The 72,089-nt window shown below is 32.9% G+C and overlaps 1 long non-coding RNA gene across 1 annotated transcript; it reads right to left on the reverse strand.

Annotated features, from left to right (window-relative positions):
* Positions 1–2,056: 2,056 nt before the first annotated feature.
* Positions 2,057–46,870, reverse strand: LOC143055501 (uncharacterized). Its single transcript, XR_012972055.1, has 4 exons — positions 46,762–46,870; positions 28,261–28,714; positions 25,670–26,445; positions 2,057–2,087 (listed from the first exon to the last, which is right to left on the reverse strand). It is a non-coding gene; the product is annotated as an uncharacterized LOC143055501 (long non-coding RNA).
* Between the last annotated feature and the right edge of the window lie 25,219 nt (positions 46,871–72,089).

The raw sequence follows: 72,089 nt of genomic DNA on the forward strand, positions 1-72,089 counted from the left end.
TATTTCTAAGCACATTGGCAAATGTGCTGTAATAGCATACTGATTTTAACTGACCCAAAAACATGCAGCTTCATGATAACAATTAATAGACCTATGTTATTGTTTGTTGTGGTTTGTATATCCTGAATAGAAATATAAAGTATCGGAAAACCAGAAGTAGGTGTACTACAACCATCGAAGCTGTTGACAAAATATGAAGTCCTTCTGTTCAGTTGTATTAGAGAAATGTGTGACTAAGTTCTTTAAGTTCATTCAACATAGAGAAAAAATCAACATTGTTCAAAGTATCTGCAATTAGGAAATCTGATTACAAATGATGCAAAAGAGCTGACTGACATTGTTGAACTACCAAATATATGAAGTCATTCTGTATAGTATTGCCTGTGAAAAGTGTGACATACATATTTGTTGGACGCACAAAGTAAAGTCGGAATAGGCTCAAACCTTAGAGTAGGGATAAAATATTATATAAATATTGTTTTTTGGTTGTTTGAAATTTTTTCATAAATATCAGATACATTTAGAAATATGGGTGTTGTACATGTTGCAGATGTAGATGTTTAATCATCAGTTATGCAATTGTCCAAATATCTTCAATGAGGACTACTCCTTTAGTCAAATTTGTAAAAGGCCATGCTGATATAAACCATTAATCTTAAGTTATAATATGACACTTAATGCATGGGAGAGCGTACAAGTGCTTACAATGCAATCAGTCAAATAATTCAACGCCACTGATTTTTGAATCTCATACAATTCTCCTTTTATATAAATTCAATAAATACCTGGGAAGAAGCTAAAGCTTCCTTACAATGCATGTATTTTCCTTTTTTTTTAATTCCTCGCAAGCGGCATACATTCTTTAAAATGTGTATATAGCAAAACTGTTTATTTTTAAACTTCAGCATGACATTGATTATATATAAATTTTATAAAGAAAAGTGTCATATGCTGAACAGTCTATGTTATCCTATGTCATGAAAAAACATGTTAAGATATAAAAATTTCACATTCGGTCAAGTTTCGGGGTAAAATCATTCAAGGGGTACAATCAAAATCACGTGATGGATATACACACACCGGAAGTAACAGTCGAGCAGACCGCTTGAAAGGTAAGTAGTCGTATTTACTTGTTTATACCAATAAAATTTAATAAATAAGGTAGTGCACCGAATGTAGGATACTATCTAGTTTTGAAATACACAATTATCCTTGCTGGAAAGCGTTCAGTTAATGCTAACACTTCGACACAGTTCCAAAATTTCACCGTCGAAGTGTTTGCAATAACTGCACGCTTTCTAGCAAAAACAATTGTGTATTTTAAAACTACATACTATCCGACATTCGGTGTGCCAACTTATTAATCAAAATTTAATTGATATAAACAAGAAAATGCAACTTCTAACCTTTCAAGCGGCGAGTTCGACTGTAACTTCCGGTGTGTGTATATCCATCACGTGATTTTGATTGTACCCCTTGTCATTATACATGATCGATTGTCTAGATTTCGGCGATGACTTACGATTAGACAAGAGTGATCCAAAGTCAATTACAACTTGCCTATATGTGATATCTAATCACCTGATATAACTTATCAACGTATTTTGAAGGAGGAACATGACGGGTTTCACATATCGAGCAGAATCTGATTAGTAATCAGTGATTACTCTTTCCAGAGCACCTTTGATCACCACCAGTTTTTAGTGGGGTTCTTGTTGCTCTGTCTTTTGTTTTCTATGTTGTGTTGTGTGTGCTGTTTTTTTTGTATCTTTCTTTTAAGCCATGCCATTGTCAGTTTATTTTCGACTTATGAGTTTGAATGTCCCTTTGGTATCTTTCACCTCTCTTTTAAAAAATTGCAGTGCAATTTTTTCCTATAGTTTAATTTGCAAAAGGCATAATAATTGATCGTCACTGTTTTCGTAATGAAGACCATTACATGACCTTAATTTTGTTCACACTCCACTTTGTCAATTGTTAGACAATAGAAGAAAATCATCACATATATTTCACATGGTCTAGCTGTGACACAGATTTCGAACCAACAAAAACTTACCTGGACAATTATGCTCGCACTCTTCCTTGTTCTGTAAACATAGAAGAATATATTCTAATAATTACTTGAATAAAACATATAAGGTATAAGTCAAGAACATATACACACGATTAAGGGAGCATTATAAACCGCATTTAACAGACAATATAAAAAAGAAGATGTGGTATGATTGCCAATTTTACACTTTTAAACAGAAAAAAACTAAAATTGTGTAACAAGAAACCAATAAACAGGGATGAACTAAATGTGATCCTGAATAACATACACCATAAAATAGTCTGGCTCCTATCATGTTGTTCATGGCTCGAATAGTCTGGTAAAATGTCAAATTCAGGGGCATTACAGATAGGACAGAAGAATAGCTATACTATTACAAGATCAACAAAAGTGTCCCAAGAAGCAGATATTATTTAGGTTTCACCTAAAACTAGATAAATTAAATTTTCAAGGCAATAATTTCAACTTCGGGAGCAGCAACCACTTATGGAGGAAATTATAATACATATAGTACATGTAATACAAGTTCTTTAATATTTATCGACAAGGAATGTGAATGAATGTGTGTTTATCCCTTCCATCTGACATTTATAATCATGTAATCATTAAACATGCATAAGAGAAGATCCAATTTTGACATATTTGCAACATTTTTTTTCTGCTTGCCAATTTAGGTTAGTGAAACATTTTCGTAATTGAATTGCTCACAAAAATTAGTTGGTTTACAGAAGTCAGTCAGAAAAGAAAATAGTTCCCTAAATCCATGGCTGGCAACGAAAACATTGTTTAACAGGTGTTTAAAAATAGTCATATATGTGACCAGCTATGAGATTTTCAGGCTAATGGAGGCATCAGGTTTGAGTATTTCGCATTTTTATGAAATTTACATAGATTCTTCAAATTATGGTCATATTTGTTATTCCGTACTTGACCCTTATCTTTGCCGTTGAAAATAGTCTGAACTATTACTCGACCAGTCTGAAACAGTCTTAACCCATTCTCGACCTGTACTTGACCTATTTTTCCAGTCTAAATTATACTTAACCAAAGGTCTGAACAACACTCGACCAGTCTGAACAATACTAGACCAAAACACCTCTACTTGTTTAACTGTTAAAATAAATTTCTTTTTAACTGACATATATCACAACAGCCAACTAAATTTATAAATTGTTTAACCTTATATTAGAAATATATCTATGATTATATTTAGAATAAAAAAATTATATACATTTTATTATATATAATTTATAACAAAAAGGGATAAAATTAAAGAAATACATAAAATTGTTTTTCTGATTAGTGGTGAAATATAAAGTATAACCTCTGCTTGGGGGCAAACTCATAAACAAGACCACACCTGGTCAGATGTATTAAATTCTAAATAACATTGATTCTAAATTGCAACATTTTGTTTTACTTAAATAACAAGGCCTTTCGAATATACATGTATGTACTAGATATTAAGTAATACACGAATTTAAGAAAATAGGGCTTTATTTTTACCTATTAAACACACATGTACTGATGTAATTAGACCATATTAAAGTGCTTTATGTATGACATGTCTTTTAATTTGACAAAAAATAATTAAATTAATCGAAATTAATTTTTACAGTTATTTGGGAACACATTTCCTTTTTTAAAAAGGTTATCAAGGATTGCTATGGAAATTCCATTATCATGATTATATTAAATTCTTGGTTTAATAAAACAAAACATTTAATGACTCATTTTTAAAATTTATTAAGTTGTTTTATATACTATTTTATATATATCTTAATAAAAACATTCACTGCATTATTAACTAAACTCAACTGACACCATAAATCTATACTAGGCTTAAGTTAATGGTGAAAATAGTCCTGTTACCATAAAATACTTCCGATATATTCATAAAATTGTGAATATTATTGCAAATATAAGTCAAAAATTCATTTTTTAGATTACTCGATCCGCTTGTTTTATTTATATTTTAAATGTTGATATATATTATTATGTAAATGTTGATTGATAATGTGTTGAAGTTATATTATAATTGATTATTGTGAAATTTTACTTTCAATACTATATTGAATACATTTTAAATTTCAACTTGTTGTTCAAATTTCATTTTTATTAAAAGTATTTCCTATATTGATAAAATTCAGTTGATAGATGCAAAGAATAGGTCTAGGTTGGTTAAGACTTGGTCGAGTATGGTTCAGACTAGGTCGAGTACGGTTCAGACTAGGTCGACTAAGGTTCAGACTAGGTCGAGTACGGTTCAGACTAGGTCGAGCATGGTTTAGACTCGTATAAAATGGTTAAGTACTGGTCAAGCACAAATGCAGACTGTTAAGTATGGTTCAGACTACAGTCGAGTATTATCAAGTAAATTTCAGGCCAATTCAGACTGGTCGAGTAAAAATCAGTACAGTCGAGTACAGATATAGGCCATTTCAGACTTTTAATGGTTTGTAGTGTATATAATAAACCAGCAAGCAGCTGTGTATTATTTAAGGTAAATAGGGTGTCTTCCTCCATCTTGAATTTGAAAATACCAGAAAAAAAAATCTAATTTTTAATAGAATGTGCAAATTTTCAGAGTAGTAGGTAATTCATGTGTAATAACTTACACTTCGATATAGAAAACGACATGTTTTATCATATTTATGGTTATATTTTACAAAAAACAGAAAACTTTCGTTTGATCATTTTTTTCCAACTTTGCGAAATAAGGGGAGGCAACTCAAATGCAAGAGCAGATAATTCAGATTAAGGTTTTTTTACAATAGAATGTGTTAGGAATTTATATATTTTGTAATGTATCAAGAAAACAGGTCCGGTGACACCATTGTTTCTTTTTCTTAACTTAAAGCATCCAAATTGTACACAAGAAACTAAAATTAAAAGTAATACAAGACTAACAAAGGCCAGAGGATCCTGACTTGGGACAGGCGCAAAAATATGGCGGGGTTAAACATGTTTATGAGATGTCAACCCTCCCCCTATACCTCTAGCCAATACAGAAAAGTAAACGCATAACAATACGCACATTAAAATTCAGTTCAAGAGAAGTCTGAGTCTGATGTCAGAAGATGTAACCAAAGAAAATAAACAAAATGACAATAATACATAAATAACATCAGACTACTAGCAGTTAACTGACATGCCAGCTCCAGACTTCAATTAAATTGACTGAAAGATTATGTCTTCATCATATGAATATTAGGCACAATCCTTTCCGTGAGGGGTTTAGTATCATACCATCATAACATATATGAGAAGAACATAACCCGTGTCATGCCAACAACTGGGTTTTAAATAAATGTGGTTAGTTCCAATGCAAAGACCCTATAAGTGAATCAATATTAACGCCAAAATATGCAATCGTAAATAACCTGAAAACAGTATCGTAACTATTACCCTTCTTAATAGTTTAAACAATATTTATTAAGATAAATCAACATTAAACGATATTATACAAATGAAATAATATTAAGGATTCAGAAACAAGCAATTTGCTTTTACAAATCTGTCTCCTTGAGTCTATTTAAAGGTTTTTGTTAGCTTCTGAGGTACATAAAGACATTTTTGTGCTTTATAAAGAATATTTCCATAAAATATTGGATGTGAAATACCCAAAAGTATAGGAAGTCTTCATGTTGAGCTATACTTACGAATGATGTCCTTATACCGATGATAACATTTAGAAAATGTTTTGACTAGTTTGTCATTACGAAAACTTTGGTGTAATAATTTTTCAATAATACATAAATTTCTCTCGTTAAAATATAAAACATTGCTACATACATGAGTGAATCGTACAAGTTGAGATAGTGGACTGGTCGTGAATTAACAACAGCTGGATCAGGGGAACTTTTAAAACAGTCAGAAAGTTCAATTATGAAAATTTTAAACACATTTGGACTCAAATCGTCTCCCTGTCTTACTCCAACTTTAGTTCAAAAGAGATTTGTTACCATATTCTTTATCCCTGGGAGTATGACAGTATCAAAAGCCTTCTGGAAATCAACAAAGCAGGCAAACACTCTACCTTCTTTTGTATTACAATACCTATCAATACTAGTTTTTAGAATGAACATATGGTCAGAATGTCGTGTTATTTTTTGGTAAACCCAATTTGGCTATTTATCTAAGACTTTACAAAGACGTGTATAAAGTATCTTATTAAAAATCTTCCCCAATGAACATGATAAATCAGTTATTGTAATTCCTCGATAGTTATTAAGATCGGATGCATCGTTCCCAATATGAATTGGGAATAATAAGTGAAACTGCGAGCTTCTGCTCACTGATGATACCCCCGCCGCAAGTGGATAATATTAATAGTGGAAAAATATGCAAGTGTTCGGTAAACAGAAAGTTGTCTAGTGTTGAATCTGAAAACGCATCACATGGTATAGCTGACTTATATAAATCCTGAAACCAAATTTCAGAAATCCTTGTATTGTAGTTCCTGAGAAAAATGTGACGAAAATTTTCAACTTGGCTATCATGTGTAAAATCGTACAAGTGTTCGGTAAACAGGAAGTTGTCAAGTGATCAATCTGAAAACGCATCACACGGTATAGCTGACTTAGATAAACCCTGAAACCAAATTTCAGAAATCCTTGTATTGTAGTTCCTGAGAAAAATGCGACGAAAAATATTCATGGGACGGACGGACTGACTGACGGACTGACGGACTGACGGACTAACGGAAGGACAGACAGAGGTAAAACAGTATACCCCCCCCCCCCAATTTTTTAAAGCGGGGGTATAAAAACCTGTGGTCCAGGGTTCATGGTATTTTCCATAAGAACGACAAAGATTTATAGCGGATAGCATGGTACCAATAGGCGTATATAGAATTTTCTAAAACCACAGGTAATAATTATCCCTGAATTTTGACATTGCACCTTTTAATCAGCTTGACTACAGAATGACAATACGACTTCTCAAAATCCAGGCTAAGAATAAGGCGTATGTTCTTTAATTCGAGTACGGACTTGCGAATTCACGGGTATGGGCTAGTCTCGATAAAGACCCTTGATTCCCTACTTATGCTCTTTCAACTTAAAGTATAAACTTTAAATTGTAGATTTTTCTTTTAAATTTCACCTAGTAGATACATAATTGTTTTTAAAAAGTTTATCTTTTTATAGATGGATAATATATAAAAAAAGAATGTGTCCAAAGTACACGGATGCCCCACTCGCACTATCCTTTTTTTCCATGGACCGTGAAATTGGAAAATAATCTAATTTGGCATACTATAGAGAACATATGTACTAAGTTTCAAGTTGATTGGAATTCAGCTTCATCAAAAACTACCTTGACCAAAAACTTTAACCTGAAACTCCCACTTTCATTTTCTATGTTCAGTGGACTGTGAAAATGGGGTCAAAAGTCTAATTTGGCTTTAAAATTAGAAAGATCATATCATAGGCAACAAGTGTTCTACGTTTCAAGTTGATTGGACTTCAGCTTCATCAAAAACAACCTGACCAAAAACTTTAACCTGAACGGACGCACAGACGAACAGACGGACGAACGAACGTACGGAGCCACAGACCAGAAAACATAACGCCCCTCTACTATCGTAGGTAGAGCATACAAATCAGGATACTGTTGTTTCATGTGTTGTCAAATTTTTTAAAAACGCATTTCCTTAATTCGTAAATAAGAATGATCATAACCATAGCTGTGTTTCTTGTTTTGAAATGAATTCTGCACATTTGAGAAATTTATATTGTTGTTGAATTTAAATATATATTTAAATATTTGCCTATTGGTTAATTTAATACATTATATTTCAAGTCACAGTGACTGGTCATTTGATTTTGCATATTTTTTTTCGATTCGTTCCAATTTTCTTTCCTTTCGCACTTTACAGGTACCCCTCTCTTCAACCCTTTTTTTTTATCATTTGGTGAAATCAACTTCACAAATACATCATATAATATATTCATATAATAAAAGACTCTTTTAAAACTCTTGACTTGCCTTGCACGAGGATAATTCTGTCGCTAGGATAGGACCAGAAATCCCGCAGAAATAGTACCGGCAAATGCGTAGTAATCATTAAGTTTATGTGGGACCAGGGGTAACCGAATGTTATTACTGCATGTATGTTTATAGGGAGGACCAGGGGTAACCCAATGGTATTACTATATGTAAGTTTATATGGGGGACCAGGGGTTACCCAATGTTATTGCTGTATGTAAGTTTATATGGGGGACCAGGGGTAACTGAATGTTATTACTGTATGTAAGTGTATATGGGGACCAGGGGTAACCGAATGTTATTACTGTATGTATGTTTATATTGTGGACCAGGGGTAACCCAATGGTATAACTGTATGTAAGTTTAAATGGGGAAACAGGGGTTACCCAATGTTATTGCTGTATGTAAGTTTATATGGGGGACCAGGGGTAACTGAATGTTATTACTGTATGTAAGTTTATATGGGGACCAGGGGTAACCGAATGTTATTACTGTATGTATGTTTATATTGTGGACCAGGGGTAACCCAATGGTATTACTGTATGTAAGTTTATATGGGGGACCAGGGGTTACCCAATGTTATTGCTGTATGTAAGTTTATATGGGGGACCAGGGGTAACTGAATGTTATAACTGTATGTAAGTTTATATGGGGACCAGGGGTAACCGAATGTTATTACTGTATGTATGTTTATATTGTGGACCAGGGGTAACCCAATGGTATTACTGTATGTAAGTTTATATGGGGGACCAGGGGTTACCCAATGTTATTGTTGTATGTAAGTTTATATGGAGGACCAGGGGTAACCGAATGTTATTACTGTATGTAAGTTTATATTAGAGACAAGAAGTAACCGAATGTTGTTACTGTAAGTAAGTATCTATTGAGGATCAAGGTTAACTGAATGTTAATACTGTATGGAAGCTTATATGTAAGTATCTATTTAGGACCAGGCGTAACCAAATAATATGTCTTTATGACTTATAGCGGGAGGTTTGGCATGCCTTAAAACCAGGTTCAACCCACCATTATTGCTTTGAATAATGTCCTGTACCAAGTCAGGAATATGGTAGCTGTAAATCTTATAGTATGATTCTGTGTATGTCGGCGTTCGCCTGTGTTGTAAATCTGTGTTTCTGTTTTTTTCTTGTGGTTGGTGTTTTTCCCTCGGTTTGGTTTGTTTAATGGATTTGTTCCCTCTATATCGATTCGTGACTTTTTGAAAAGCGGTATACTACTGTTACCTATATTAATATATGTTTCTTTAGGAGCCAAGGGGACCAGGGATACCCTAATTATTTCTATATGCATTTTCTATAGTGGACCAAGGGGCAACCCGATGTTTTGTCAATATGTAAGTTTTGAAAGGGACCAGGAAAAACCCAATGTGTTGTCTATATGAAAGTTTCTATTTAGAAACAGCGGTAACGCAATGTTATGCCAAAATATTAGTTTCTATACGGGACCTGGGGTAACCCAATGGTATTGCTGTATGTAAGTTTATATTGGGACCAGGGGTAACCGAATGATATTACTGTATGTATGTTTATATGGGGGACCAAGGGTAACCCAATGGTATAACTGTATGTAAGTTTATATGGGGGACCAGGGGTAATTGATTATTTATTACTGTATGTAAGTTTATATGGGGGACCAGGGGTAATCGAATGTTAATTACTGTATATAAGTTTATATAGGGGACCAGGAATAACCGAATGTTAACTGTATGTAAGTTTATATAGGGGACAAGGGGTAACCCAATGTTATTACTGTATGTTAGTATCTTTTGGGGACCAGGGGTAAACCAATATCACCGAAGAATGGGTTTCTTGAAAGCGGGCTCTCTGGTGGTGGTGACCCAAGTAAACCAGTACTTACTGTATGTAAGTTTATATGGGGGACCAGTGTTAATCGAATGTTAATACACAGTATGTAGTATATATTGGGGACCAGGTGCAACCGATTGTATTTAATGTATATAAGTTATATGGGGGACCAGGGGTAAAAAAATGTTATAACTGTATGTAAGTTTTATATGGGAGACCAGAGGTAACCAACTGTTATACTTAGTAACTGTATGTTAGTTTATGTGTGGGACCAGAAGTAACCAAATGTTATGTTTATGACTTATATATGTTTCTTTAGGGGCCCGGGGGACTAGGGGTGCCCTAATATTATTTCTATATGCATTTTCTATTCAGAATTGGGGTTAGCAAAACGGTTTTTCTATATGCATGTTCTAAAGTGGACCAATAGGTACCCAATGTTATGTCAATATGTATGTTTTGAAAGGGGACCAGGAAAAACCAAATGTTCGGTCTATATTAAAGTTTCTATTTGGGACCATGAGTAACGCAATGTTATGTCAAAATATTAGTTTCTATAGGGGACCAGGGGTAACACAAAGTGATGCCTATACGACTTATGTAAGTTTTGAGAGAGGACCAGTGGTAATCCAATGTTATGACTCTATGTAAGTTTATGTGGGGGACCCGAGTAATCGAATGTTTATAACTGTATGCCAGTTTATATGGGGGGCCAGGGATAACCGAACGTTATTACTGTATGTAAGTTTATATGGGGGACCTGGGGTAACCGAATGTTAATTCTGTATGTAAGTATATATATTGGGGACCAGGTGTAACCGAATGTAATTAATACATGTAAGTTTATATGGGGGACCAGGCGTAACCAAATGTTATTACTGTCAGTAATTTTATTTGGGGGACCAGGGGTAACCCAATATTATTACTGTATGTAAATATATTTTTGGGGCCAGGGGTAACCCAATGTAATTTCTGTATGTAAGTATCTTTTGGGGACCAGGGGTAACCGAATGGTATTACTGTATGTAAGTATCTTTTTGGGACCAGGGGTAAACGAATATTATTACTGCATGTAAGTTTATATGGTGGAACAAGGGTAACCGAATGTTATTAATGTATGTAAGTATCTATTGCGGACCAGGGATAACCGGATGTTGTTCCTGTATGAAAGCTTGTATGGGGGACCAGGGATAACCCAATTTTATTACTGTATGTACGTTTATATGGGGGACCAGGGGTAACCAACTGTTATAACTGTATGTAAGTTAATATTGGGGGGCAGGGTAAACTGAATGTTATTACGGCATGTAAGTTTATATGGGGGACCAGGGGTAACCGAATGTTATTACTGTGTATATGGGGACAAGGTGTATAACAAGAGTGGACACAGACCAGTATGGATCGTATTTAGCGAGATTTACATAAAAATATGAGTAAACTAACTAAGAATACCCCCATTCAATATTTAAGGACACTACATTCAAGCTTGATACAGATCCGAATTAGGATTATGAAATTCCATTATGATTACGGTCCAGAAGGTAACGCAATGTTATGCCTATATGTTAGTTTCTATAGGGAACCAGGGGTAACGCAATGTTATGCCTTTATGTTAGTTTCTATAGGGACCAGAGGTAACCCAATGTTGAGTCTATAGATACGACTTAATATGTAATTTTTGAAAGAGGACCAGGGAAACTAAATGTTATGTAATTCCATTATGATTACGGACCAGGGGTAACGCAATGTTATGCCTATATGTTAGTTTTTGTAGGGGACCAGGGGAAACCCAATGTTATGACTTTACGACTTATGTATGTTTTTAAGGGGACCAAGGTTAACCCCATGTGACATCTATATGATCTTTGTATGTTTCTATAGGGGACCGATTAAACCCCAATGTTATTTCTATATGCATGGTTTATAGTGGAAGAGGGATAGCCCAATGTTATTTTTTTCTATATGCATGTTCTATAGTGGACCAAGGAGTTACCCAATGTTATGTCTATACGACTTATGTATGTTTAAAGGGGACCAGGGGTAACCCAATGTTATTTCTTTATGTATGTTTTTTTGGGGACCAGAGGTTACTAAATGTTTTTTCTGTATGTTGCTCTAGGGGACCAGGGGTATTCCAATATTATTTCTGTATGCATGTTCTATAGAGGACCAGGGATAGCCCAACGTTATTTCTATATGCAGATTCTATAGAGGACAAGGGGTCAATAACCGAATGTTATGTCTTTATGTAAGTTTTGATAGGGGACCAAGCAGTAACCCATACAATGTCTATATGTAAATTATGTCTATATGTAAGTTTTAGGGTAACCCAATGTTATGTCTATATGTAAGTTAATATAGGGACCAAGGGTAACCCAATGTTATATTTGTATGTAAGTTTCTATGGGTGACCAAGGGTAACCTAATGTCATGTGATTGACTGTATGTGTGTTTTAATATATAGCAGCCCCAGATAGGAGCAGGGGTAATTTCATTTAACTATAAACAGGTCTTTAATTGTTTTTCTTCATCTCAGTCACATTAAGACCTTCAACATGGAGCAAAAGCACACTATCTACTGGGATCTTGGATAACCAAACTGTTATTTTATAAAGCAATTTTCTATTTATATACTGTGGTAAGCTTTAACTAACAAAATACCATATGTTTCATGTAAATGACACTGTTGACATATACATTTAATATGTTCCGTGCTTTCATGTAGTGCATTCCATGATATTCAAGGGATTGTCACATTTCCTGACCCCTACTTTCACTTCTTGAACTATTTTTTTTTCGCGTAGGTAAACGGTATTAATATGCTATATACATGTATCAGTGGGATTTCTGGTCCTATCCTCGGTAGATTTCTGGTCCTATCCTAGCGACAGAATTATCCTCGTGCACTTGCCTTATTCGGTCCTATTTAATAAAGAGTTACGACCATCCTGAACATTTTTGTTGTTTTAGTTACGACCATCATGCTCGAATTATTGAATGACTATTTTACGAAAATTGGAATGTTTTTATGTATCAAATGTTTCTATATCAATACACTGACAATTAGCATGTATGAAAAAAGCGGTTTGACTCCAATAAATATTTTACTGCACGAAAATCGGAAAAGAAAAATTTATCCCTAGAGTTGTCTCCCATATTCGGATGGTCGTAACTTGAAGTTACAAATCCGCTTACCACTAGTGCTTAAAGTAAGATATGTAAGATATACATGAATTATGTTTACCTAATGAAATGATTATAATGTGTATATATTTGTCTGACAGGTTTTTAGTCCAAATAATTATGACGTCTTGAAAAAAGGGGTTGGAGGGGTCCTGATCCCGAAATCCCGGGCTTAAAAACATGAAATCCTGAGGTCATGAATTAAAAAAAAATTAAATCCCGACATCCCTAAATTTGAAAAAGGAATTCCCGAATCTAGACAGAAGCAATCCCGAAATCCCGAGCTTAAAACACCCAATCCCGACGTCCAAAAGGAGGTCCTTCCTCCCTCTTGAAAGGCTATTATTTTTTTTTCTTTGACGCCTTACAAGACGTCGTAATTATTTGGACTATCAGGTTTCATGATCAACTGTTTTAATATACATTTGCCAATCCTGTGAATCATCAAGCCATTAAAGTAACAAACCAGCCATTAAAGTAAAAGTGTTTAATTGATGGCTTGTAAAGAGTTAACTGACTATTAATGTACAAACACACCATTAAAGTACAAACCGGTCAATAAAGAAGAAATGATCCATCGATTGAAATAATAATGGCCATTACATTCTTTTATAGATGTACCATTACTTTTTCAAGCCAAATTTAATGGTTATTTTTTAATGCCCACTATCATTTGTATCTAGTCGTTTTAATTGCTATTAAAATACAGGAATGGCCATTAAAAATCCCATAGAAATAATGATGCTATTAATTACAGTTATTTTTAATGCACATTAAAATTTTGAAATCAGAATTCGTGCCCATTAACTATTATAGAATAGAAATTGATGGCCATTATATTTAGTTTCCATGGTAAAATTTAATGGCCATTAACTGGTAAATTCATGCCCATTAATATATATTAATGAAGAAATTAAGGGCTCATAATTAATGGCCGTTATTCCCAGTTTTATGGTTTTATTCAAGGGTTAATATTGATTTTTTAATGGCATGACGATCAATTTAATGGAAATTTACCCCATTAAATGTAACCGTAATTAATAGACCTAATTTAATGGGTAAATTTCATTGCTCCTTAATAGGTATTCTCACAGTAGTGAATGTTCATTTATTATCAGTGTATGTAAAGTGCGGATCCTAAAATATCATTTTTACTGTATAAGCCAGAAATTTTTGATGTAGAATGATAAATAAACAGACGACTTTTTTTTTTATTTTTGAAGAAAATGAAGAAAATTAGTTAAAAAGTATGTTAAGAAACAGATAATACTAATAAAACAAAGTAATAGATGCGAACGGGGTTTTTTCGCGCCTAAATCCAAATAGCTGTGAAATATATACCAAAATAGGTGAATATTTAGGACATTTCACGAACAGATCGTGCATGTGTTTTATAACTAACAGGTAAGATGTTGTTGCAGAAAAAATATTCATTTCAACACAATTATTAAAGTTGTATAACGTAGAATAGGTTTTGTCATTCAGTTTCTTCATATTAAACTGAATTCCACTATGATGCTTTCTTTATGCGAGTCATGTTTACTGTCGAATAATGATACTATTCTTTCATTTTCACTGTAGAGCGATTCATTAGTATTGTATATGCGGTGCATTTTCACTGTATGATATATTTATTTTTTTTATCTATTACGGCGTATTTTTTTAAGCATGTAAAGCAAGACTTTAGTTAGCGTCCTTGCTTTGTTTTGTTTTGTACAATCATTATGATAACACCCAATTTAATTCAAATATAATAATTATATAAACACAGGTTAAACTATGCCGAAACATATTGTTTAAAGATGTCAATCTTATTTACAAAGTTTGTATAAACAATTATACAAACTAAGCAATCAAGTCAGCCAAAGTTTTGCTTTACATGCATTAGGAAATTAGCTGTAAAGCCTTAATTTAGCCGACTTGCTCAAACAATAGATAAAGTAAGAGACGGATTTGATAAAATTTAACTTACGGAGGAAAGTTTGGTTTTAAAACACTCTAGTAAATAAATTCAATAGAAATAACATTTATTTCAAATGTATTCCATTAAAATTTCTTATGAATCGTATAGGGATCTTTATTCTTGTTTTTGTTTATCCATTTCCATATCCTTGTTTTTTTTTTATCCATTTCCATGACACTTCACCACTAATTACGTACATCTTGATCAAGATTGAATCGTTGGTTTTCCCGTTTAAAAGGTTTTACACTGGGGCCATTTATAACTTCATGTTACTTCATTGTGACTCGTTTTGAGAGTTGTCTCATTGTCACATATGACATCTTATCTATCTGTGTCTCAACCCGAAACGAGACGGTATAAAAAGGGATAAAAAACACACTTTTTTAATATATTTATAATGGGCTTAATATGAGTCAGAAAAGAGTAGAATAGTGGGTCGCGTTGGGATATAAGCGTATGACACGTGATAGTCAAATGATTGTGTCGTGAAAAACGAGAAATAAAGTATAGCGGGACACGGAAAATTAAAAAAAAAAAAAATGAGAACTGCATAGTATAATCGGGATACGGGAATCTGATAAAGCGGTAAGCGGGATCAGGGATCAGACCCCCCCCCAATGAGACCCCAGAATAAGATATTTTTTTTTTATCTTCATCCTATTGTTACAGTCATGCCTTCAATAACAAATATATCCCATGCATGCATTTTTATAGACAAAAGACCTTATGGATATTTGTGATTCTTTGACATGCTGAATCTAACCTTGTTTCCAGTTTGGGGATTTTTACCAAGTTACCGAAATAGCCCACATAGAGGTCCAAAGGGTCTAAGATCAAACATGAATTGTAGCATGCATGCTGTGTACAATTACCCAAATGTGCATTGTTTGACCTCTGTGGTAGTATCCACTCGCGGATCTAGAAATTTTTATAAGTAGGGGTCCAATGACTACCTAAGAAGGGGCCCGCTCCAGTGATTCCATATAAAAGTAACCAAATGTTTTCCCAAAAAGGGGGCAACCCCCTGTCCCCCTAAATCCTCCTCTGGTATCGAGCTGTTCATTACGGATATATATTTTTTTTGTATCAAGGGTGCTCTACTTCACGTACCAATGCAACAAAAAAGTTCGCCCACACCTTACATTTCATGTTTTAAAGACTGTGGATAATTTATGTCACATGCCGTTTCACCTTATACAGTTAAAATCATGCTAGCAATATTTGTTCTACCAAAACTGTCTTTTTCAGAATATGGAAATTGAAGCAGTTGAGGGTACAACTGGGGAAAGTTAATCTTTTATAAGCTTTTCTGTCACCATTGCGTTTCAAGATGCATATTTCTCTGTTCGCAAGTGTATTTATTGCGTGGAAGATAACGTCCTCAAATGTACTCGTCCCTATTTTACACAGACTGCACTTAAACTCCGCAATATCAATCTTTGACTTAAAAAAAATACAGAAATATCTTTTAATTTTTTTTTTTAATCAAGGAAAAACGTAATTTGAAGAATACAATATGACATTTTGTTACAAGTTTGAAAAGCTATATATTTGATAAAGAATGAATGAGGAGTTTGTATTTCAATTTGAAAATACATTATCATAAATTCTAAAGCCATCAACTAAGTTTTTTCATTTGTTTCTAGTGCATTTATCACATAATTCTACAATAAAAATTCCTCGCATCTTCGAAAATTCCACATCAGAAATGACTGCACTAACAGTGATAATTCATCGCATCTATAGTTAAAATGGATCGCTTTAAAAAATCGATGTGCTATATTATGTTGCATTTATAACACTTATTTGAACTTTAATGCTATGTTTGTACATAATAAAGACATATCACAATGAAAATATGTAAAAACTTTCCTTCAAATCAATTAATTTGGTATTTTCAAAACGTAAACAAATACAGTTTTCCCATGATCCTTTATTCTACAATAGACATACCCGCATATGACAGTGAAAATGAACTAGCTGGATTCGCACTTTATATACACTGATTATCTTATCGGTGAAATCATTTTGTACATGTATCCTGACAAAGTGATTACATCAAATATCTGTTAATGCAGAGTAAGATGAAAAATCAAACATCATGACCAATAATATCAGAGCAAGTAGGGGAATGGTCTGTAAGAAAACGGCCAATATGCCGCTACAATGTGAAACAAAGAGATTTATTCCAAAACTTAGTGTACATGCTGCAATCTGATTTGAGAAATTAAATTTTTTTCGGTACTTCATTTTTGTAGATAATATCCAGCAATGGTGATATAATTTGTACCATTTTGTATAAATAGTAGATATTTTTGCTTAAATATTTATAAATAATCCGTCTATACAGAGACATATTTCACCTGTACAATGTATGTTAATTTGATATCAAAATGCAGATATTCAAGTTAAAAACCCGTATTTCAAAATCTAATTTATGCAAAGTATTCAGAGTCAATGAACCATGAGTGTGTACAATAATTTCCATGAAAATAAGATATGCAAATGCTCATAAATCTGCATACCAAATATAACTGACTTATCATAATAGTAACATGTAAAATATGCAAAAAGTCAATAGCCCATTATGATAGACATGGTCTAATAATCCTTTTTGAAATTAGATATGCCAATTTTTATGAAACTGCGTACCAAATATCATTGATTTGCCATAAGTGATTCCCTCAAACTGACATAATCACAACTGACTAAGTCAGCATATAATCAGAACTTGATTTTAACTTCATATAAAAATTGATTTTTATTAATAGGAATAAAGTAAAGTTCAGTTTACACATTTAGGATACCAACACAAAATCATGTGAAGCTCAATGTGAACCCGATCTTAAATACCAAACTGATAGTGTACAATTTTCTTATGATCTTGTATGTAATAGTAAGCAGTTAGCTACCATAAATTTTATACATCTGGCCTATAATGTTTACAATGCATTTGATTGCTATTTGTCCAATTGAAATGTGTACCACATCTTCTTATCTTCATGTTGGTAATACAAGATATTGATCATGTTTATAATCATAAAATGCTCATAAAAATATAAATTAACATTATTGTTACTTACTTTGGTATACAGTTATTATATTTTTTTGTAATAGTAGCAGTTAACTACCATATATTTTATACATCTGGCCTATAATGTCTGCAATGCATCTGCTTGATATTTGTCCAATTGAAATGTATGGAAAGCCGGAACTGTCTTATAGTGTAAATATTTAATGTGTTCTGTCGCTTTGTCTTTACGTCCTGTCGTTTCTTCTTTATGTTATGTGTAAATGTCTGTATTTCATGACACAGCATCTCTGTGTTATGTCAAATTAGTTATTTGTTTGGTCAAACAGTAGTATGATTTGTCATTGCTAAAGTTTGTTATGTACAACAGGCCTTACATCATGCTTTTACTTCTATATATTCTGTGAATACTTCGAACTTTATGATCAACCACCTTTACATTCTCTCCTATTTCATCTATGTTCCGTCTATTAAAAATTGGGTCCTGTCTCAAATGTGATTGTTATGCCGAATGTTTTAAAGGTTTTGTTTTAATACACCTTTGTTCTATGTAAACCTCATGTTATTATAGTCTTTTGGCGTTATGTTGTGTTAATACATATGTATCTCCAGTGAAAAACACAACCATCATGGTGTAGTTCCTATGCGTTTTGCCAAACAATTGATACTCTCTGTGAGCATTCATTGCGTCATGTGCAAATGCCTTTTACATTATGTGCAAACAACTTATACGTTTTGTGCAAACCTCGTTTACCTTTTTGGCAAACATCGTTCCTATATGTGCAAACATCGTTTACTTTATATGGAACATAGTTTACCGTATGTGCAAACACCTATTACGTTATGTGCAAATACCTATTAAGTTATGTATAACAACTACATCATTATGTGCAAATACCGCTTACATTATGTGCAAACACCGATAACGCTTTGTGCAAATGACTATTATATTATGTCCAAACATCTATTACGTTAGGTGCAAACTCCTATTACGTTATGTCCAAACATCTATTACATTATGTGCAAACACCTATTACGTTCTGGTAAACGCTTTTTTGACACAGATTAAAACAAAACGCATCAGTGATATACACTTTGAAACTTGAGAAAATTATAAGGTTTAGCTGTATTCTTTTTCAAGGTAATATCCATTAGATACTGAATGTGAACTGAAGGTAATATATGTGCATCGGGTCGTTTATTTAGTATTGGAAATGTAGTATTTTTATATATTGATTGATATAAAAATGTTATATAAATATTAAGTTTTTTGTTCTACTTAAAGGGTGTGTTATACATCCATTCTTTTTATATTTTGTTCACTTTACTTGTTGAAAATTAAAATATTTACAAATATATAGAGACGATTCTCGAGGTGTGTCTCTCTGAAGGTGTGCCTAGATTGACAAAAGTCATAAAATACATTTCATGCATTTTTGAAAACATTGTACAGGAACATTTTTTAGCAAACAAATCGTTCATATTGCAGACAAGTTAGCAATGCAAATAAAGACGTATTGATGATTGATATTTCAATTTTAGTGTGTAATATATGCATAATAAAACGACCATGAATTAATAACATTTGATCTGAAATGTAATACACATAGTTAATTTTCATTGGTTGCTTTTAAAATATCATCAGAAGAGAACAGTCTGTAATTATTTATCTCATTTAAGCCAATAGTTGTTGCTGAATATCAGCCACATCATGAAGCAAACAAACAGAATTTATATGTGACGGCAAGTAATTATTTCAAGATGGCGTTTATATCGACTGAAACTAAAACTGTGCCCTTTTATTCGAAGCAAAAAGAAAGCTACATGTAAAAAAAAAAATGCAATCTCATTTCTTTACGAAAAATGTGAACGGAAAATAAGTTGATATAAAAGCAAGAAGACGTGGTATTATTGTCAATGAGACAACTCATCACAAGAGACCAAAATGACGCAGAAATTAATAACTTTAGGTCACGTTACGGCCTTCAACAATGAGCAAAGTTCATAATGCATCGTCAACAATAAAAGGCACCGAAAAGATTATGTAAAACAATTCAAACGAGAGCACTAACGGCCTTATTTATGTAATGTTCTCTTTCATCTGCACCAAGCGGGTCATTTCATAGGTCGCCATATCTTGCATACATAATCATAACATATGATTTTGGAAGGCGCCGAATTACATTTATGAATTATAGACTTTTGACAAGGTCAACACATTATATATGCGTCTATTCAGATTATTTTGACCGAGGACGGAGATAGTTTCCTGCCACCTCTTATCTTGTATTTGTTTTTTCAATTAGCAGGGAGTTTTGGCAAAACTGAGTCCAGAGACCCCTCTTAATCAAACTACTTACAGAACCCACAAACGCAACTCCATCATTTTCAAAAATTCTGGTTCCGCCACTGGTCATTGATCGAGAAAACAAAAAGAGAAAAAAAATTAGGTCCGTGTGTTTGTTTATCTAATGATATCTTAATGAATAACTTCTCTATTCATTTTACATCGGATGACCGTGAGGGCATTTATGTGTCTTACTTTCGCCTAAATTTCTATTACGTAACCTTCGTTTTGAGATTGTAACCGATCTGTAAACATGATAAAAATAAATACACGGATACTATCGAGTGCAAAATTACATTCCTCATCATTTGTTCTTAATTCATTTCAAATGGATACTCCTAAAAAAAAATCTTTTTGAACATAAATTAATGATATGAAAATGTCGTTAAACTCGTTAGAAACATAAATAAAGTAAAACATCTTTAATGTTTATACACACGTACAGAACAAGTGTGTTACCCCATGCGGAAGAATTTCTCAAGAAGGTTTGCAATTTCCTATGAAGAGTTATCTGTCTTTGCTCCCCGGGCTCTCTCTGAGTGGGACATTGAATGTTTTTCTGGAAAATATTAATGCCCACTCAAATTCAATCTATCAGAAAAATCGAATTATTACAGAAGAGTGTCCACCATGCACTTATACAGCACTATAATTGATATAGTGCAATAGAATGATATACAAATGGATAAAATTATAAATACCTGTAACTGTACTTTACAAATATCAAAATAATGTAGAAAAAAAACAAAGTTTACTGATTTGTATCACTTCTACGATGAGGTTGAATTTATCATCCACGCACAGAAAAAATATATATCTGTACTTTAACGTCACTTTCATTCTCATATGAGGCTGACTTCATGCAGAAACTTCTTAGGAAGAAAGATAAGAAGTTAGCAATATCCTTTAACTCTACTTTCCGCTATAAAGATGATGTTCTTTCACTAAACAATTCAAAATTTGGTGACTATGTGGAACGCATCTATCCAATCGAACTAGAGATAAAGGATACTACAGATACAGTTAAGTCGGCTTCATATCTTGACTTACATCTAGAAATTGACAATGAGGGTCGGTTGAAAACAAAACTTCACGACAAAAGAGATGATTTCAGCTTTCCAATTGTGAACTTTCCATTTCTAAGTAGCAACATTCCAGCAGCACCTGCATACGGGGTATATATATCCCAATTGATACGATATTCCCGTGCTTGCATTTCCTATCATGATTTTCTTGATAGAGGTTTGCTGCTCACAAGGAAGCTATTATACCAAGAGTTCCAAATGGTGAAGTTGAAATCATCCCTTCGTAAATTTTACGGACGCCATCACGAGTTGGTTGACCGTTATGGAATAACCGTTTCACAAATGATATCGGATTTGTTCCTTACGTTGTAACTACAATCCCCTTCCCTTTCATGAATATGACCTACCGAATTAGACTATACTGGATTTGTAATCACATAAGCAACACGACGGGTGCCACATGTGGAGCAGGATCTGCTTACCCTTCCGGAGCACCTGAGATCACCCCTTGTTTTTGGTGGGGTTCGTGTTGTTTATTCTTTTTCTATGTTGTGTCATGTGTACTATTGTTTTTCTGTTTGTCTTTTTCATTTTTAGCCATGGCGTTGTCAGTTTGTTTTAGATTTATGTGTTTGACTGTCCCTTTGGTATATTTCGTCCCTCTTTCAGGTAAAGAGATGTGATTTGGTTTCTGAGACAAGTGCTTGTGACCGTCCACAAGAACTTGCGGTCATCCGATGTTCAGTACTTCAGTACTTTGATTAATATCTTTAACATAAAGATGTTCTCAAAAATTAATAAAACATAACAAGGGTTTTATATTTTTTTTAAATATTTTATTATCCTTATTTTATTTTGATTCATTTTGAGAAATCAAATCGTATCAATGACATACTGTACATTTACAGATTTTTGAAAACTGGGAGTTAGCTGGGAATTGTTTTCAGGGTGCTTTAAACGGTAGAACAAGAGGGTTCCGAAATTCCAACAATACAAAACATGACAAGTGAACTTTCTTTATTTATAATCAGAAGCAGCAAAATTGCAGAAGAATTTAAGCCTTCCCTTTCGTCATGTTCGTGTTAAAGTCTGTCACAGTTTTCTTTTCGTTATATAGGTGATTTTGTTTTTAAAGAATTTTGACTAAATATGTTACGTCGATATCAAGGCGAACAAGATTGCATCAATTCAAGATTGTTTATGCACTTTGAGGATAACTTGGATTGAATCATATGAACTTCATGCCTCGCTAGCTATTAATAAAAAAAACCGTCTCGCTTTAACAGTAGCCGAGAAAGGGGGACCGATATATCTAAAAATGGCAATATTTAACGGAAACTGTCAAATCATATTTTAGAATGATAACAGTTAGATCCAAAATAATATATCAGTATGAAATTTTATATTTTTTAAAATAAGATTTCTCAAAATAATGATGTGCAGCAAATCCCTTTTATGAACATCTGGCTTAATTGTGTATTTAGCTATATTTATCGAACTATTCGCGTTCATAACTAAACGCATCGAAGTTTACCGTTTATACCGTATATCCCGCAATAATATTCATTGAATTTATGACTCTCCGTTCGGAAAATAGGTTGATGTTTCTAATTTATACGACGATATTCGTTGAAATATTGAACAAAAAGATAAATCCATATCAACAACTGTGGAATAATGTATTGATTATAAATGTGCTTTGTCGGTAAACGTGAAATTCAGTTGTACGAGCTATAGAAACAGGACAAAAAGCGAGGCTTTCCGAATTTTCTCCTGTTTCGCGGCGAGAACTAATCATTTTATATTTCTGACAATGTATTTATATTGTTTACAATTTACATGTACAAACAAAGTAAAAAAAATGTTGTTTACCCGTTATTTGTATACAATAACTTGCTAATTGCAGAATAAAAGCGAATTACTTAACTGAAACCATTTTTTTTTTGAAAAATTAAATGGGGTAGAAAAATAAATAGATTAGATGACTATGCGGTATGGGTTTTTTGTTAAAGGCCATAAGAAGATCTATTGTTATTTATTTCTTTGTCATTTGGTCTCTCGTGGAGAATTGTCTCATTGGCATTCATACCACATCTTTTTTTTTGAAATTCAAAGGGAAAATTATGTTATGATGACAATTTTAGCAACGAGATTTATTCTTATAGACAACAAAATAAACAATATGCATATCACTTATAAAAAAAATAATAGAAGAAAACAATTACAATTTACTAGAATATATATTTTTTGTATCGTTCTTGATGACACGGTTTGAAAAGTAACTGGACCAAATACGGATAAATGAAAGTCATTATCTGGAGTTTCAAGTTGCGGGATTTAATTTCGAGTATGGCCAGTGATAGTGAAACAAGGCTAACTGATACCCCTTTCATTCAGAAACAAATATATGTATGCGTCATTTTTGTGGATTACAGGATAATGCAGTTTTTAATATGAAAATAATAGTTTTTCTTGGAGAAATTGCAGCTTTTTGTTACACCCTTCTACCTGTCTGATCCAAAATCGGATCATTTTTTTCCAACATACCTGTTAGTTTTAAAAAAAATTGTCACCTGACCACCCTTTTTCAGGGACGGAGCAAATAATAAGTCTTAGGAAGGTTATTCAGAATAATATGCACAAATTTTAAAGGAAATGAACGCAAATAAAATCATTTTGTAGGATTCCTTAGTTGCTACATGAATCGTTGGAGACGTCATTACATTTGTAGCATTATTCTAGTACACGTTTCTCGCTAGACGAAAACCCTACTGAGAGGGTAATAACAAATCATCCTGTTTTTTTGTGAAGTGTTGTCACATTGGCATTCGTACCACATCTTCATTTTTATATCGTATTGTTCTTTTCCGTTGCACCTCTTGTAAACTAAAGTCGTGTTTGTATATTTGTTACAATTTTCAACAAGTAAAGTGAAAAAATTTTCAAAGCATGGATGCATAACGCACACTATTAAAGTAGAGCAAAATAATTTCCCATAAAACTAGATACATTGTATGTATATAGCCTTTTTACACCAATTAATATAATTAATATAAAAAATCCACAGTTTGTTAGGAAGGTCAAACTTTTAATTTTCTTCATTTTCAAAATGCATATCATTGATGCGTTTTGTTTTAATCTGTGTCAAAAAAGCGTTTACCAGAACGTAAGAGGTGTTTGCACATAACGTAATAGGTGTTTGGACATAACGTAATAGGTGTTTGCACATAACGTTATAGATGTTTGGACATAATGTAATAGGCATTTGAACATAACTTACATGGTGTTTGCACATAATGTAAGCCGTATTTTCACATAACGTAATAGTGTTCACACAAAATGATGTAGTTTTTATACATACATAACTTACTAGGTATTTGCACATAACGTAATAGGTGATTGCACATAAGGTAAACGATGTTTGCATACAGGGTGAACAATGTTTGCACATAAGGTAAACGAAGTTTGCACAAAACGTATTAGTTGTTTGCACATAATGTAAAAGGCATTTGCACATGACGTAATGAATGCTCACAGAGAGTATCAATTGTTCGGCAAAACGTATATAAATTATTCCATGATGTATTGTGTTTTTCACTGGAGATACATATGTATAAACACAACATAACGCCAAAAGACTATAATATCATGAGATTGACATAGAAGAAAGGTGTATCAAAACAAAACCTTTAGAACATTTGACATAACAATAACACTTGAGACAGGACGCAATTATTAACTGACTTACGTAAAAGAAGAATAGACAAAGCATAGATAAAATATGAGAGAATGTAAATGTGGTTGATCATAAAGTTTCGAAGTATTCACAGAATATATAGTAGTTACAGCATAATGTAATGCATATTTTACACAACAAAGTTTAGCAATGACATATCATACAATTGTTTGACCAAACAAAAAACTAATTTAACATAACAAAGAGATGCCGTGTCAGGAAATAAAGGCATCTGCACATAACATAAAGAAGAAATGACAGGATGTAAAGGCAAATCGACAAAACACATTAAATATATACACTATAAGACAGTTCCGGCGTTCCATAGAAATGTATACCACATCTTCTTATCTTCATGTTGGTAATACAAGATATTGATCATGTATATAATCATAAAATGCTCATAAAAATATAAATTAACATTAAGTTACTTACTTTGGTATATAGTTATTATATTTTTATGAAATTTTGTAAGATTTTATTTCAATGACCATTTTAAACACAAAATATATACCTTATATTGGTTCCAAACCATCCAGTTTTCTGTTCTGTGTGCTAGTTTATGTGTGTCACACACCCAGTCACTGGTCTGCAAAGCTTCCTCTTCACTGATGAAACATTGCATCTTAGTACATGAATATTCTATATGGAAAGATGAACATTGGCTGCGTTTTGCATGGATTGTTGACTGATAGAAATATGAAATTCTTTCCATTGTGATAACCAAGCATTCCTTAACACCTGTAGCTATATCAGGTACAATCAACCCGGAGGAGGTTTTGTGGATGATGTAAAGAAGTATTTTGTTACCCTCAACACATACAACAATATCATGTGACTTGTCAAATGATAAACCAATAAATCCAAAAAACAGGAGTATTCTCCCTTCGTACTGTTTTAGGGTCCACATGCTCAAACATGCGCTGATCATACGATTGGGAAAAGCTGATGGTATGACAGTCCCTTTAAAAACAAACGCTAAACAAATAGCTTTCTCTGGTGTACATTCTTTGTCCATGAAGCTGGTGGTATTTCGTTCTGTTACCATACAGGGAACAAAGAAATTTTCTACTGGTAATCGACTTCCTGTAACTGTATCATATCTCCGTTGTTCTGCCAAAATATCCAAATAAATAAGAATGTTAAATATAAACTCTTTGTAGGGCAGAATTGCACTGAACTCTCTTTGTTCCCAAATCAAATAGAGGTCTTCCCGCTTTATGGTTCCACTTCCTGACATTTTTTGGAAAATTACTTGCATTCTTTTGTTCTTTGGCCAAAATTCTATATCTGCAAAATATGACAAATTGAAATCATTTAAAAATGGAACAAAAAGTGGTATGAATTGCTAGGTAACAACTATCAATCACAGACCAAACCGCTTGGTATATAAGGTTGGGTTTAACATGTTTGTAACTAATAAATGTTCCCTTAAAACAAAATTGTCATCCTATTTTTTTTTCAGCAAATATGGAAGTTCAATTAAAGATTGTATTTTAAAACAAGAATAAGTGTTCATATAATACGCCCTGCACACAATATAACGTTTATTCAACTTGTATGTGTGCTGTAAAATAAAGGTGTAAATTTTAATTAACCATATAATCGAAAAAGTTCACCTCACAGAGAACATATGTATAAAGGTTCAAATTGATGTGAACAAATATTCATGGAAAACTACTTTTACAAACATATTTGACAAGTGAATTATATGAGTTTTTAAAATCAAATTTTTTTGTTTCGTGAACCATGTAATCGGGGTTAAAACTATACTTTTGCATTGTATTTTACAACTTCCAACTGATCAGGAGTCCTTAGTTTTAATATTTAGATGTCAGAGTTTCAATATTAGTTGTAATATAAATATCTGTCATAAACAGATCTTATAACACATAAGAAGAACACTTGACTGACAAAATATCAAATAGCTGCAACCAAGAGTATTTACACAAATATATATATTTCAAAAGTATTTAAAACACAACCTGTCACAAAAGTGAACTGACATAATTACTTGTCACTAATAACATCATAACATCATAACCTCTATAATAAGTATGAACATTAATACCTGTCACAAAGGACCTCATAACCTCAATAATAAGACGTGACATAAAAATCTGTCACAAAGAATTTCATAACCTTCATAATAAGAACTGACATAAAAACCTCTCATTAAGGGCTTCATAACCTCCATAACAAGTATTGATATAAATACCCGTCACAAAGGACCTCCTAAACTCTATAATAAAAACTGAAATTAATGCCTGTCACAAAAGACCTCATGACCTCTATACTGTTAATCATAAATTATTTCGTGTGTTTATTATTACAATCTTGTCATTTTAGACCGATATTGAGAAAAATCCTTTTTAATTTATACAAAAAACATCAAAATGGGAGTTTTATTTATTGCGATTATTACCCTGTCGCATTTTTCGCAAACATAAAAACATCGCAATAAGTTCGAAATTTACAGAAATAAGAACAACATAAATACCTGTCAGTAAGGACCCATTACCTTCATACATGTAATAAGAACTGACATAAATACTTTTCACTTAAGACCTTATTACTTCCATAATGAGTATTGACATAAATACAAAGGACCTTATAACCTCCTGAATAAGTATTGACATAAATACCTGTCACAAATGACCTCATAACCACCATTATAGGTATGGACATAAATACCTGTCACAAAAGACCACATAACCTTCATAATAAGTACTGATATAAATGTCTGTTACAAAAGACCTCATAACCTTCATAATAAGTATTGATATACAATGTCCTAGTAAATACCTGTCATAATGATCTCATAACCTCTAAAATAAGCAAGGACATATGTGTAGCTGTCAATAAGGATATCATAACCTTCATAATAAGTATTGAAATAAATACCTGTCACAAAGAACTCATAACCTTCATAATAAGTATTGAAATAAATACCTGTCACAAAGGATCTCATAACCTCCTAAATAAGTATCGAACAAAATACCTGTCACAAAAAACTTCGAAACCTCCATAATAAGTACTGACATTAATACATGTACCTATCACAAAGGACCTCATAACCTCTATATTAAGTATTTATACAAATACCTGTCACAAAGGATCTCATAACTTTCACCATAAGGAGTGGGTTGATAATAACGTAATCTCCTAGCTGTGGAGTCTCAAAGTATACGATCTTTCCAAGTGAGTGGTTGAAATGTAGGAAATCTTTGAGTTGTTCTGGGGACAATACAGACACCTTGCTAATAGCATTTAATTCTTCAACATCCTCTAATGACAAGATTTTTTCACCTTCGGCCACCAGCTCAGCAATCTCAAGCTCAAGGGGAACACAAGCATTTGGCATTTGTTCGCCCCAGCATGGATGTTCAAACGTAAGATCTGTGATGGTTTTCTTGAGGACTTCAATTTCTGGGTCTGTTCTATCCCTTGCATTGACAAATATCCGTTTTGTTAGGACAAGGTGGTTTCGTCCCTCATGATCCTTGAACAACTCCTCTACCTCATTGTATAACTGCCCACGCCTGGACTCCACATCTTCCTTAAAAGTGATAATTTAATACATTATATATATTTTAGTGCTACAGGCAGTTATTACTAAGAAGCAGCTGTATCTCATTATACAGTGTTAAAGCTTCAGACAAATTCAAAAATACTTCCAAATAAGCCAAAGTATTGCAAAATTTGTAACGATTTCATAAATGATGAAAACGCTTCCGGAAAAATTTGATCATTCGATAATTTGAAATAAAATAGAAAATGCGCTTTCGGACAGACGAGACGTTGAGGACGCTTGTTACAGTACTTTATTTCAATTAAAGAAAAGTGAAGTAATCTAAAAAATAGAACAAAGGTGTTCATATGTTGATCAGCACAAAATAACTGGTAGAAAGTCAAAATGCAAACCATATTGGAATCAAAACCGTCAGGAATATTGAGACAACATATATTATATAATTAAGAGGAGAAAGTCTAGCTTGAATATAAGATATGTGGACCGAGGAATTTCGTAACAGCATGAAATGATTTTGATGAAAAAGGAAAAACGAAACTATTAATTTCGCCAACAAAAAAGACTTTTAAATTTATCGAAAGGAAGTAGTACGAATGCATTTTGGCGAAAAATAGGAAAACTAGGAATTCGAAGAATAGGAATAAAATAATTCAACCGTCAGTTCGCCTAGTAAATGGGAACATCAGCAAGGATATACATATTGAACCTGGAAAAGTGAATACGAATATTTACACAACACTAGTAAGGGTAAATTTAATGAAAGCTTTTACAATTCATTGAACGTCAAGTGAATGATAATCTAGTGAACAAAATTGAAAATAACTCGGACACATTAAACTAAGCTATTTCATATGAGGACGTGGCTATAAATCAGTATATCGTGAAAAGTTGAATAAGTTCACTTTTTTTTTTTTTTTAATTTTCATTTTTTATTGATATCTGTACATTTGTTAGTAATGAAAACATTGAATACCGGTACCTTATCCCGGCCTCGTTAATGTTAGTAATAGATCATGCAAATATATATGTGTTAGTATTTGTTAGTTCATTTTACAAAAAAATTATATCAGCTGTAGTTACAATATAATATCGCATTTTTTATTTGCAATAAAAAGTAACATATTAATAAAGGTTCAAAAATAAGGACCACAAATAAATGTATTCAACATATTAGAATAATTCTTTAACAAACATACAGATATTCTTAGTTTTTATAGTTTTTTTAAGAATGGAAATTTTGAGGAAAAATAAGTTAAATAAAATTTAAAATAATTTAAGAAAAAATTAACACAGAAAAAAAATAAAAATAAATATAAATATAATGTTCTGATGAATATTTTTGATGTAACTTTTTTGTTAGTTCACACATTAACATTCTATCATGTTTTTCACATATGAATTATAATAGGACTTTAATTACAATCGAACAAATGAGTAAATTGAATCCACAATTTATTGAAACTCTCAAGCTTATTGTTTCTTACTGCTATACACTTCTCTAAATTATAAAGATCTTTTAGAACTTTCTTCACAGCATGAATTGATAAAACTTTCTGGAAATATCTTGTATTATAAATATATTGTTTAAGACACAGAAAAATCAGGTTTGAAATTTCACCCTTGTATACATGTGAGACATCACCAAACAAAAAAATCTTTTTGGTGAATGAAATACTTATACCATTAGATAAAAACCATATATCTATTTCTTCTAATAAATTCTGGACATTTTCACAATTCCATAGTACATGTTCTATAGTTTCTATTTCTTCCTTACAAAAATTACATAGCTGACTATCTATGACATTAATTTTACACAAAAATTTGTTTGTAGCTAATATTCTATGATTTACTCTAAACTGTAACCATTGTAATTTTGTGTTATTAGTAACTGCAAAAGGAAGTTTGAAAATTTCTCTCCATTCTAAGTCATTAAGTTCCAAAATTTCATTCCACTTTTTCTCCCCATTAGGAACCACTTTAGGTATTAACATCCAATATATATCTTTAGTTCCCTTTTTTCTTTTTAAAATGGTTTGAACAAAAGAGGGAATAAAAGGTTCTGTGAGCTTATTATCTCCCCTTGAATACAGCTTCTTAGTCTTATTTAATGCTGAAATGATACTATTATACATCATTATATTCCCAGAAATATCAAATTTGTCTTTTATTTCCCCATAGGAGAGAAACTTTCCACTATTACTAATCACATCATTTACAAAAACAATACCTTTATTATACCAACTTCTATAAAATACATGTTTGTTGTTGATATTTATATTCTTATTCATCCATAATGGACTAGCAAGAAAATATTCCCATGTAGAATTTATATCTTTATCTACAAAATATTGCCATGCTTTTTATACATCAATCCAAAATTTGTTTTTGACATTTGAAATAGTATTTGTTGTGTATCTATTTCCTAGTTTGAACAATTTTTCTTTATCTATATTTGTAAATAAAATATTTAACCATTTACACTTAGAACTAAACAATTTTCTTATCCATGTACATTTTAAAGCTATCATAAATAGATGAATATTTATCATCTTTAAACCACTATTCTTATAATCCATGTGTAACACTTCTTTTTTAACTCTATGAACTGCTGAGTTCCATAAAAAATAATAAATAGCATCATTAATTTTCTTAATCATCTCAGCATTTGGGTTTGGTAATGTTAAAAAGAGATGATTAAGTATTGGAAGAATAAGAGTTTTAACCACAGATATTTTACCAATAACTGTTAAGTTTCTTTTAGTCCATGTATTAATCAAAATTTTTATCTGAAGATACCTATCAGTATAATTTAAGTTTAAAATTTTATCAAGATCAATATCAAAGTTTATCCCTAACAGCCTATAAGAAGTTGACCCCCATGATAAATCTCTGTTCTGGCATAACATTTCTCTACTGTATTTTTTACTTTCAATCTATACTACTTGAGTTTTTGTAAAATTTATCCTTAGTCCAGAAAGTTTTGCATACCAATCTAGCTCTAATAAAGCTTCTTCCATAAATTCTTCACTTCAATCTAAAATCAGTGAAGTGTCATCTGCAAACTGAGATAGTTTATGTTCAACTTGAGAAATTTCTATACCCTGTATTTTCGTATTACCTCTAACCTTTATTGCGAAAATCTCTGCACATAATATGAAAAGGTACGGTGATAATGGGTCCCCCTGTCTACAGCCTCGTCCAATACCAAAGAACTCTGATAAATTTCCACCATGAATGACTGCAGAGCTAATACTATTGTAAAGTACTTTTATCCAGCTGATTATGGAATTCCCAAAATTGAAAAAAGTCAGAACTGCTAAAAGAAAATCCCAGGATACTGTATCAAAAGCTTTTTCAAAGTCTATCAACAGTAATAAACCAGGTATATCTTTTTCTTCAGTATACTGCAAAATATCATATATAAGTCGGATATTATCCCCCATATAACGCCAACTTATAAAGCCAGTTTGATCTAAATTGATAAGTTTATCTAAAACTTTTTTAAATCTATTTGCGATCACCCCTGACCCAATTTTATAAACTGTATTTAATAACGAAATGGGGCGCCAGTTCTTTAGAAAATGGCGTGGCTTGTTATCCTTTGGCAAACATGTGATGATACCTTGTTTTTGAGTGACTGATAATGATCCAATGTGAAATCCATAATTAAGAGATTCTACAATAAAATATTTTAAATCTTTCCCAAAAAATTTAAAAAACTCAGTCGAAAAACCGTCAGATCCAGGAGATCTATTATTTTTCATTTTATGTAATGTTAAACCTGCCTCAGCTATAGTTATCTTCCCTTCTAAATTATTTTTTTCATCCTGTCAATTTTTCAAAATTTAAATTTTTTAAATCATTTTCTAACTGTTTAATTTTACAGCCATTTAGACTACAATCTCTATTTTTATATAATGTTTCATAAAATACTTTTGTTTCTTTTAAAATATCATATTGCTTTGTTATCATCCTTCCATCTTCTGTTTCGACTTTTGGTATAATTTTACTAGTAAATTTTTTTGACTCAAGACCACAAAAATATTTAGTTGGCTTTTCTCCTTCTTCAATCCATTTTACCCTTGAACGTATTAGTTTACCCTTCATCTTTTCTTTCCTTATATCCTCCAGTTCTTGTTTTTTATCTTTTAATTGATTTATTAATTCTTCCTTAAAATTTGCTTCTAATGAATCAATTTCCCTTTGTAAATTAAGAACCTTTTTATCCTTTTCTTTTTTCTTAAAACTTGCATATGAAATAGTTTTTCCTCTGATTTCCATCAATAAAGTCTCAAGAAATAATTGCTTATTTATAGTGAGTTGTAAATTTTCATCATAAATTTCATCAATATGTTCCAAATCATAAACATGTGCACAATATTGTTTCTTGACATCAATTATTTTATCTTTAACAATATTTACATATTCTTGATCATATATTAAGGAATTATTGAATTTCCACAGTCCTTTACCTCTTATAAATGGGTTAAATTGTAGCTCTAAAATTACAAAAGAATGATCTGAGCGATAGCTAGGTTCAATTTTACAATTTAGTAAATTTGTTAACATATTATCTGTAAAAAGAAAAAAATCCAACCTAGCCTGTTTAAAGGGCTTCTTTTTTCTCCATGTATATCTACGCAAGTCTTGGAAAAGTTCACTAGAAGGATCTATAAGGTTCCATTGATCTATGATTTCTAATATTTTATCTCTAGCACTAGGGTTATTAATATGTAAATAGTTACAATAGTCTATATGAGGATTTAATACAAGATTAAAATCACCACATATTATAAAGTTTTCATTTCCAAAATCTTCTATAATACACATAATAAGATGGTAAAAATTAGAATTATCTGCATTAGGACCATACAATGATAGAAGTGTTACCCTCTCCTTATCTATAACAATATCTAATGCTAGATAATTACCATTTACATCTTTCTTCTCTTTTAATACTCTAAATTCAAAATTATTATTAAACATTATAGCAACTCCTCTAGAGTTTGAGGAGAAAGATGAAAAATAACACTCATAGCCCCACATGGTCTTAATATTCATTTCAATTTCATTTGTGAAATCTGTATCTTGAATACAATAGATGTTGCATGTTTTAGACTTAAGGAAATTAAATACATCTCTTCTCTTTTCAATGTCACCTAGACCTTGACAGTTAACTGATAATATCTTTAAAGAACCCATTCAATTATGAGTAGAAAAAATTGTGAAGTCCAAAAAGAATACAATAAATTAAAAGCAATATTCATCAGATGGGTTATTTGTACTGAAAAAGTATCTTGTTTTAACAAAAAAAAAAACAAAAAATAAAAAAAAATAATTTGAAAAAGTGATGATACTATGAGATAAAAAATTATAAACAGTATCAAGACAACAGGCATTCTTCCTGTTTTCTGCATACAATGTAATGATGCAGTTTCAATTTTTGCAATATTTTTCTCTGTTTAGTTAAATATTCACTCAACTATCTTAATACATCTTATTTTGTTTGACATAATATATAATCAGATCAAAGCAATTTCAAAATAATATACAAGTTTTAAGTAATAATTGTTTTTTTAAAAGGTAGCTAGAATTATCTCCCTTCTTTCAGTATTGAGTAGTCTAAATCAACAAATACATGTATATTTCTTAACTTCCAGAAAGTCAGAGTTACTTCCCTTCTCTCAGTCTTCTGTTGATGTCATTATACAACCCATATTTCATTTGGAGACCATTATCAGTTCTGCCATAAATGCCACAGTTGAAATACCACACCTGATCAAACATCCACTATCTTCTAGTCTTTTTATAAGAGCTATATTTCTGGTGGTAACATCATCTACAAATTTTACTTTGTTTCTTACTTCTTTTCTTTTTCTCATTATGCTCCTCTTTACATTAGTATTAAAAAACCTTACGATTAGTGGTCGTGGTTCTCGCTGTGCAGGTAAACGATGAATAGCTACAATATCTCGGTCATGCAGTGTTATATTTAAGTCAGACTTTACCATTTGTATAAAATCTTGACGGAGATCTTGCTGCTCTTTCCAGGGAAAATTATATACCTTTATGTTATTCTTTCTTGAGTATTGTTCATTGTAGTTACTGCTTATATTTGTTACTTTAGCAATTTCTGTTGTTTCAGACAGTTCTTTTTTAATTGATATTGTTTTGGCTTCATTTTGATCTATCTTCCTTCTCAAATGTTCATTTTCAATTGATAAGGCCTCCACCTTTTCTTGCATGTCTGTTTGGATTTTATTCAATAAGTTCACTTGGTTTGACTAGATATGCACAAAATTTCTTTGCAACAATTCATGTGTTGATATGATATTCAAGATCATAAGATTTGCATTTGAAAACAGTGTTGAATGGTTTTACACTAGTAATTTTGGGGCCCTTTATAGCTTGTTGTTCGGTGTGAGCTAAGGCTCCGTGTTGAAGGCCGTACTTTAACCTATAATGGTTTACTTTTTAAATTGTTATTTGTATGGAGAGTTGTCTCATTGGCACTCACACCACATCTTCCTATATCTATTGTTTTCAAATTACCGGAAACTTTGTACCATATTTTGATCAATCCTATTTTAAAACTGATAAAGGCAACTGGGGTATAGAGGAATAGCTCTTATGTCAATTCATTGTATAATATACGCTGATATCATAAATGTACGATTATCATCTTAGAAGACAATAAAATACTAGCTGACAAACAAAACGTTTTTAGGAAGGATCGTGACTGAATAGAACACCTTTATGCTATACAGAACTTAAATCACCATATAAAAATTGAACATAAACGTTTGCGTGCTTTGTCGAAGCAAAAAAGGCCTTTGAGACCGTAAAAAGAACTAGAGGCTCTAAAGAGTCTGTGTCGCTCACCTTGATCTATGTGCATATTAAACAAAGGACACAGATGGATTCATGACAAAATTCTGTTTTGGTCATGATGATGTGTTTGTAGATCTTACTTAACTGAACATTCTTGCTGCTTACAATTATCTCTATCAATAATGAACTTGGCCCAGTAGTTACAGTGGAAAATATTTTGTAAAAATTTACAAAATTTATGAAAATTGTTTGAAATTGACTATTAAGGGCAATAACTCATTAAGGGGTCAATTGGCCATTTTGGTTATGTTGACTTATTTGTAGGTCTTACTTTGCTGTACATTATTGCTGTTTCCAGTTTATCTCTATCTATAATAATATTCAAGATAATAACCAAAAACGGAAAAATTGCCTTAAAATTACCAATTCAGGGACTGCAACCTTACAACGGGTTGTCCGAGTCATCTGAAAATTTCAGGGTAGATAGTCTTTGACCTAATAATCAATTTTATATCATCATGCTTTGTTTCAGAGATATGAGCCAAAAACTGCATGTTACCCCTATGTTCTATTTTTAGCCATGTCGACCATCTTGATTAACAGGCGGGGTCATCGGACACATTTTAAAACTATATACGCTAAATACAATTGTTTACAAGTTTGGTTCAATTTGTTCTAGTAGTTTCAGATGAGAAGTTTTTTGTAAAAAATTTTCAAAAAATTGTTAAAAATTTACTATAAAGGGCAATAACTCCTTATGGGGTCAACTGACCATTTTGGTCATGTTGACTTATATGTAGATCTGTCTTTGCTGAACATTATTGCTGTCTTCAGTTTATCTCTATCTATAATAATATTCAAGATAATAACCAAAAACGGAAAAATTGCCTTTAAATTACCAATTCAGGGACAGCAACCTTACAACGGGATGTCCAAGTCATCTGAAAATTTCAGGTCAGATAGATCTTGACCTAATAAACAATTTACCCCAGACAGAATTTCTCTTAATGCTTTGTTTACAGAGATAAAAGCCAAAATCTTCATGTTACCCCTATGTTCTATTTTTAGCCATGGCGGCCATCTTGGTTGGTTGGCCGGGTCATCGGACAAATTTTTAAAACTAGATGCCCTGATGACAATTGTGTCAAAGTTTGGTTAAATTTGGCCCAGTTGTTTCAGAGGAGAAGATTTTTGCAAAAGTTAACGACGACGGACGACGACGACGGACGACGGACGACGGACAACGAACGACAAATAATGAGAAAAGTTTACTTGGCCCTTCGAGCTAGGTGAGCTAAAAATATAAAGGTATAAATTGATAACACCTGGTTTAAAGGAAAGTTCTTGAAAAGATTACAATCACTGTACATGATTTACGTAGGTTTGATTAGATGTTTGTTGTTTTAACGCCACTTTTAAGCACCGCTTTTTGGCTATTTCGTGGCGGCCAGTTTTTATTGGTGGGGGAAGACAGAGTGACCGGCGAAAACCACCGACCTTCGATAGGAAAACTGATAATCCTAGTCAATAAAGATTGGAGTCGAGTGCATCCGCACGAGCAGGATTCGAACTGACAACCTCAGTGTTGACTGGCTAGTGATTACAGAAGTAGCTACTTAGACCACTCGGTCACCGAGGCCCCTGCTGTACGTACATGTAGATGTTCGTTACGTAGTACAAATCAATGGGTACGTGACAGATATAATTTAGGAGTGAAATAAGAATGTAAGTTATCCGCGACGTTGTTTTCAGTTTATGTAAATGATCTGGCAGATGAAACCAACTTTTTAAATTTGGGTTTATCAAAATATGCGGATAATATGCTTTCTATATTATCATACGCATATGGCATTGTTCTACAAAAGATTTCCAATAAAATGACATTACTCGACATAACCAACCTATCTGACCGTGTCTTGGCCTATTGCATTGAAGTATGACGGAGGGTAGCATAGATTGCATGAATTTTTGGCTCGTTGAATACACATACTTTGATACACGTACATGTATATGTATCTTCCATATTCATAACTGTATCTTTGGTCGGGCGCTCGCCTCGACAGTAACCATAAAAATTGATCAGGGGAATAGAAATATGGTCACTGCTGGTCCTGTTCCGATCGGAAGTTAAACCACTGCCAAAGTAGGGAGTCGGTTTGGTTTTGCGGGATGTACAAGTACGCAGTCCCGTCCGGTCACAGTGGAGACGATAAATCCGATGCCTCTCGTAGAAAGAATGCCTCGCTTTCTACACGTTAGTTATATATGAAATACTTGCCACTGGACGTTAAGAAACAACTATCAATCTACGACAATAGCATAACTTGAATTTTAGTTTTGGTGCGGCAAAAAACTTGAATCTTAGCATTCAAAGCCTCACCTTGGTTAAAAGACTTTAATGCCAATAGGAATTGGACGGTTAATTGAAAATAGGAATCGCAAAATAGGTGTAGGTGATCATACTCATGAAAGGTCACACATTTGCAAAAAGATCCTATCTATTAAGAAAATGCTTCATTGAGGGCAGCCTGCTACATGTACGACCACAGAGGTCAAACCCTGCACAGTTTGGGCAAGTTTGGACACAATATTCAAGCTTGATACTGTCTGAATATGGATTGTGACCAAAATTGTGACATAATATAAGTTTCTGACACAAAATAAAATGTGGTCAAAGATCTTAAAAATATATTGGGCAATACTGCGCAATTAAAGTTTTCTTCTTGAAACTTGTCAAAAAAATTGAAATTTCAAAAATTTATAGTAAAAAAATATGAACACCACCATGGGGTAAAAACTCAATCCCAGCCTTCCCTTTGTTGTATGGATCCTTGTAGTGTAATTTCAGAGAGGTCTATACACTTAAACACAAGTTATTGTCTGGAAACTAGGAAAAAATGTTTGTTTTTGACCCCTTTTTTGGTACATGTTTGGGTAAATTACCCCCATACTCAATCCCAACCTTTCCTTTGTGATATGGAACCTTGTGGTACTATTTCAGAGAGATCCATACACTAACACACAAGATATTGTCCGGAAACTACAAAAATGCTTGTTTTTGCCCCTTTTGGGCCTCTTATTCCTGAACTGTTAGTACCATAACCACAAAATCAAACCTAACCTTTCTTTTGTGATATTTAACCTTCTGGTAAAATTTCATAGAGATCCATTCACTTATTGTCCGTTAACCTAATGTGTTTTCGGACGACGACGACGACGCAGACGACAACATCATAGCATTATACGAACTCAAAAAAAAAAGTTGCGGTCGTATAGAAATCCAGATTTATGGAATTCTATCTTGGAATAATATTTCTAGTGCGCATTAAACCAATATATTTCAAGGAAACTGCTGGTTAAAGGTTTAATTCTCAGTATTCAGTTACAGACAGGTCCTTCCCAAAACAAAAAATAATTGACACAGTTATATGTTCCACCTCCTCTAAAATACTTTTGTACAGATTTGGGGATATTAAATTTAAGATCCACTATGTCTTTGAACTTTATACGTGTAGCTTTTTTTCAAAATGAATGATAATAACTGGATGAACTATTAAGTCTTGCTTATATTAACTATGGTAGTCCATAACTACATAAAATGGTGGAATGCCAATTGTCTGTTTAAAATTTTGACAATACTGGATTTTTAACCAAGGCATGTTCTCTGTGTGGCTATGTTGGTTAGGAGACAGGATAACCTAACACCTTAGACTCACACTTGCTAGAAATAAGAAGTAAATGTCTATTTTATGCATTTTTGTTGATGGTATTTGATGGTTATATTAGCTGATTCTGAATTGTTTCTTTAATAAAAACAAACAAATTAAACACAAACTTTATTCTATATACCTTAAAGATCGTTCAGCTTAACTTGGTTGGAATTGATTCAGTAGTTTCAGAGAAGAAGATGTTTGAAATAATTGACATCAGACGGACGACGACGGACGCCAAGTGGGACAACATCCCTAATGCGCCTCGAAATGAGGAACTCAAAAGTCACGTGTAAAGAAAAAATCTCTGTGTAGTGATATTGGACATGTTTCTATTTTTAACAGATGACTGAACTTAATTATGTGTGGTGATTAGGAAAGTAGAGGAACATAGAATAAATGTGTAAAAACTATGGAGCTATTGAATGTGTTCAAAGTATTAAATTTTCAAAGAACTTGTTGTGTTAAAAAGGGGATATTTTACCACAAGGAGCCGCATCACAAAAGGATGTTCGGGGTTTGCTAATTTACGGAAAAAGTAATCTCACTTCGTACCCCGAAAATTTAAACACATATGTGAAAATGTCACACCTTCGAAACGAGCTATCATACATATCCAAGTTTACGATATGGACTGAGCTACAGGAAAAAACGTTACCATTACCGCCTATGTAAAAATAATTAAAGATATTGAGCCAATTTAAAAAAAGATTAATCAGAAGTTTTCAGAGTGATCTATGGATGATTTCACCTTGTACACCCGGAAAAAGTGTGAAAATGATGGTTAGTATTTTTTTTATTTATACCTAGATATCCCAGATGATTTTAGATAACCGTTATAGATCAATACCAGCAAATACTCAATGAAATTTTCGCTTGCTAGATATAGTGTATAGACACCTGTCTATTGTCGAACACTATACATTGACTGTTATAAATAGTGTATAGACACCTGCCTATTGTGGAACACTATACGTTGACTGTTAGATATAGTGTATAGACACCTGTCTATTGTGGAACACTATACGTTGACTTTTAGATATAATGTATAGACACCTGACTATTGTGGAATACTATACGTTGACTGCAAGACATTGTGTATAGACACCTGTCCATTGTGGAACACTATATCTTGACTGCTAGATATAGTGTATAGACACCTATCTATTGTCGAACACTATACATTGACTGTTATATATAGTGTATAGACACCTGACTATTGTGGAACAGTATACGTTGACTGTTAGACATAGTTTTTAGAGACCTGACTATTGTGGAACACTTTAGCCTGACTATAAGATATAGTGTATAAAGACCTGCCTATTGTGGAACACTATACGTTGACTGTTACATATAGTGTATAGACACTTGTCTGTTGTTGAACACTATATGTTTACTGCTAGACATAGTGTTTAGTGACCTGACTATTGTGGAACACTTTATCTTGACTGCTAGATATAGTGTATAGACACCTGACTATTGTGGAACACTATACGTTGACTATTAGATATAGTGTATAGAGACCTGTCTATTGTGGAACACTATACGTTGACTGTTACATATAGTGTTTTTAAGAGACCTGTCTTTTGTAGAACACTATATGTTGACTGCTATACATTGTGTATAAAGACCTGTCTATTGTGGAACAATATACGTTGACTGTGAGATATAGTGTATATACACCTGTCTATTGTGGAACACAATACGTTGACTGTTATATATAGTGTATAGACACTTGTCTATTGTGGAACACTATACGTTGACTTTTAGATATAGTGTATAGACACCTGACTATTGTGGAATACTATACGTTGACTGTTACATATAGTGTTTAGAGACCTGTCTTTTGTAGAACACTATATGTTGACTGCTATATATTGTGTATAAAGACCTGTCTATTGTGGAACAATATACGTTGACTGTTAGATATAGTGTATATACACCTGTCTATTGTGGAACACTATATGTTGACTGCTAGATATAGTGTATAGACACCTGTCTATTGTGGAACACTATACGTGGACTTTTAGATATAGTGTATAGACACCTGACTATTGTGGAACACTTTACGTTGACTGTTAGACATAGTGTTTAGGGACCTGACAATCGTGGAACACTATACGTTGAATGATATATATTGTGTATAGACATCTGTCTATTGTGGAACACTATACGTTGACGGCTAGATATTGTGTATAGACACCTGTCTATTGTGGAACACTATATTTTGACTGTTAGATATTGTATATAGACACCTGTCCATTGTGGAACTCTATATTTTGACTTTTAGATATAGTGTATAGACACCTGACTATTGTGGAACACTTTACGTAGACTGTTAGACATAGTGTTTAGTGACCTGACTATTGTGGAATACTTTATCTTGACTGCTAGATATAGTGTATAGACACCTGTCTATTGTTGAACACTATACATTGACTGTTATATATAGTGTATAGACACCTGACTATTGTGGAACAGTATACGTTGACTGTTAGACATAGTTTTTATAGACCTGACTATTGTGGAACACTTTATCTTGACTGCTAGATATAGTGTATAGACACCTGTCTATTGTGGAACAATCTACGGTGACTGTTAGATATAGTGTATATACATCTGTGTGTGGTGGAACACTATACAATGGCTGTTAGACATAGTGAATACACACCTGTCTGCTGTGGAACCCTATAGGATGACTGTTAGATATACTGTTAAGAGACCTGTGTATTGTTGAATACTATATGTTGACTGCTTAATATAGTGTATAGACACATGTCTATAGTGGGACATTATATGTTGACTACTAGATATATAGTATAGACACCTGCCTATTGTGGAACACTATACGTTGACTGCTAGATATAGCGTACAGAAACCTGTCTATTGTGAAACATTATATGTTGACTGTTAGATATAGTGTATAGAGACCTGTCTATTGTGGAACACTAAACGTTGACTGTTAGATATAGTGTATAGAAACCTGTCTATTGTGGAACATTACATGTTGACTGCTAGATGTATTGTTGGTAATTTGTGTTGTAAGGCTGCTGTCAAACATCTGCTTTTAATCATATGCATTAATCAAATGAAACAATTATGATCCGTTTAACAAGAATTTTGTCACGATTAATAATTGACCATGTATTAATATAAAATAAATAAAAGATATCCTGACTGTTTATTGGTTACAATATATAACTATAGATAGGTAACTGAACACGGAGAAAGATTGACTTTAGAAATCTCTGTATTACTGAAAAATTATTACACCAAAGCTTTCGATATCACAAAACAAGTCAAAACATTAACTAAATTTTATCATCGGTACCAGGACATCCTTCGTAGATATAAATCAACATGCAGACATCTTATTTATTTAGGTATTTCACATCCAATATTTTATGGTAATATGCTTTACAAACATGTCGGCATTCACCTCAAAAGCTAACCCAACCTTTAAACAGACTTATTCGGAAAGGATATAGTTACGATACTGTCAGATCATTAAGGATTGCATATTTTAGTATTAATATTGATTCACTCTTGGACTTTGAATCTGAAATAAACACATTTATTCTAAAACCAGTTGTTGCCGTGATACAGGTTATGTTCTTCTCATATATTTTATGATGGTATGATTCTAACCCCCTCACGGGAGGGATTGTACTTGATTTTCAATCAGTTTAATTGAGTCCTGGAGCTGGAAAGTCAGTAACTTCTAGTAGTTCTTTGTTAATTTATGTATCATTTTCATTTTGCTTAGTTTCTTTTGTTACCTATTCTGACATCGGACTCTTAATTCTTTTAAACTGAGTTTTACTATGCGTATTGCTGTTTTTTCTTTATTCTACATTAGCTAGATGTATAGGGGAGGGTTGAGATCTTACAAAACAGGTTTAACGCCGCCGCATTTTTGTGCCTGTCCCAAGTCAGGAGCTTCTGCCCTTTGTTAAAATTTGAAAAATCACTCGAAGTTCGCGAATTGTTTTGGATAAAAATACTTCAAACAGCTTATCCTCTCGGTCTAAATGATAAAATATTAGGGCAAGGGAACATCTTTAAAACTTCTATCGATGTCATTAATATTGTTGATAAACGACTTAGAAATAATAGGTCTCATGGTAAACGCAAAAACCGTAATCAACGTATTAAACATCGTATAAATTATACACTTGCTGATCTGTTATCTATAATAAAGAATAATGGCAGACATCAAGTATTATGCAAACTGGGTCAGATACCTATAAGTAATTTGTATGCTATTTTTCTAGAGTGTGATAAAATTTCTTTTTTTAGCCCGTTTTATGAATATACCCGTTTTATTACAGCCTTTTGTCATCAGCGGCTATTTCCTAGTATTGATAAACCTGAAAATATTTTGATAATATAGAACAACCCATTATTTCGTATTCTTATAATAAACCGAGCAAAAATTTGATTTTCTTATTATACGTCAATTACAACAGACGTCAATATAGAAAAAAATTTCCTTCCGCTTGAGATTGCGAAACATCTAGTTTTAAATATGTTCCCTATGGTCCTATTATTGGAGACCTCAACATGGTCGAATACCGTGAGGTCATAACTTTTGTAAAGAAAGGACCAACATACCGTTCTTTATCAACAGTGTCGTCAGGTCATTAAAGACGCTGTCTGCCTACAGTAAAAATTGGTGCAAACGTGAAAAATCTGATAAAAAATCTTTAAACAGTTATTTTAATAAAATTATGAATGCTGTTAATATTCGAATATCTCATTTAGAAAACAATTCTGAAATTAATAATAGGAACCATGACATTCCCATTTCTAGATAAAACACAAACTCAAGGTACTCGCAGAGCGGTTTGTGTTCGTACCGGCAGACAAGGCAGCCAATAATGTAGTGGTGGTGTGACGCATATGCTACACGGAAGTTCTTCAAAACGAAATTATCAATTCCTCTACATTTAGGTCAGTGCGCACCACAGAGAGTCAAATTGTTAACAAGCACACCACTGCCACTACTCAGCTTTTGAATATTTGAAAGTCCCTACCATGTACTGGTTACCGAAATTACACAAACAGCCATTTAAATTCCGTTTCATCGCCGCTTCGAGTAAGTGTTCTACTAATAATCTATCAGTGCTTCTAACTACATCCCTTACTACTATCAAAGAACTGGTTATTAACTTTTGTAATAAAGCTTATGAAAATAATGGTATTAATTATTTTTGGAGTGTTAAAAATTCTTTAGAGGTTTTAGATAAAATACATGCTTTCAATAGTCCTTACAATTCTGTTGAGTTATGATTTTTCTACTCTGTACACTACACTTCCACATAATCTTATAAAGACAAAGTTTTGTATTTGATAAAATGGTCTTTCGAAAAATCTCATTGTAATTTTATTTGCTGTAACTCGTTTAAAGGCTTTTTCTGTAACGAAAAAGGAAAGTATGCTAGATACACTTACTGGAAATGTGAGGATATGATTGAAGCTTTAAATTTTCTGCTAGATAACATTTATGTACGTTTCGGCGATAAAGTGTATCGTGAGGTAGTAGGTATTCCTATGGGCACCAACTGTGTCCCTTTAATAGCAGATTTATTTCTATATTGCTATGAATCCAGTTTATGACCAAACTAAGTAATAACCAATCATTGTTATACATGTAATACTATTTGTTTGATACATTCAAAAATACCTAACGTTATCTGGATGATATTTTTTCGTTGAATAATCCAGAGTTCTCTAAATATACTTCAGAATTTTACTCAAAAGAACTGACTTTAACTAAATCTAACATAAACAGCAGCAGTTGTCCTTATCTAGATTTAGACATTTCAATTTCAAACGGGAAACTCCATACTAAAATTTAAGACAAAAGAGACGATTTTTCATTTCCTATTGTTAATTTTCCTTTTTTAGACTGAGATTTGCCTTTGGCTCCATCAAACGGTGTTTATATATCCCAACTCGTTGGGTTTGCCCGTGTGTGTTCGGATGTCATAGATTTTAACGAACGTAATCAATGCATCACTGGGAAATCGCTGTGTCAGTGATTTCGATACCATAAATTACTTAAAACTTTTACTAAATCTTTCATAGATACAAATATTTGATTAGTAAATTTGGCTATACCTGTAGAAAACTTTTTAAAAATCCTGGTATTTCACATCCTAAATTTTATGGTAATATTGTACTTAAAACGAGGAAATCACTATGTGATCCGTGTAAACTCATCGAACCTTTAAACAAACTTATAAGTAAAGGTTATCGTACCAATATTGTAATTAGATCTCTGAATATTGTTTACATTGGCACTAATATCGATTTTGTCATTAGCAAGTTCATACGTAACTAAATTGTATCGTCTTTTGAGGCGGGATGTATAGAGACACAGACACGTTAATTTTTATCTCTATAGAAGTCGCTCCTCACTATCCTACTACCCGTCGATACCTTTATTTTTGGCATTGCACAAGTCATGTCTTCTCTGACTGTTCATGACGTTAAAATACTAAATCCCTGGGATGTGTTTTAGTTGATTTTAGTTTCTGATGCATGATTTTGTTTTAAATAATTAATTGTTTTTGGCTTTTAACTAGCTGTCAGTAACTGCGAGTACTCTGAAATCGTATTTTCTTGTTAATTCGACGTGTTGATACTGTTTATAATGCTTTTTTGTTATTTTATATTTATATGGATCTTGTCTATATACCAGCTTTGATTATTGGGAATATATTCTAATTTTTACTTCTTCTTACTACATTTGTATAAACTTCAAGATTTACCTGTATATTTTTAAAACCGTTTTTTTTTCTAAAGGGAATATTTTCGAAGGGTTAAATATTTCGCAGTGGTGACTTGCCATGGCTTTGTTTGGACATGTTTGTTTGCTTTTTGGCCTTGAATGTTTGTCCCTAATATTTTATTAGCTGTGCATTTGCATTGAGATATCGCAGATCAAATTTATTCGTTTATAGTTTATTAATAAACTTTTTTTTTATTGAGTTAAGCCTGCCAATTGATATTTTTTTGTGTGTTTTTCTATGTTGTGATGTTATGCTATTGTTTCAGAAAAAGGGAGAATGTTTGGATTCATTAAAACGTTTAATCCCGCTTTGCACTAGTAATTTTGGGGCCCTTTATATCTTGTTGTTCGGTGTGAGCCAAGACTCCGTGTTGAAGGTCGTACATTGACCTATAACGGTTTACTTTTTTTTAAATTGTTGTTTGGATGGAGAGTTGTCTCATTGGCACTCAAACCACATCTTCCTATATCTATTTGGTAGTCTTGTATGCTTTTTAATTTTAGTTTATTTATATGTCTTGGATTTTAGTGTAACGTCAATTTTCACCGAATTAGTACACAATTTTATATAGGGGCCTGCTGAGGACCACCTCCAGTTGAGGGATTTTCTCGCTGCGTTAAAGACCCATTGGTAGCCTTCGGCTGTTGTCTGCTCTTTGGTCAGGTTGTTGTTTTTTTGACATATTCTCCATTTTCATTCTCAATTTTATCCTATTTAAATCTAGGTAACTTACCACTGGTACCTTGTCCTTATGGGTGGCAACAAACAAGATCTTCGGTATGCCTACATATACCACCTTACAATAGATTAGGATTAAGTTCACCCAATGTAGCAGAAATACTAAAAAAAATTAAAAAGAACATTCGATAAAAGTTTAACAAGCTTACTGGCATGTCAAATAATTGATACTAATCAGTCCAAGCAATTACTGAAAAATGAAATATTCATGTTACATAAATCCCTTATATTACTGTTTTTTGTAATGAAATGTTTGTTGAAATAAGGGTTATCTCACATTAATACAATACATTAGTAAGTCAAAATAAATCGATTATTTTGTTTACTTTACATTGAAAATAAAAAATGATAAAGATTATACATAGCATACACATGATATATTGACAATTAGATTAAAGAAATGTTACTGATTTTCATTTATTTCCATCATATCTTCAAAAAAAAAATTATGGTTTAGTTTCGGCTACTTACTCTGGTTTTTACAAAGGTTTCCCATTAAAAATGCAAAATATAAAAAATGTAATATAACAAACTCACTTCACATTTAAAAAAAATAATCCTGGGGAGGCTGCAGTGTAATCCTGTTTTCATCAGAGCTCTTCAATTGTTAATTTAAGACATATTAAGTATGGTTCATGTAGCCTGCTTAGGGGTCATAGAATCATTCTTACATACGATACAAGGGAAACTATTTTGCCCCATAACACCTACTTATTTATGAACATAAAACTAAATAGCTCATAAAAGATCATTTGACAAAATTTAAGCAGATTCTTGATTTTCTTTTTTCTGATTTGAGACCCAAATAATACCAATACAAATATAAGGTAAAAGTCCAAGTCAGACTTTAAATGCTTAAAGCTAGGTTCACACTGCCGAGTAGATCAACTCAATCAAGCCCGATCAAGACAAATAACGTGATCGGGAGACTGGTCTGAATCAATCGACAAGGATGTTCAGGATAGTCTACCCTACTCGTTATCGATCTGACCATCTACCCGAGAGTTTTGACATGTCAAAAACAATCGAGTAAGGACTGAGAAGCAAGTCACTCGAGAAAAGATGCGACTTCTATATCTATTTTACCCCAGACCAACTCGACCAATACCCGATCCCTTTGCCACAACATTCGACCACTCTGAAATGATCAGATATAAGTCGAGCAAAGGTTGAAATAATCGAGTAATGATCGGAAATTTTGTTGTATTCCGACCAATCTCGATCTATACACGATCCTTTCCCGATCAATTCGACGAATTCCCGATCTCTTCTCGAGTGACTATCCCGAACATCCTTGTCGATTGAGTCAGACCAGTCTCCCGATCACGTAATTTGTCTTGATCGGGCTTGATCGAGTTGATCTGATCGGCAGTAAAAACCTAGCTTAACACAGGTCAGCATTTCCTCGTACAATCTGGTTACCCACCAAACATACTATTATTACAGATTGAAATAATAAGTATTATCTGGTTACCCACTACAAACAGGCTATTATTATAGAAGAAATAAGTATGTTGATTATGAATAATATTTTGAATGCTACTTTATTTTTTTAATTGTCTTCAGTTTCTTCTTGTATATTGCTGCAAGTTTTGTTTTTGTGTTCAGACCAAAAACAATAACGATGCATTTTTAATAGTCTATAATCATTGATAATGGATATAATCTTTAATTATTACTTCTTGCTTTGACAATATGTGCCATTTTCACTTCTTTTTTTCATCACTTGTCTAGTTTATATTCTTGTACATAACGAATGATTGTTTTTGCAAGGATACATATTTAAACATATACAGTCCCCATTGAAAGAACTCCACATAGAGCAATAGCTATTGTATTCATTCATTGGGACAATTAAATTTGCAAAAATTGAATTGGCAGGCGAAATCTATTTGATTGTCTTCGCAATGCGTAAGAATTTTCACAGACAACCTAAAGCCTTGTTTTATTGCTGAAAAAGGATTTTTTTACATAGTAAATGATATGAATCATATTGTATTGTAACTAACATGCGGTATATATGTACGTACCTGCTGGGGTTGGGGTCATGTGCTGTTGGAAATACAGAACATCTGGGACTTTTTCATTCAAATGTTTGCTTCCATCAAATACCACGAGAAACAAAGCCCTGAAAGTCATGAAGGTTGGGTATGTCGTATAATGGACAGACTGTCCACTGAATTCCCAAAAAATGAGTCTCCCAACTTTCATCTTGTAGTTTCCACTTTTAAGAACTTTTTCCATTTTCTTTCTTATTTTTTCTCTTGTCATTTTCGATTTCATGTTTGTTTTCAACTTTGATCTTCTCTGGGAAACACTGTGTAACATTTGAGGTGATAAACGTTTGGCTGCTAGAAGCTGTAGAGAAGGAACACTAGTCATGTTATCATCATGTCTAAAAAGATTGGACTCTGGTAGCTGTTCCTCTGGCTTTTCTAATTCTTGTCCTTCATTCTCTTCTACAGATGCCATTAACACCTTATTGTACACAACATCAATGGCATTATACGTTTCTGTAAAATATAAATATCACTTGAATAGATAATTTTCAATAAAGAACTTTGGTTTAAGTTAATTAGCTCATGATCTTTTGAACTTGCTGTCGAGTAAGAATCAAATATAATATGCAAAAGAGTTTTTTTTTATCAGAAGGAAGTCAGTAACGGCCTGTAGAAAAAAATTGCACAAAGATATCTTAAGGAATATAAAATTGCCAAAAATACGGCTGTAAACATGATGAATAGACAATATCTCCGGAACATCAGATCAGAGTTTTGTTGAAATCAAAAGAGATACTACATTCACCAATCCCAACAACAGTGTAAACTTTGTATTTATTTGTTCAGAGAATATTAGTAGGGTGCCCAATCAACAAATTTAATCGATTTGTGTTAAAGGAATAACACACGGCTATATTTTATATCATTGGAAGGAGGAGAACAAGACTCATCGAAATATCGTTGTCGTCGTTGTCTGCAGTGGTCACGTTTTTTTTTAATAAGGGTCAAAGATCAAAACAAAAATTCAAGGAAAATGCAGAGTCACATTTAAAGAACTTGTTTCTCCTACATATATGTGTTCAAAGAAAAATAAATACAACCAATTAAAAGAAAAATATCTTTTGTTTCTACATTTAGAACTTATTTTATATGTTTATCGTCAAAATTGACTTTAGATTGACATTTTTGACCTATAAGGTGCAAATTTGAAATTTCAAACATCTGTATAACAAATGAACAGTGAGCCTTGAACCATTTCAATTTCAAAATTTGGAATTTTTATATTCAATTCGTTACAAGTAAGATCAAAAGATGATTTTAAGATCTTAACTTTAATAGTTTGTCTAAGAAAAATTTGTCTTTCACGTCTTTAGATAGTAAGGTGTTCGTCAATTTCTAGGTAAATATCAAATTTCTGTTATTGAGTGTGAAAGTGTATATATATTATTGATTTGTTTCGACATTTGTGTAACATAAACGTCGAACTTGGTTAAAAACTTGAATAGAAAGCTCTGTGTATATCTTTGCTTCAAAGAAGTAAAGATTACTGTAACGGAGAAAAAAGGGGGTTAAAGTTATGAAAAAAAACCGTCTGTTAGAAACAGGTAAAACACCCAATCCTACATATACAGATTACTAAATGAGCAACAATTGGCTATAATGATTATAAGTATTCAAAGAATATAATAAGGGAGAGGGTTATGCACAGGACCACAGTATTTTACAAATAATTGCAAACAAAAAGGCGTGAGATACCAAAGGGACATTAAAAACTTATAAATTGAAGACAAACTGACACCAGCACGGCAAAAACACGAAAAACAACGGACGAAAGAGCAAATGCAAATAAAAAAATAGATAGAAGCTAGTACTAGCTACTACCTTTTATGGTATCCTGTTAGTTTGATAACCCACTAACAACTTCAAGGTCAGAGACCATATGAAAGTTTTTTTTAAAATTTTATTTTATCTATCTTTCCCCACTGTATAGATGATTACTATATTTCCCACGATTTCAAAATTGAGTAGATGTTATATTTATTGTTTGGAAAATATTATGGACTGCATAATTTTCATTCGATTGCTACAAAACCTGAGTTACCAACAGAAAAATGAAATCTTATACATCGTCATCTTCGTCGTCATCAATGTTCCTACTGCAACCATACGAGTATTTACATTGTGAAATATGTCATTTGCCTGACATGGGCATAAATCGGTACATGAGAGATTTTGTTCGAAGCAAATGCAACCCTTTCAACACACACATTTCCCCTTACAAGTGCAAACTAAATCTTGCAGAAATTCGGATGACATGCATCTGACCTTCGAAATAGACAGGAATAAGTCCATTTTCTTTTCCAAACCGAACTGAAGAGAAAAATGTAAGGGTAGTTTTGCTATATGGAAAGATATCCAAATATTTGTCTGAAGTGAAGCTCTAATAACAAATAATCATGTTGTTTAAAGGTAGATTCACAAGGAGGAAATTTGGCAAGGGAGTTTGAAACCATAGCTTATGCGTATGCTGCATGGAGGGAAGTAATGAACACACACATCTTATTCTACCCTTGATTCCTATCACACCGAACTTTTTGTCTTCATGAGAAGCATGTAAAATTATGCGAATATCCGCTTCATTGTGCGTACAAAAAAAATCTAAAAATCTGATCCTCAAAGCAGATTTGAGGTCAATTGAAGTGCCAGCTAGATAAATGATTTCCGCATGTGTCATAGTAACTATTGGTCTACCATGATGCTGAACAATCGATTCGCAAAGAAATCTGACTACGGCCTGCTTGTACTCACCCACTCTAAGAAACTTTTATCCAGTCAGAAATTTGACGACCTTCTATATATGATCTGAACCACGTTTACAGACGATCAAGAACTTGATTCAGCTTGAAAAAAACTGCAGTGGTGTCTGCTTGTGTAAGTCTTATAGCAAGAATGGTGGTACAATATTTTGTAATCATCAGTACGAAGGTGATCTGGGTCGGAAGCATCATGCAATATCCTAAAATATACATGATGTTTCCGTGCTCCAATAGTCCCCATCAGGCTTTATTTGCTAATTCCTCGCATATTTATAAGCAATTCAGTAAAAGAGCCCTGACATTTTAACAGGAATGTGAATGTGTGTCACATTCCGGGTCTGAAACGTGACCAAAGGATTTGATTTGTATATTACAATTATAACAAAAGTATTAATTCAAAATATTAATTAAAATCTTATAATCTTAAATCTTAATTAATGTTATAAAAACAACAAAAGAAAATATTTCCTAAAACAAAACAACGATCTTTAAACTTACTGGATTATTCAAAAACATACAAATCGACCAAACAACAAGCAAAAAAGAGACATGAAGTGAATGACAATTGTCCTAGTCAATGATCTGATAGTGTAATCTACAAAACGATTAACGGCAAGAGATAAGGCGTGTTTGAAACAAGGCAGAAATTTTGACTTAATTTAATTATGTTTTTAATTGATATTTTCTTCACATCGATTAACATTACACAAAGATAGTTGGCACACATATGGACCATGTCTTATTCCTTTATGAGAGTAAAAATCCCGTGAAAGTAACCCGTAATAAATTTTCTTTCGTTCACAATGTGGTTAATTTCATCTAATAAACTGCTTCGCTGAGCGCAGCTGGATAACTCGCAGAGATCCAACCCTGAACACCTGGGGTAGAAATGGACACACAATTCATGCTTGATACAGGACTGAATTTGGATTGTGATTAAAAATTTGACAAATAATAGGTTTATGAATAAATGTTGTCAAAGAACTTGAAATGGGTTATATGGATTGAATTTATATTCAATTAAAGATTTCTTGCTGTTATGCAATACACTGTGCTGTTGCGCAATACTTAAATAAAAAAAAATCTTTTAACTCGGAAACGTAAAATCGAAAATTTATAAAAGTCAAAAGGGAGCTTACAAAAATAGATATAAGCAATTTACCAAAGTTTCATAAAAAAAAAAAATGAAAGCATTTTTGAGTTATTGTCCGAAAACTTGAAAATCCCCCTATTTGTAATGAATAAAACCCCATAAATCGGAAACGTATAGTCTAAAATTTATAACAAGCAAAAAAGAGCTCATGTCGATAGAAATAAACAATTCACAAAAGTTTCATGCAAATTGGTGAAATTATTTTTTAGTTATCGTCGAAAAATGGAAAATCCTCCCTTTTTTAATGAATAAAACCCAAAAACTCGAAATTGATAAATCCGAAATTTCTAAAAAAAGAAAGGGAGCTCACGTCAATAGATATAAACAATTTAACAAAGTTTCATCCATATTGGTTAAAGCGTTTTTGAATTAATGTCCGACATGTTGACGACGGACGGACGAACAGACGGACGGACAGACAGACAGACGGGCGGTCAACGGTATACCGCAAACAGGCGTATAAAAAAATAGTCTTACTAAAATTATGATATACTTATACTTAAATTATATAAATATTTTCAGCTTTCGTTATATATTTAATTTAACTTTTAAGCTAAATGCAAAGTATCATATGTCGAACAAATAACAGAGACAACAATAATTTTATTTTTCGCGTTGAAGATGGGCTGTATGGTGCGGTATCTTTGGGTACCCTAAGAAACAACAAAAAAATTAACATGGTAGCTTACGACAACATTCATGATTGGAAAAAATAATGATTTTCTAATCGTTTGCATATAAATATAGCCGTGTGTTATCCGTTAACTTAAACTCGTTAACTAGACGCCCTTTTTATACCGGACACCCTACTATATTAAATCATGGTATGTAAACCATCAACTTACATCTGATCGTTAAATCCCGTAACTGAAAAATGACAAACCATGAAATATACATTAAATTTTAATGGAATCTAAGTAAATAGATTTATAGTCAGTTATCGCTGGGACCTCTTTCGGATTGTGTTTCATGTTTTACCCAATATGAGGGACGTCATATTCTGTGACGTAATTTAGTCCTTTACAGAATTTACAAGCAGCAAGCAAGCTGTTTCTATTTCGTTAGCGGTAAAATTGAAAACCCGTCCTCCCACTCCTTTCATGTACAAGATACTGCTCTTTTGTATTTCTTTTTCAAGTTTCTGTCCATGGCAGTGGTAATACAGATTTGACTGATGATGTTAACTTGTTTGTTGTTGAGACTAGTGACTTTTATTTGATCGTTATGCATCATAAATATATTCCTAGTAAATGTCAGAATCCACTGCATATAATCTTAATGTTTATAACTATGACATTTTAGGTTTTTTGGATATTTACACCTGTCCTGTGTATCTCACGGTACATTCTAAATTTAAAGCATCCGTGTATCCCACGGTGCTTCTTTACATTTTCATATATATCTATATGGAAGGTTGCCATATTATATTCAGGAACCAACCATTCATCTATCTACATATATATCTATCTATCCAGTTTATTGTTTTCTACTTGGTATTAAATCAATATAGAGATCCATTTTGTTACACCTTGTGATCAATTTATTTGGCAATCGTCAATGGCAGTCAGCAGGGTTTAAGAACATCAGTTGTTCGACCTGTTAGTCAAATGCGTTTTGTTAAAATATACTTTTTCACTTTTTTGATCTTTTGGAAAATGTTGTTTGTGCTGTATTTAGACCCTTCTTCAACGAAATTTCTTTTACATGCACACGTAAAAAAATTGCGGTTTTTATCCAACGCAATCACAAATTTGAACGTGGTTTTCAATTTAGACTTGTTTATATATATATATTTATAGTTCATTTTTATGTTATTGGTGCTGTTGTGTACACTTTCTAGGCGTTTATATAATTTATTTATTGTGTACATGTATCGTTACTTGTAACGATCCAGTGCCCTCGTGGGAAAATCGTTGACTATTTTTCAGACGTTATATATATATTTTTATTCTTAGTCTGTATCGAGTGATTCATCTTGCGATCCGATTTTTCTTACAGCCTTACCACCAGGCAAACTATGTCTTTTTTTTTAGAAAAAGCTTAGAGCTTTGAGTCTTAAAATAGTTAAAACCGAACATCTTGTATCAAATTTGAAAACTTATCTATCTCAGGGTATTGTTCCGATTTGAGCTTATTTTGAAAGCTTCACCCCTTACCACCGGTGAAAAATCTATCAGATTTATGGATAGATGTAATAATAATAGATGGATCTATAAACGCTGAGGCGAATCATAAACATTTAAATTTTCAAACTAGTTATAACCATCTTTACAACAAATCATGCCAAGAACTTTCCGGTCCTGAATTGCTCACCATCAACGAACGCCTCCATGACATCTTGCGCATTGAAACCCGGAAATTACACCAAAACAAATTAATAAATTTAAACGAGACGGCGTACTTTTTAGACACTGTTGTAAGAGAGCAAACCATCTTAACTCTCAATATTACCATCATAACCGGAAAAAAATCCCGGAATCGTCGATTCAGGAGAGAAAAAAACAAAGTTGCCTGAACTCTACAAACACTGTAGTCAATTTGTCTTCAGTAGCGTTGTCGGAGACCGAGACTAAGGTACTGTCAAAAGGTCTTAATTTTTGTCCCGCACCGGGCAAAATAGATTCTATACTTTTGGAAGATGACCTAGACAAGTTCGCAAGATCCCTCAGAATCAAGGAATATTTTTCTAAGGACACCACAAAAAGTACCACTGATAGTAACACAAGTGATCTCGTGAAGATGTCGATATTCCCAGATTCAGGAAAAAAAGTTCATGGATTCCTAAACCCAGTAAATGTGCTTCTTTAGAACATATTATTGACAAAATTAAATCCGACGTAACACATCTGTCCACTGCTACTTCCCAAAAATTCACCAATTTATCTTCTGAAGAAAATGAAGCTGTGAGGTTACTTAAAACCAGCAGATAAAGGTAGCGCTGTTTTCGTCATGGACAGATGTGACTACATTCAAGAGGCAGAACGTCAATTCTCTGATGAGAGATTGTATAAGAAATTAGACTCTGATCCCACCCCTCAATTCAACAAAGAGATCACCACAAACCTGAAAAAACATGTGTGAACAGGGACATATTGATGAAAACACATTTAAATATCTTAAACCTGAAAAATCAAAGCCGGGGCGTTTCTATCTTCTGCCCAAAGTACATAAAGTCAATAATCCAGGTCGACCAATTGTTTCCGCCAATGACCACTCTACAGAGAAAATATCAAAATTTATTGACTTTCATCTTAGACCACATGTAGTAAATTTACCATCATATATACAAGACACAACACATTATCTTAAAACAATGGAATCTTTGAACCCTTTCCCACCTTAAACGATCCTTGTCTCGCTTGATAACTCCCTCTATACTAATATCCTCCATGACAATGGTATTGAAGCCTGTAGGGAAGTCTGGAACTCTCGTAACACCTTACATCCACCAATTGGATGTCTCATCCAGCTTCTAACCTTGGTATTACAATACAATAACTTTACATTCAATGGTGAACACTTTCTCCAAGTTAATGGATCAGCAATGGGAACAAAGAAGGCCCCGTCTTATGCCAATATTTTATTGGGAAAATTAGAACAGAAAATTCTCAATTCTTCTCTTAATCAACCCCTCTCTTGGTTCCGATTTATCGACGATATTGACATGAAATGGGATAATACTGAACAAGAACTAAATTTGTTCATTCAACATGCCAGCGGTGCCCATCCCTCAATAAATTTCACATATGAAATCTCTGACTCTAAGATCACATTTCTTGACACTACAACGCAAGTGAGGGATGGAAACATATTTACAGATCTGTATTGCAAGCCAACAATCAAACATCAATATCTGTCTCCTTTGAGTTGTCACCATTAATACTGCACCAAGAGCATTCCTTTTAGCTAGGCCATACGAATAAAAAGGATTTGCTTCACCAACGATGTTGCAAAAAACGACTACAAGAACTTCGCGGTCACCTAAAACATCGGGTCTACAAACGAAAAGACATTGATAAAGGTTTTTCTCGTACTAACAACATCAGCCAATATGAACTTGTACAATATAAAGTCAAAAAGTTCAACAAGATGGTGCCTTTTGTGTTGACTTACCATCCAAAATTTGACAACTAATCTCACCTTATCCGCGAAAATTGGAAAGAAAGCGAAAAACATCATAAACTATCCAAGATCTTTCCCGAGCCACCTGTACTGGCTTTCCGTAGGTCCAAAAGCTTTAAAGACTTGCTGGTGAGAGCTGAGTTATCCTCTCGAGCAGGCTCTTCGTCAGTGGGCTCTTGTAAGGGTGTGGAAACAAACGATGTCTGACTTGCAAACAAATAATGGTTACCCAGACTTTTAACAGTCACTCCACTGGTACACAATACACCATATTTTGCAATGTTAATTGCAAGACTACAAATGTTGTGTATCTCCTACAGTGTAAATGTGGTAAATAGCATGTTGGCGAGTCAGAACAACCGTTTCACAAACGAATGAACGGTCATCGTAGCGACTACCAATGCAAGCCAGACCTCCCTCTTAGTCGACATTTGAGATCCCCTGGACACACTAAGGCAGATCTCAATCGACTGACCATTACAATCAATGACCACAACTATTCTTGGTCTAGAGAGAATAAACTTACTCAGAAAAGATTTTTGATAAGCAAATTAACAACTTTGGCACCAAATGGGATAAATGAAAAGATGTAGTAAGACTCCATACAGTGCTTCACGTCTGGGTTATATTTCTTATTATTACAGACTCTGTTTCTATTTCTTTACCTTACTCATCTCTAAAAAAAAATCTGTTGAATATAACAATTTAAATTGCTTAAATATTTGAGGAATGTATAAGTACTAAGCCACGTTCAACTAGTTTACCTTAGTCAAAATTTATTATTATATTTTAACGGCCGTTTGTTGTAAACATCGCAGACTCTGATGTAACTACTCTACCGTTATCAAATCTGAAATATTTACAAATTTAAAAAAAATATTTGAACTCTGTTGTAATTAGTCATATAACCTATGTCGGTTTAACATTTTTTTAGAATTGTGCAAGCGTCTTACCTGATGTTCGGTTTGACTTTTTTATTGTATAAATTTCAAGATTGTTACAGCTTAATCTAAGTAGACTGATAAATGATTCATTGAACATCACAATCATATATACCGATAAAGGATATATGTTATCCGAAATATTTATAAAGAATTACATTAATTTATAGTTCCTTTTTATGTTATTGGTGTTGTTGTGTACACTTACTAGGCGTTTATATATATAAAATTGAGAACGGAAATGGGGAATATGTCAACGCGACAACAACCTGACCATAGAGCAGAAAACAGCCGAAGGCCACTTATTGGTCTTCAATGTAGCGAGAAACTCCCGCACCCGTAGGCGTCCTTCAGCTGGCCGCTTAAAAAATATGTATTCTAGTACAGTGATAATAGACGTCATACTAAACTCCGAATTATACACAAGAAACTAAAATTAAAAAATCATAAATGACTAACAAAGGCCAGAGGCTCCTAACCTAGGACATGCGCAAAATTGGGGCGGGGTTAAACATGTTTATGAGATCTCAACCCTCCCCCTATACCTCTAGCCAATGTAGAAAAGTAAACGCATAACATTACGCACAATAAAATTCAGATAAGAGAAGTCCGAGTCCGATGTCAAAAGATGTAACAAAAGAAAATAAATAAATGACAATAATACAAAAATAACAACAGACTACTAGCAGTTAACTGACATGCCAGCTTCAGACCTCAATTAAACCGATTGAAAGATTATGTCTTCATCATATGAATATCAGGCACAATCCCTCCCGTTAGGTGTTTAGTATCATACTTTCATAAAATATATGAGAACAACATAACACGTGTCATGCCAACAACTGTTTTTTTTTTTAAATAAATGTGTTTAGTTCCGATGCAAAGACCCTATAAGTGAATCAATATTAAAACCAAAATATGCAATCTTTAATGACTTAACAACAGTATCGTAACTATATCCCTTCTTAATAAGTCTGTTTACGGTTTTGTAAGCTTTTGAGGTGAATACTGACATTTTTGTGCTATGTTAAGAATATTACCATAAAAGATTGGATGTGAAATACCTGAACGTATAAGATGTCTGCATGTTGAGTTATATTTACGAACTGTTTCCTTATACCGTAATAATTTTTCAGTAATACATAAATTTCTCTCGCAAAAATCTAATACGTTGTTACATACACGAGCGAATCGTACACGTTGAGATATATAAACACCATAAGATGGTGACAAGGGAACGTCACCATCTAAAAATGGATAATTAACGATAGGAAATGAAAAATCATCTCTTTTATCATAAATGTATGTATTATGCTTCCTGTTAATGATATAGATATCAAGATCGAGGAAAGGGCAGTGGTCATTGTTAGTAATAGCTTTATTTAAAGTAAGCAGGAATTTTGGTCCCAATGCTCTTCAACTTCGTACTTTATTTGGCTTTTTTTAACTTGTTTGGATTCGAGCGTCACTGACGAGTCTTTTGAAGACGAGACGCGCGTCTGGCGTATATAAAAAATTTAGTCCTGGTATGTTTGATGAGTTTATTTTCAACAGGATAAATTTCTTAAGTATACATACTGAAGTCGTCATTATTTAGAGCCAATATATCATCCAAATATCTAAAAGTAATGCTAAATTTTTTTTGTATCAAATGTTGTTTCGATGGGTCTTTGCTAATTTTAGTCATAAATTGTAATTCATAAGAATACAAAAACAGGTCCCCAATAAGTGGTGCACAGTTAGTCCCCATTGAAATTCCAATAACTTGACGATATACGAAATCTCGAAAGCAAACAAAGATATTATCAAGTAAAAATTCAAACGCATATATAGTATCAAAGCATGTCCAATTGACATAGTCCTTTTGTTTATTGCTACTAAAAAATGACCTAAAAGAGTTTGAACATATGTACTCGCATTCAGACTTTTTAAATGCCCAGTTAATTAGGGATGTGATTGTTTTCTTAATAAGAATATTAGGCAAAGTGATATATGGGGTAGAAAAATCAAAACTTTGAACAGATTCAAAATCACCAATATATGCATTTAATTTATCAAGTACTTCCAACGAGTTGTTGACACTCCAAAAGTAATTAATTCCACTATTTTCAAAGGCCTTATTTGAACAATTTATTATCAGGTTTTTAATAGTACCAAGTGTGCTGGTAAGAAGAATATACAATTTAGTAGTGGAACAATGGCTTGAAGACGAAATAAATCTATATTTGTAAGGTGTTTTGTGTAGATTTGGAAGCCAGTGCATAGTTGGGACGTTCATTGTATTTTGGTTCTGCTTGTAAAGAAGTAGCTAAAAGTTTGTGTTTGTTACAGATGTCGTTTTCTGAAAATGAAGTCAGTTGGAATGTTGGTGAAATCGTGATTTCCTTTTGCAGAACCTCAATATAAAATTCACGTCAAACAATAATGATATTATTGGCAGCTTTATAAGCCGGGACAACAACAAATTCCTTGGCTAGTTCTTTTAGTTTATGTTTGATACGCTAAAAAAGGGTTTTTATGGATGTTGTTAAGAGTAAAATGTTCTTTAAGATGTTGTATTCGAATATAAACTAGAGTCCAAAGATTTTTTGTCAGTTTTTTCCCGTTTTACCCATTTCAAACAGTAGGTACGGAGTGATTCGTGTGTGATATTACGACACTCATTACCAATTAATAATTGACGTGGTACGATATTTAGGTCTATATATCATATGAATCTATATTATGAATAAAAGCTGTGTCAGATATCGCCAATCTATATATGTATTTTGTTTTAATGGCACCATTTGAGATAATCACTCTCAATTACAGCGTAAAGTTTTCAGTAAATCTATTTAAGCATACCCTAGAAGGTGCACACTTTTTAATCTTTTTAAGTCTTGTTACTCTAGAAAGACCAATCAGTTCAATTTTATAATGGAAAGGGACATTTATCAATTCATCATTTCCAATAAAAGCCTAGATTTTCAAGCAAATTGAGCATGTCGATCAAATTCATATTTGAAAACAACAACTCTAGTCACCATGACCTGATACAATCAACAAACAAGAACACTTTGAATAAAAAGAGTTCATTGTAAACTCAATATATCGTTTCTCATAATGTCCCATTTTGTCAGCTCTACATGTGACATATATTTGTTGCTAATTTATGTACAAAGTATGTGATAGTCTCATTTGGGGATTTCACATTAATGAACAAATAAAGAGGGCATGATTGTAATTCCTTCAACTGGTATCAGCGTTTATCTGTAGGATGCATATTCCACAACAGTCGACAAACTAGTGATGGCGTCAGTAATAATTCTAAAGGGGTGATTAGTAGATACATACTGCTTACTCTATACATCTATGGTATCCCCATACAATACCCTGGATGTACTGGGAGATACAGACTGTATACTCTATACATCTATGGTCTCCCCGTACAATAACCTGGATGACTGGGAGATACATACTGTATATTCTATACATATATGGTCTCCCTGCACAATACCCTGGATGTACTGGGAGATACATACTTCATATTCTATACATCTATGGTCTCCCCGTACAATAACCTGGATGACTGGGAGATACATTCTGTATATTCTATACATCTATGGTCTCCCCGTACAATACCCTGGATGTACTGGGAGATACATACTGCATATTTTATACATCTATGCTCTCCCCGTACAATAATTTGGATGTACTTTGAGATACAGACTGTATACTCTATACATCTATGGTCTCCTCGTACAATAATCTGGATGACTGGGAGATAAAATTGAGAATGTAAATGGGGAATGTGCCAAAGAGACAACAACCCGACCAAAGCAAAATAACCAACAGCAGAAGGTCACCAACAAGTCTTCAATGTAGCGAGAAATTCCCGCACCATGAGGCGTCCTTCAACTGGCCCCTAAACAAATATATACTAGTTCAGTGATAATGAACGCCATACTAATTTCCAAATTGTACACAAGAAACTAAAATTAAAATAATACAAGACTAACAAAGGCCAGATGCTCCTGACTTGGGACAGGCGCAAAAATGCGGCGGGGTTAAACATGTTTGTGAGATCTCAACCCTCCCCTATACCTAATGTAGAAAAGTAAACGCATAACAATACGCATATTAAAATTTAGTTCAAGAGAAGTCCGAGTCTGATGTCAGAAGATGTAACCAAAGAAAATAAACAGAATGACAATAATACATAAATAACAACAGACTACTAGCAGTTAACTGACATGCCAGCTCCAGACTTCAATTAAACTGACTGAAAGATTATGACTTCATCATATGAACATCAGGCACAATCCTTCCCGTTAGGGGTTTAGTATCATACCATCATAACATATATGAGAAGAACATAACCTGTGTCATGCCAACAACTGGTTTTTGAATAAATGTGTTTAGTTTCGATGCAAAGACCCTATAAGTGAATCAATATTAACGCCAAAATATGCAATCTTTAATGACCCGACAACAGTATCGTAACTATATCCCTTTTTAATAAGTCTATTCAAAGGTTTTGTTAGTTTTTGAGGTGAATACTGACACATTTGTGCTTTATAAAGAATATTTCCATAAAAAATTGGATGTGAAATACCTGAACGTATAAGAAGTCTGCATGTTGAGCTATATTTATGAATGATGTCCTTATACCGATGATAAAATTTAGTAAATGTTTTGACTAGTTTGTGATATCGAAAACCCTGGTGTAAAATTTTTCAGTAATACATACATTTCCCTCGTTAAAATCTAAAACATTGTTACATACACGAGCGAATCGTACAAGTTGAGATATATAAACACCGTAAGATGGTGACAAGGGAACGTCACCATCTAAAAATGGATAATTAACGATAGGAAATGAAAAATCATCTCTTTTATTATAAATTTTAGTATTCAGCTTTCCGTTAGTGATATAGATATCAAGATCGAGGAAAGGGCAGTGGTCTTTGTTAGTATTAGCTTTATTTAAAGTAAGTTCAAAAGGATAAATTTCTTTAATATACATACTGAAGTCGTCATTATTGAGAGCCAAAATATCATCCAAATATCTAAAAGTATTATTAAATTTGTATATACCCCAGTAGCCAGTACTTCGGTACTGGCATGAAAATACGGATTTTTTGTGTTATTAAAATTTGCTGTTACAATATATTAGAAATTATTTTAAATTAAGGAATGTATCTCCCTCATGCAAAGCTCTGATTCCTTTCACGGATTTGGCTATACTTTTTTGAACTTTTGGATTATAGCTCTTCATCTTTTATATAAGCTTTGGATTTCAAATATTTTGGCCACGAGCATCACTGAAGAGACATGTATTGTCGAAATACGCATCTGGTGCAAGAAAATTGGTACCGTTAATTTTATTACTACCACTGGGTCGATGCCTCTGCTGGTGGACTATTAGTCCCCGAGGGTATCACCACCCCAGTAGCCAGTACTTCGGTACTGGCATGAAAATACGGATTTTTTGTGTTATTAAAATTTGCTGTTACAAAATATAAGAAATTATTTTAAATTAAGGAATGTATCTCCCTCAGGCAAAACTCTGATTCCTTTCAAGGATTTGGCTATACTTTTTCGACCTTTTGGATTATAGCTCTTCATCTTTTATATAAGCTTTGGATTTCAAATATTTTGGCCACGAGCATCACTGAAGAGACATGTATTGTCAAAATGCGCATCTGGTGCAAGAAAATTGGTACCGTCAATTTTATTACTACCACTGGGTCGATGCCTCTGCTGGTGGACTATTAGTCCCCGAGGGTATCACCACCCCAATAGCCAGTACTTCGGTACTGGCATGAAAATACGGATTTTTTGTGTTATTAAAATTTGCTGTTACAAAATATTAGAAATTAAGGAATGTATCTCCCTCATGCAAAGCTCTGATTCCTTTCACGGATTTGGCTATACCCCTTTGGACCTTTTGGATTATAGCTCTTCATCTTTTATATAAGCTTTGGATTTCAAATATTTTGGCCACGAGCATCACTGAAGAGACATGTATTGTCGAAATGCGCATCTGGTGCAAGAAAATTGGTACCGTTAGTTTTATTGTTTCGGTGGGTCTTTGCTTATTTTTGTCATAAATTGTAACTCATAGCAATACAAAAACAGGTCCGCAATAAACGGCGCACAGTTAGTCCCCATTGGAATTCCGATAATCTGACGATATACGGAATCCCCAAAGCGAACAAAAACGTTATCTAGTAAAAATTCAAGGGCATATATAGAACCAAAGCATGTCCAATTGACATTGTCCTTTTGTTTATTGCTACTAAAAAATGACCTAAAAGAGTTTGAACATATATATTCACATTCTGACTTTTTAAATGCCCATTTAATTAGGTGTGTGAATTTTTTCTTAATGAGAATGTGAGGCATTGTGGTATACAGGGTAGAAAAATCAATACTTTGAACAGATTTAAAATCACCAATATAAGCATGCAATTTGTCAAGTACTCCCAACGAGTTCTTGACACTCCAAAAGTAATTAATTCCACTATTTTCGAAGGCCTTATTTGAACAATTTATTATCAGGTTTTTAATTGTACCAAGTGTGCTGGTAAGAAGAATAGACAATGTAGTAGTGGAACAATGGCTTGAAGACGAAATAAATCTATATTTGTAAGGTGTTTTGTGTAGCTTCGGATGACAGTACATAGTTGGGACTTTCATTGTATTTGGCTCTGCTTGTAAAGCGGTAGCTAAAAGTTTATGTTTGTTACAGATGTCGTTTTCTGAAAATGGAGTCAGTTGGAAGGTTGGTGAATTGGTGATTTCTTTTTTCCGAACCTCAATGGAAAATTTACGTCAAACAATAATAATATTATTAGCAGCTTTATCGGCCGGGACAAAAACAAATTTCTTGGCTAGTTCTTTTAGTTTATGTTTGATACGAGAAATAGTTTTTTTGTGGTTATTGTTATAGTGCCTAACAAGATTTTGTGAGGTAGACGAAATTGGCTTGAAAACGATCGTATTGACTTTTGATGTGCAGAAATAGGCAGATCGGACATATTTTGACTTTAGTTACTTACTTCTTAAGTTTGGGATTAATTGTAATCAACATATTCCAATGAGACTGAAAAATGCTTTTTTTATTATGATAAATAATAATTTTACCTGCCGTAGTCGTGCGTAAAATATATTTCGGTATTTCTCTTACGAAAATGACTTGTTTAATGGAACAAAACGTATTATTTGTAAACTTTCTCTTTACTCTTCACAATAGGCTTTTAAAAAATAACCTTTCCAACTGTATATTCCGAAAATTTTGTGAAAATCGAATAAGTGGCAATTCTTACCTTTCATACCTTAACTTTCATTGATAAAACATAATATTGACTCGTCCAGTGTCCAGTTTGAAGGTCATTTTAGTTACCGGTCACATTCATGCACGTTCTAATCAATCAATAGTCATGTATGAAAAGCATAAACAAGTTTGAAGGTAAACTAATAACAACTTTATCCAATCAAATTGCCTACGATTCAATAACAATGACCAGTCCACATCATAAAAATGTATAGGGGTAAACTGGGTTGGGAGAAAATGTCAGATATATTAAGTTCATTATTTTGCAATAACGAGTAAAAATTTGTTAACCAATAGATTTGTTATAATTTCATAATCATGTCGTTATGTATTGGTATAGTTTTTGGTTTTTCCATTAGCGTATTTAAGGCTGTAGAAAGTTTGGCCTTCAAAAGTCAACATAATCATTGACTTTATAAAGAAAATTCGACTTTTTAAAACATTGAATGTTTCACAAATAATACGCGACAACAAAGCAAAATCATTTCTTAAATCACTGCAAAAAAAATAATTCTGATTGATGCAGTGGTATTGTCATAAATTGCACTGGAGTGAACAGTGGTACATCAAACGTCGAATTCCCTCACACAATGTTATCACACACTATAATAGTAAAATGTTCTTTAAAATGTTGAATACGTATATCAACTATCTTCATTACTGAATTAAAAAAAGAGTCCAAAGATTTTTTGTCAGCTTTTTCCCGTTTTATCCATTTCATACAGTAAGTATGGAGTGAGTCGTGGATGATATTACGACACTCAGTCCAATTAATAATTGACGGGGGACGATATTTAGGTCCTTTACTGAGGAATGATTTTAACTCTCGGTCTTGAACGATGTTAAGATCTCCTGTTATAACATGGGAAATGGGTCCATAAATATATTCGGAGGTACTAAAATTACATGAAGTAGGTGTATTTTCACTGATATTAACATCTTTACACAGTTGACTATAATTAAACACAAATTTCCGGGTAGATTTCTTGTAAATATAACAAATAAGAGGTAGCTCATGATCAGTATTGTCAAAATATCCATATTTTCTTTGACATACTTTATTTTAATAAAATGTTTTTTATGATCTTCAGGGCGATCAATTTTGGGAAATAGTTTAGAATAACAATATGCCATAATAATTTGAACAATTTCATACTTAGGACTGCTATATGAAATTGTATTGCAATCCTCCAAAATTTTCTTTAACTTATTAACCGGTAATGAACAGAGTTTTGTTAACAGATAATGTCTGCCGTTGTTTTTTGAAATAGAAATTAGGTCCGAAATATTGGTATGATTGGTCCGAAATTTTCTTTGATTGCGATTTGTCCTACGACCGTGAGAACGGTTTTTACGAACAGTTTTAGAAACTATATCCAAAATGTTAACGGAATCGGTTCTAGATATATTACCAATTCCCATGATATTATCATTAAGACCGAGAGGGTAGACTGTCTGTAGTTTTTTAATCCAATTTAATTCAATTATTTTCCGTGATCGTACAAACTTTGAATGAGATTCACCAGGCTGCTTATTTACTGATAAATATTCCTAAAGTAATGAACTAGAGCAGTTCTCGCTCGGACACACACTCCATAATCTAGTATATAATAAGGGCATAAACCTGAAGCACGGGGAGGCACTCTACTGCCTCCACACGGCACTAAAGACAAACTCTGTAAACAATAAAATTGAGAAGGGAAATGGGGAATGTGCCAAACAACCCGACCATAGAAAAAAAACAACAGCAGAAGGTCACCAACAGGTCTTCAATGTAGCGAGAAATTCCCGCACCCGGAGGCGTCCTTCAACTGGCCCCTAAACAAATATATACTAGTTCAGTGATAATATAATGAACGCCATACTAATTTCCAAATTGTACACAAGAAACTAAAATTAAAATAATACAAGACTAACAAAGGCCAGAGGCTCCTGACTTCGGACAGGCGCAAAAATGCGGCGGGGTTAAACATGTTTGTGAGATCCCAACCCTCCCCCTATACCTCTAGCCAATGTAGAAAAGTAAACGCATAACAATACGCACATTAAAATTCAGTTCAAGAGAAGTCCGAGTCTGGTGTCAGAAGGTAGATCAAAAAGATACATACTGCATACTTTATATATCTATGGTCTCCCCGTTCAATACCCTGGATGTATTGGGAGTTACATACTGCATATTCCATGGTCCTGGATCATGGATGTATTGGGAGATACATACTGTATACTCTATACAGCTATGGTTACCCCGTACGATATCCTGGATTACATTGCTTATGATTTTAATGCATATTTAACTTGGAAGGTACCGGTATTAGTACAGTAAGAGTTACAAACAGAATCACAGTGTTAAATGATTGTTTTTAAAGACTAGGGAATGATTTAAAACTTGATGCGTTTATCTGCAAGTTATTCAATGAATAGTACTATTTCTTATTGAATATTTATAGATCCTATGGCAAGTCATTCCATAAAACTTTTGTCAAATAGTAAAAACACATGCTCATTGAAGTGCACAATCAATGTGTAAGCTTGTAGACATAATTTGGTAAAGTATTTTACACTATTTACTTTTCAAGTTAAAAAGATTACCTGCTTCTGAAGCTAATAGAGAGGTGGCATATACCAAATAGCTATTAAAATTCAAAAGAAAAGTTTACATTATGTACATATTCCTACCTGGATCAATATTAATCCAGCTTCTAGTCTCTATATCTAGGCCACAGCGACCTTCTATAAGGGAAATCCCATCGGTGGGATCTCTTCCTTCTGGGATGACATCACCAACTAAGTTCTTGACAAGACTTGATTTTCCGACCCCGAACTGGCCTGTTACCATACAGCGCATGTCAAAGGAATCATACGTTTGACTGCCAACTAACCTGTTTAACATAGCGGACTTTGTCTGTGTACGGATTGGATCTGTAATTATAACTGTTTCTATAAAAAGATCAATAAGCCCAAGTTCAATAAAGATTTGTTCACTGATTATTTTAATTTTTTTAAAATTATTTTTTATAAACAAATCATTAAAAGTCTATGTCAAACATCGATTGTTTGATTGTTGCTCGTGTAACGACCAGTTATATAAAAGTAACCTATGGAAGTCAAACATGGAAGTCATATTGATGAAATTTGAACAGGGAACATTTTTATATCCATTCTTGCTTTAATACAAGAATGTGTCCTCAGTACACGAATGCCCCACTCGCACTATCATTTTCTATGTTCAGTGGACCGTGACATTGGGATAAAAACTCTAATTTGGCATTAACATTAGAAAGATCATATCATAGGTAACATGTGTACTACGTTTGAAGTTGATTGGACTTCAACTTCATCAAAAACTACCTTGACTAAAAACTTTAACCTGAAGCGGGACAGACAGACGAACGGACGGACAGACGGACGAACGGACGCACAGACCAGAAAACATAATGCCCCTCTACTATCGTAGGGGGGGGGGGGCATAAAAAAAGAATGACAATAAAATGTCAATTGTTTGCGAACAATTGCATGAATTGAGTGGGTTTCCTTTCCTTTTCATATTCTAAAATATAAATTCAAATAGACGCAAAGTGCATTGAAAAGTTTTTAAAACACACACAAAAGCTTAAAATAGGGTCAAAAGTACAAAGTTCATTATCTAGGTTGTGACCTTGATCTGACAAATCATCAGTCCAAGATGCCTTTTTAATAGACCCAATGGGTCTAGGATCTTTGGTTTAAGAGTTATACTTAATATTGTCCTTTCAAACACTATCGATTGAGTGTGTGTCCCAGGAAGAAAGGTGAAATATCTTTGGTCAAAATATAACAAAGTTGCCCCTTAAAGACACAAACATTTTCTTCTAATCAATACATCTATGACTACTAAGACAGATAATCTGGACTAACAAAATTTTACGATTTACAGGGTGAGATCTAAGTAAGTATTTGTGACAACATTACAAAGTGTAAACCTGATTGCGAAATGTCTTACTGTTAAGCAGGGATATTTTGCCAAATTTTGTCGGATCAATAATAATGATCAAAAGAAAAACAGCAAGGTCTTTCTTTCCCTATTGGAAAAGGAAAGACCTTATTAATAATAAATTATTCTATTAATAATAAATGTTTATATTTACTGTAAAAACAAAATTGAGAATGGAACTGGGGGATGTGTCAAAGAAACAACAAACCCCACCACAGAGCAGAAAACAGCCAAAAGCCACCAATGAGTCTTCAACATAGCCAGAAAACCCCATTAGGAGGCAGGCTTTAAAGTGATTTGTTAAAAAACTAGTCAAACTATTGACGATTGACTTGTATTAATTTACCTTTGTATATCAAAATTATATAATACTTTACGAAGTGGATAGAACCAGTTGTCAAGTGTGTTAAGCCTCAAAATTGTATGACAGTAATCACAGTTTCATTTAACATGTTTAGGACCAGGGTTTTTTAATTTGTTTCTGAAAAAATATCGGCCGACCATATTCATGATATTTTTCCGATTTTCAAAAAAAAAAAAAAAAGAATGCTTTATTTATACCCGCCGAACACAACAAATACATGTCCCTGAAATTTAAATAAAACATCTGCTTAGCAACATTTTCCTGAAACTATATGCGTTATTTTGGCACTTTAAAATATTTCTAAATCAATAAAAATATAAATAAATCCATAGTGTTATATAGTATGGGTTTTTCTCATTGTGAAAGGCTGTACTGTTGCCTATAATTGCTTACATCCACTTCATTTGAACTTGGGGGGAGACTTGTCTCAGTGGCAATAATACCACTTCTACTTATTTTTATAGATATTTGCATTGTCTTGTTCATAGACAGGGATGGCATCGATTACTTTAAAATGTAATCATTTACATAACAATTACTTTGCTAATTTGATGTAATCGATTACATTACAGTTACACATAATTTAAATTCAAATGTAATTGATTACATCAGGTTTTCTTTAAAGTAATCATGCTTACGTTAGATTACATTGTATACTGTGGTATTGAAAAAAAACTTTTTGTAAACATTTTATCCTCATATAAAAAAGCTTATATGAGTGAATAATTGTGTTTTTTATATTTTAAAGATAAACATGTTATTGAAAACAACTTAGAATGGAGTAGTATTGTTTGATGACATTATTTTATTTGACAAATTTACTTTGAATGTTAATGTCTCTGTGCTTTCTTTGATAAAAGAATAACATTGTTTTTTTATTATATTAGACCAACACGTATTTTCAATTAAGAAAAAAAGAAACTAACAGATAGTGAGTATTTAATGATCAATTGCAAGTAGCCTTTTGTCTGCGTGGACATGACACTTAAATGTATTCTTAGTCTTACGGGTTTTAAATCACTACATCAACTTTTATAACAGGCGAGCTTGGGTAATTAAAATGAATTGTTTTGATTTGAATAATCAATAGATTTGTATGCATTATTATTTTTATTATATACATGATTGTAAAATCTATATTTTTATTCAAACGTTACTGTAACATATTAGGAAAACACAGGATACACAAGAATGTGTAAATTGTACACGGATGACCGACTCGCACTATCATTTTCTGTGTTCAGTGAAGTTCATGAAATTTAGGTCAAAACTCTAATTTGGCATTAAAATTAGAAAGATCATATCATAGGAAACATATGTGCTAAATTGCAAGTTGATTGGACTTCAACTTTATCAAAACCTACCTTGACCAAAAACTTTAACTTGAAGCGGGACAGGTGGACGAACGGACGGACGAACGGACGAACGAACAAATGGACACACAGACCGAAACACGTTATGCCCCTAGGTAGGGCATAAAAAATATGAAATTTTTGTTACAAATAAAAAACTACTGTTCTAAATTCTTATATTATTATAGATCGAACATCAAAGTACATATAAAGATAAAAATTTCCACTTAACCTGAACAGTCTGAGAAATTTTTGCAATCCAAGGAACAACAAAATGTTTTAAAAACTGGTATCTTGTATCACAAGGACTCACTGTTTAAAAAAAGACATACATTTACACCCTACATTCCCTTAAGCATGAGTATACAGGAACTGAAATTATTTGATAGTTAATAGTTAATTGCCTTTTTTGTTTCTGTTTGTGTATAAAAGAAATATTTTATATCTAAATTTAATAGTCAGCAAGTAATCATTTAAATTGTAATTATTAAGTAATCTTAAAGTAATCATGATTACACTTGTTTTTGCTTCGTAATCAATTACATTACGATTACTTGTAGTCAGAAAATGCATGATTACTGATTACATGTGATTACACTTCGAAATATATTCGATTACAGCTGATTACGATTACTGATTACGATAACCCGATGCCTGTTCATCGATCGAATTATAATGTTCGTACAGTCCATTTGGATATTAAAAGTGAGATTACAACCAAAATGTAAAACCGATCTCTTCGCTTTTCCTTTGGATGGATCTACTTCTTTTATGACACAGATGGTACAGTGTTATTTTCGCGAAACGTGCTTTTAATTATATTTCATGTGTTTCCATAGAACCCGGGTCTCATCGGCGATTGCTGCTGTCAGTGTAAAAAAGTAATGTTGACTTTCAATGTTTAAACTTTCATATAAAAAAAGAAGATGTGGTATGATTGCCAATGAGACAACTGTCTACAAGAGACCAAAATGACACAGAAATTAACAACTATAGGTCGTACGGCCTTGAGATGAATTGTTATGAAAATTGGACAGAAGCTAACATTCAAGATGAAAAAACATCATCTAAAGAAAAAAGTTTGAATATTTTTATAAATTCTGTATATTACTAATGAATTAACTCACTTTTTTAGTCAACATAATACTTAACACTGATAGCAGCAATCGCAGACGAGACCCAGGGTTTCGAGGAACCACTCTCAAATTTTTAATGTAAGGGTAATTTTAAAACAAAACATGCAAATATATGTTATTTGGTCTTTTTAAGTCATAGACATGAAAATAT

Source organism: Mytilus galloprovincialis, chromosome 12 (assembly GCF_965363235.1).
Source record: "Mytilus galloprovincialis chromosome 12, xbMytGall1.hap1.1, whole genome shotgun sequence".
NCBI classification, from domain to species: Eukaryota; Metazoa; Mollusca; class Bivalvia; order Mytilida; family Mytilidae; genus Mytilus; species Mytilus galloprovincialis.